This window comes from Columba livia, unplaced genomic scaffold, assembly GCF_036013475.1.
Source record: "Columba livia isolate bColLiv1 breed racing homer unplaced genomic scaffold, bColLiv1.pat.W.v2 Scaffold_153, whole genome shotgun sequence".
NCBI classification, from domain to species: domain Eukaryota; kingdom Metazoa; phylum Chordata; class Aves; order Columbiformes; family Columbidae; genus Columba; species Columba livia.
The window spans coordinates 298638-370466 of record NW_027043049.1 but is presented as its reverse complement, the minus strand read 5'-3'; the positions used below and the strand labels follow the sequence as shown (position 1 = coordinate 370466).

General features: G+C 48.2%; 3 protein-coding genes across 3 annotated transcripts; all 3 read left to right on the top strand.

The window, feature by feature from the left end:
- Nucleotides 1-14897: 14897 nt before the first annotated feature.
- Nucleotides 14898-16086, top strand: LOC135577850 (olfactory receptor 14J1-like). Its single transcript, XM_065047968.1, has one exon. The coding sequence runs from the start codon at nucleotides 15028-15030 to the stop codon at nucleotides 16084-16086; it is 1059 nt and encodes a 352-aa protein (XP_064904040.1). The 5' UTR covers nucleotides 14898-15027.
- Nucleotides 16087-33170: 17084 nt separating this feature from the next.
- On the top strand, nucleotides 33171-34511 carry LOC135577843 (olfactory receptor 14A16-like). Its single transcript, XM_065047960.1, has one exon. It carries the CDS (start codon nucleotides 33534-33536, stop codon nucleotides 34509-34511), a length of 978 nt encoding a protein of 325 aa, XP_064904032.1. The 5' UTR covers nucleotides 33171-33533.
- A 4351-nt stretch (nucleotides 34512-38862) lies between these two features.
- Nucleotides 38863-39657, top strand: LOC135577842 (olfactory receptor 14A16-like). The gene has a single exon (XM_065047959.1). The coding sequence runs from the start codon at nucleotides 38863-38865 to the stop codon at nucleotides 39655-39657; it is 795 nt and encodes a 264-aa protein (XP_064904031.1).
- The last annotated feature ends 32172 nt before the right edge of the window (nucleotides 39658-71829 follow it).

Genomic DNA, 71829 nt, shown 5'->3' with positions numbered 1-71829 from the left:
GACCTGGACAGGCTGGAGAGTTGGGCAGGGAAAAATTTAATGAAATATAGCAAGGACAAGTGTAGAGTCCTGCATCTGGGCAGGAACAACCCCAGGTTCCAGTATAAGTTGGGGAATGACCTATTAGAGAGCAGTGTAGGGGAAAGGGACCTGGGGGTCCTGGGGACAGCAGGGTGACCATGAGCCAGCACTGGGCCCTTGTGGCCAGGAAGCCAATGGTACCTGGGGTGGGTTAGAAGGGGAATGGTCACTAGTTCGAGAGAGGTTCTCTGCTCTGCCCTGGTGAGACCACATCTGGAATATTGTGTCCAGTTGTGGCCCCTCAGTTCCAGCAGGACAGGGAACTGCTGGAGAGAGTCCAGCGCAGGGCAACAAAGATGCTGGAGGGAGTGGAGCATCTCCCGTGTGAGGAAAGGCTGAGGGAGCTGGGGCTCTTTAGCTTGGAGGAGTCTGAGGGGTGACCTCATTAACGGTCATCAATATATAAAGGGTGAGTGTCAGGAGGATGGAGCCAGGCTCTTCTTGGTGACAACCAATGATAGGACAAGGGGCAATGGGTACAAACTGGAACACAAAAGATTCCACTTAAATTTGAGAAGAAACTTCTTCTCAGTGAGGGTGGCAGAGCCTGGACCAGGCTGCCCAGGGAGGTTGTGGAGTCTCCTACTCTGGAGGCATTCGAGACCTGCCTGGATACCTTCCTGTGTAACCTCATCTGGGTGTTCCTGCTCCAGCAGGGGGATTGGACTAGATGATCTTTTGAGTTCCCCTCCAATCCCTGACATTCTGTGGTTCTGTGATTCTGTGATAAAACACTGGGAGGAAGACTTGACACACCAGAGGCTGTGCTGCCATTCAGTGAGACCTGGAGAGGCAGGTTAAGAACCTAATGAAGTTTAACAAGGGCACGTGTAGGGTCCTGCACCTGGGGAGGAATAACCCCATGCACCAGTCCAGGTTAGGGGTTGACCTGCTGGAAAGCAGCACTGCAGAGAAGGACTTGGGAGGTCTGTTTGACAACAGTTTGACCATGAGTCAGCAATGTGCCCTTGTGGCCAAGAAGGCCAATTGTATCCTTGGATGCATTAAGAAGAATGTGACCAGCAGGTCGAGGGAAGTCGTCCTACAATAGCTACAATAGCTACAATAAATATAATAATGATAATAAATAAAATAATTATAGTAATAGTAATTATAATAATAACGATGGCAGTAGTAATAGTAGTAATTGCACAAATGGTAATAATAATAGCAGGAGATATAAACCAAGTCATGCACAATGCAATTGCTCACAACCCATCGAGCGACACCCAGCCAGATCCCAAACAGCGGTCCCCCAGATAACTCTTCTCTAGTTTACACACCAAGCATGACATCATATGGTGTGGAACAGCCCTTTGGCCACTTGGGCCAGCTGTCCTGCCTGTGCCCCTCCCAGCTTCTTGTGCATCTCCAGCCTCCTTGCTGAAAAGTCCTTGGTTTGGGATAAACATGGCTTAGCAACAACCCAAACATCCCTGTGCTAGCAACATTCTTCTCAGATTAAATCCAACACACCACACTCTACCAGCTACTAGGAAGAAAATGAACTCTCTCCCAGCTGAAACCAGGACAGTGACCCCCTTATTCTGTACCATCTGTGTTGTGCCCGGGTCCCACACTCTCCAATACATTCCAGTTAATCAACAGCACTTTCCTATCTCTGGATATACACACAGATCTCACTCCTCAGTCTATAGGCCACACCTCTAAAATGTCCAATGAGTTCATGGGGTCCACGGCTTTGGGCTCCAGGGGTCATAAGAGTCTTTCAGGACAGGAGAGATGGTCTCTGCTGTTGGACTGTTGTGTCCTGTGTCCAGAGCTCGTAGCTGCTGTATCTGTCACAGCCAGGGACAGGGTGTGAGTCTGGGTGGGCAGCGAGTGGCACCTCAGGGAGATCCTCTGACAGTGCCTGGCAGCTCCACTCCTCTCCAGGACGCATCTGCCACTGCTGGTGGGACAGCGCCAGGCAGATCAGGCACAGACGTGTCCCTGTCTTTTGGGATGTGTGCGACCAAGAAGGGAGCTCTTCATCCAGGCCTTGGTACCTCAAAATCCCCCTGGGACCCTGAGCTAAACCCCAGCCCCAACCACTTCCACTGACACCACTCCCTAAGACCTAACCCTAACACTTATCCATCCCTTACCCTAACCCTAATCCTAACCCCTGCACTTAAAACTTACCCTACACCTAGCATTCACCTAAAACTAACCATAACATTAACCCAACCACCACCCTAACCCTACCTCTTGCCCAAAATCTAACCTAAACCAAAACCCCTAACCCTAAAACTAACCCTAGTATAACCCAAAACCTAATCCTAACCCTAAACCTATGCCTTCCCCTTACCTTAAACACACTAAAACTAACCCTAACCCTAGCCTTACCCTAACTCTTACCTGAAATATCACCCTAATGTGACCTAAGGCTAAAACATAACCCCAGCCTAACCCTAAAGCTAACCCTAACCCATCATATTAACACTAGGCCTAAACCAAACACTAAAAAAAACAAGCCCTAACCCTAAATCCTAACCTGCAACTCTTACGACTGACTCTAACCCTAAAATATCCCTAATTCAAACCTTTACCCATTAACGTAGCACTAATCCTATCCCTACCCCTACCTCCTAAAACTAACCCCTTCCACTAATCCTAACGACTTACACTAACACTACCCCCTAATCACTCACCAGAGTTCTAACCGTAAATGCCAAAACCAACCTCAATCTCTAATATAAATCTAAAACCTAACTCTGACCATTCCACTATCACTACTGCCTAACGCTAACCCTAACCCTAATGCTAACCCCATCCCTAACTCTAACCTAAATCTAAAGCTAAAACGTAATCCTAACTCTAACCCAAAACATAAAACTGACCCCTAACGCTAACTCCAACCCTTCATTCTAACCCTCTTCTAAACCTAATCTAACTCTAATACTTACCCATAATCCTAACCCTAATCCTACCCTTCAACCCTAATATTAACACCTAACCCTAACTGCTTACACTAACACTATTCCCTAACTCTGAAACCTAATCCTTAGCCCTAACACTAACTCTATCCTAACACTAATCTAATCCGAGCTGTAAACCTCATCCAAACCCCTAACCAGAAGTCTAACTGTAAACACCATCCCCTAACTCTAATCTACACCCTAAACATAAATTAATCTGAAACTTAACCCTAATTCAAACCCTAAATCCTAAAACAAACCCCTAACCTAAACCACTTCCACTGACACAACTCCCTGGCCCCTAAACCTAACCCTAACTGTAAATCTAAAACTAACCACTAACACTAACTCCAGCCTGAACACTAACCAAACCCAAAATGTAAATCCAAACCCTAACCCTAAATCTAACCCTAGTACCTAAACCTACTCCCAACAACTTCCACTACTCCGTATCCCCAACCCATAACACTAACCCAACACTTACCAAAAGCCTAATCCTTATCCTAAATCCTAACCCTGAATCTAATCTGAACCCAAACCCCTGTCCTGAAACCTAACTCTACCCCCAATCCCAAACCCTAACTGCAACCCTAACCCATCATTCTAAACTTAACCCTATCCCCACCCCTAACCCTACCCCCTTACAGTAATCCTAACCACTTATAATAACACTACTCCCTAACCCCTAACCCTAAATAAACCCCTACCACCAACCCTAACACTAACCTAAAACTAATCTAACTGTAACCCCAAGCCATTACCACAATTCTAACCCTAACCATAACTCCTAAGCCTAACCCTAACAGTAAGCCTAACACTAACCTGAAAACTAACCCCTAACCCTAACTCAAATGCCTAACCCCAAGCACTAACCATAGGTCCTTACCCCTAAACCTTACCTGTACTCTAATCCTGACCCTGACTCGAACTCTATTCCCTAGCCCAAATTTAAACCTAACTCTAAACCTTATCCAACACTAACCCTTATCTAAATGATAACCCTAGTGCTAACCCTAACTCTAAATGCAATCCTAACTCTTAAACCTAACTTAACCCTTAAACTAAGCCCTAAATTGTACCCTAACACTAACCTGAACTGTAATTCTTAAACCTAACTCCAAGTCTAACCCTAAACATCTAACGCTAACTCTACACCTAACCAAAAACGTAACACCAGACCCTAACTCTAACCCTTCCCCCAACTGGTAATGCCAACTCTAACCCTAACCATCATCTAACCCTAGCTGAAACCCTAAGCCTAACTCATAACTGCTAACCCTAACCCTATCCTTAACTATAATACTAACTCATTCCCTAATCACTAACCCTTCCCCTAACCCATAAAACTAACCCCTAACCATAACCACATATATGAACATTCATTGCTAAACCTCAGCCCTGGTCCTAACCTCTAAACCATAACTCTAACCCTAACCTAATCTCTACCCCCATCCCCAAACCCTAACCCTATTCATAACCTAATCCTAACTGTAAGCCTACCCCCTAACACCTATCCCTTAAAAAAATCTAACCATAATGCTTAACGCATACCCTCACTCTAATCCTAAATCAAAGCCTCAGTCTAAGCCTAAACTCAAACCCTAACCCTACCTCTAACTTTAATCATAAACCTAAATCTAAACTTAACCCTAACCCTATCCCTGTCCCTAACCCATAAACCTAACCACTTCAACTGACCCTAACACTACACCCTAACCCCGAAACCTAACACTATTCCAACCCTTACCCTAACCTTAATCCTAACCCCTACCACTAATTCTAACCATAAATCTAAAACTGAGCCCTAACCCTGACTCTAACCCTAACAGAAAACCTAAACCTAACCCCAACCCTAAACTATAAGCCTAAACTAACACTAACCCTATCACTAACCTAACCTAATGGTAAGCCGAAACTAACCTAACCTAACCCTAACCCAGACCCAACACTAACCCTAATTCTAACCTGAAATCTAAGCCTAACCCCTAAATTTACTCTAAACGAAACCTTAAAACTAAACATAACCCTCATCTAATCCTAGCCCCATTTCTATCTCTAGCTCCTGAACCCAGCCGCCAACCCTAAGCACTTATACTAAAATTAACACTAACCCAACCCTAATATCTAACCCAAACCATTAACTCAACCTCTAAGCCTAACCCTAAAGCCTAACCTACACCTAGCTCTAATCTAATGCTAAATCCTAACCCATCATTCTAAGATAAACTTTAACCCTAAACCCCTATCCCAAAAATAACAGTAACACTACCTCTAACCCTAACCCAGTGTCCTAGCCTAACTCTTCAATAGAAATCTAAAACCTAAACCTGACCATCCAAATAACAAAACTCCTAACCCCAACATCTAACTCTAATCCAATCCTTACCCAACCCTAATCCTAATCCCTATCTTTAATTCAGATCTTAACTCTAAGTCTAAAATCTAAGCCTAATTCTAACCCTAAATCTAATCAAAATTATAATAGTAACCCCTAAGCTGACCTCTAACCCTTACCCCTAACCCTAACCCCTAACCCTAATTCTAACTCTAACCCCTAACACTCACCCCTAACCTAAACCTAACTATAACTGTAATACTTACAAATCCATATTCCTACCCTTTCCCCCTAAACATGAAGTCTAACTGCTTATACTAACACTATTCCCTAACTCCTAACCTTAATCCTGACTCCTAACAGTAACCCTAATACTAACCTTTACCACTAACCACATCCCTACCCATAAACCCTAAACCTAATCCTAATCAAACCCTAATAATAACCCTAACACTACCCCTAACACCTATCCCTAAATCTAAACCTCTAATGTTAGTCCAATCACTTACTGTAATCCTAAAGCAAAGCCTAAATCTAAGACCAACCTCTAACCCTAACTCTAAAACTAATTCAATGCCTTAACCCTGATTCTAACCCTAAACCTTAATCTAACCCTACCCCTAAAACTAACCCCAAAACTTAACTCTAGCCCTAAGACAACTCTGGAACCCCTAACACTAACCCTAATCCAACCATTACCCTAAACCAAATCCTAAAACTTAAGCCTAAATGTAAACCTAAATACTAATCCTAAATCTAATCCTAAAATTTAAGACAAACCCCTAACTCTAACCCTAAGACTAACATCACATAAACAGAAATCCAAACCCTAACCTAACAATACCCCCAACCCAAAATCTAACGCTAACATCAAACGCTAACTCTAAACTGTCTCCCTAACTGGTAACGCTACCCAATCACTGACTCTAATCTAACCCTAAAAGGAACTATAACCCTAAACCTAAGTCATAACCACTTATCCTAGCCATAATCTTATCCTTCAATTTAACCCTAATTCTTCTCCCTAATACCTAGAGCCTAACACCAACTCCCTAAATCGGACTGTAAACCTCAGCCCTAAATCTTAACCCTAACCCTAGCCAGTAACCATCATTCTAAACCTCACCCTTACTCGAGCAATAACCCCTAAACCCTGAAACTAACCCTACCTAACCCTAACCAGTTCAACTAACCATAACACTACTCCCTAAAAGAAACCCAACACTTATGATAACCCTAATGGTGAGCCCTAACACTAACTATAACCTTAATGGTAAGCCTAAACCTTAATACTAACTCTAACCCTAACATGAAACCTAGTCCTAACACTAAACCTAAACCCTAACCTTAACCTAACCATAACCCTATCACTAAACTAACTTTAACAATAACCCTTAAAACAACCTAAACCAACACTATCCCTAACATGAAATCTAACCCTAACCTGACCTCTAAACAGAATCCTAACCCTAACTCTAATCCATGCAGCCAGACAAGGGGTTAGTGAGAGAGGATGCCCAGACTTGGGGCCAAAGAGGCCCAAAGTCTCCAAGAGACAAGTCGGGAAGAAAGATATGGGACAGAGGGAGAAAGTGAAGGGAGCAGGAGAAAGGGAAGAAAGAATAAAAGTAGTGTTGGGCTGCAGGAGTGAGATGGAGGAACTGAAAGAAAAGAGGCAGGAAGCAGGAGAGTGAGAGAAAAGGAAAGAAGAGACATGCAGCCAGACGAGGGGTTAGTGAGAGAGGATGGGACAGAGAAAAGGATGACAAGGAAATAAGGCAAGGCAAGAACAGGCAAGGACAGGCAAGGCAAGGCTAGGCTGCAGGATATTCTTTTGCTTCATAGTTTCTAGCACATTCGTCTTCAGACGAGGAGGAAAGCCATAAGACCTTATGGATTAGGCCCAAGCAAAAACCCCAGCTACTTCAGACACTTAGACTAAGCCTAAAATACGAAGATCTCTCCATAAGGATGGTTTTTATACTGTACTTCCACAATCTGCTGGCAGTACAAAAAAAAAAGCTTGAGATCTACTTAGGCTGAGTCATGGTGGTTTGGTGCAGGGATCATGTATCTCATGGGAATATTTCACCATTTCTGCTCTGGTTTTCAGTGTATTCCACAAAAACACCCACCTGATGACATCCTTTGAAGAGCAAAGGCAGCAATTTACAGAATTCCGCTTCTTTGGGGAACTGAGAAATTGCTGAGCTGACACCAAGTCCTGCAGTGTCCCTGTCACCTGCAGAGTCACCGCATCCTCGCCACGGTAGCGGGCATTGTGACAAAGGTTCTATGTCAGCTGGGTGTGGCAGCCGAGCGCCCCCTAGGGGAGGGGGGGTCTGTCAGCCCCGGGCCTGTCACTGCCTGCTGTCCCTGCTGTCACCAGCCAGGCCTCTGAAAACTGGTCAAACCATGCCCAGACTTGGGGCCAAAGTGGCCCAAAGTCTCCAAGAGACAAGTCGGGAAGAAAGATATGGGACAGAGGGAGAAAGCGAAGGGAGCAGGAGAAAGGGAAGGAACACTGTATGGACAACCTGGCTCCTCACCCCCACCCCCAGTCTGCCGGTTCCCTCATTGGCCACCACAGATTGCATCACTTTTCCTACATCAGTTTAATAAACAGCAAAACACTTTCCTCAGCTGTGTGTGTAAGCTGGATCTGGTGAGGTCCAGCATCCACAAGGGACACCCACACAAGAACTGGTTTAGACAGAGAGACAGGAGAGGATAGAAATAAACACAATGAACGTGTTGACTGCCATGTTAATTAGTGCTCTGAAGAATGGGGCAAGTTTGTAACTCCCTGAAGCTCAAAGCAGAAACCAGACAGCTGAGAGGCCACTGAATGACCAAAGAGCAAGTGGAGGAGAAACCTGAGAGCACTGGGAAGGGCAAACGTCCAGACAGTGCTGGAAAGTTGTCCTTGGACAGGGACATTTAATCAGGAGAGGTGGGAACTCCTGAATGACGAGGGAGATGAAATAATAGAGTGTTGGTAATAGAAGTACAGGGGAAGACCAATATTTCTTCTCCTACCCTTATTACACTTCCCCATAATTCACTTTTTGTCTTTTTTCTTTTAAATTTTAATATGTTAAAAAAACAACTAAACAAAAATCTCCAAACAAAGAAAATAACAAACCAAACAAAATAAACAAAACCACCCACAAAACCAAAGCAAAACAAAAACCAAACCAACCAACCAAGAACAACAACCAAAACCCAAACCAACCAATGAACCGAACAAACAAAAATCCCAAAACAAAAAAGCAACAGCAAAAAAGTGCACATTTCCAGGCAGACATCAGTCATCAGCTGTCTCACCATAAACAGCCAGGGCCACTTTAGGGGCCCAGTGTACCTGAGGTGCTGGCCTGGGATTGGCATCTCTCACACAGGACCTGGGGAGACCAGAGCACCTTGCAGTGCAGGTGGAGCCTGGGCAGGGGTTCCCAGGGCATCTACACTGGCACCAGGTGTTTGTGTCCCTGGAGCTGAAGACATTTGTGACCTAAACCCTTGCCCAGTTCTGGAGAACTCTTTCCTTTCCAAAGAAAAGAGACTCCCCTACAAAGATGTTAAAATAAATAAATAAATAAATAAATAAATAAATAAGTTTTAAAAAAGTAAATAAATAAATAAGTTAATAAGCAAATCAGTAAATAAATAAATAAATCAGTAAGTAACTAACTAACTAACTAAATAAGTAAATAAATATGTAAATAAGTAAGTAAATAAGTAAATAAATACTTAAATACATAAATAAATACATAAATACATACATGAATAAATAGAAAGAAAGAAACAAACAAACAAACAAAGAAACAAAGAAAGAAAAAGAAGGTTGACGCATTCCTCTGCTTTGGATCTTTGTCTTCAGTTCCTCTTATTTTAATTTTCATTGACATTAATCTGATGGGCGTGCAGGCATGAAGCCAAGATCATGTTGTGTCTTGCACAGCGCCCCATGCCCTCTGAACCTTCCCTGCCCAGGACTCCTCACACGTTGCCCAGAGCGAGTCACACTGAGGTGTTGGCTGCTTCACTGGCTGAGATGTTGGTTTAGATGGTCACCTACAGCACAGGTGGATCCTGCCCCATCATCGCCTGCTCTGGTCCAGTCTGAAACAGAGCCCAACATCACAGTGGGATCATGAGAGAACTGAGGTTGAAGGGACCTCAGGAGTCTGCAGTCCAACCTGTCACCAACTGGGTCACACCAAGGTGTTCAAGCCTTGATTCAATCAGAGCTTTAGCAGGACTAGAGGAGTGATCATCCCTTTGTACTGGGCACTGGTGAGGCTGCACCTTGAATCCTGGGGTCAGCTTTAGGCCCCTCATGGCAAGGAAGACATTGAGGTGCTGGAGAGAGTTCAGAGGAGGGTGACAAGGCTGGTGAAGGGTCTGGAGCACCAGTCTGACGAGGAGCGATTGAGGGAGCTGGGGCTGTTCAGCCTTGAGAACAGGAGGCTGAGGAGAGACCTTATTACTCTCTACAGCTGCCTGAAAGGAGGTTTTATCATGGAGGGTGTTGGTCTCTTGTCGCAAGTAGCAAGTGATAGGACAAGAGGAAATGGCCTCAAGTTGCACACGGAGAGGTTTAGATTGGATATGAGGAAAAAATTCTTTATGGAAGCCACCAGTGACTGAAATGCCAGAGAGGTTTTAGATCCAAATAATATTTCAGGGACACATACACAAAGGATACAACTGGAAACAGAATTTTATTTTATTTTTTTATTTATATTTATATTTATTTTATTAAAATGACAGATTTTAATAGAACAAGGAGAAGGAGGAGAGCTGGCTCCTGCTGCAAACTTGCCCTGGGAGAAAGAACCCGAGAAAGCCAGGGCACGAGTGGTGCCATGGAGGGCAAGAGCAGTGGGCATGAACCGAGCCAAAAGGGCCCAGAGGAGCTCTGACAGGTGGTCATGCTCAATGCTGCAGAGGAAGGCAAAAAAACCCCGGGGACCAGGGCCAGTCTGCCCCGGGGGAAAATTCCTTCCTGACCCCAACACTGGCAATCGGCTGTTCCCTGAGCATTTGAGCAAGACCTGGCTCCTCGGCCCACAGGCTGGTCATGCCTCCCAGAAGACCACAGAATAATAGAAGGATAGAATGATAGGATGATGATCTCTTCTCTTCTCTTCTCTTCTCTTCTCTTCTCTTCTCTTCTCTTCTCTTCTCTTCTCTTCTCTTCTCTTCTCTTCTCTTCTCTTCTCTTCTCTTCTCTTCTCTTCTCTTCTCTTCTCTTCTCTTCTCTTCTCTTCTCTTCTCTTCTCTTCTCTTCTCTTCTCTTCTCTTCTCTCCTCTCCTCTCCTCTCCTCTCCTCTCCTCTCCTCTCCTCTCCTCTCCTCTCCTCTCCTCTCCTCTCCTCTCCTCTCCTCTCCTCTCCTCTCCTCTCCTCTCCTCTCCTCTCCTCTCCTCTCCTCTCCTCTCCTCTCCTCTCCTCTCCTCTCCTCTCCTCTCCTCTCCTCTCCTCTCCTCTCCTCTCCTCTCCTCTCCTCTCCTCTCCTCTCCTCTCCTCTCCTCTCCTTTCTTCCTCTCCCTCTCCCTCTCCCTCTTCCTCTTCCTCCTGCTCTTCCTCCTTTTGCTCCTTCTCCTCCTCTTCCTCTTCCTCCTCTTCCTCTCTTCTCCTCTCTCTTCTCCTCTTGCTTCACCTGTTCCCTCTCTCTCTCTCCCTCTCCCTCTTCTTCTCTCTCCCTCTTTTCCTTCCCCCTCTTTTCACTAGCACTACATGCTGGGGAAATCCCTGACAAACACTTGGAACCTTGCCCAGTTTAGCCATTCGCTCCATCACTTTGTGCCAACGGCGCATCTACCTTCTGGTGGCCGGGAGAGCACCGGGCCCCCTTCAAACCACTCTGCATTCCACTTCCTACAGCTGCTTACCCTAGCTCCCCACTCCATCAGGACGGTGAGCTCTGCAGTGCTCCTCAAGAAGGCATTCCCTTCATTTGGCTACTGCTATCCAGATGAAAAGGATGATCATCCATCAGATGAACCTGGAAGGTTGCCCTGCTGGGAGATGGCCTTGCAGCAGAGAAACTCCAGCTGCCTCGTCCAGCTCTTCCTCCTTCAGCCCCTGTCAAGGGATTCCACCGGCTCCTCAAGGACTTCCTCTCCGATGTCTTCAGGCTGCCTCCAGGCCAGCTCTGGCAGCAGTCACGGGACGCTGCTCCCTTTTATACTGCCCCGGGGCATTGTGACATCAGCATTGCTGGCTGGTCACACTGTGACACGGAGGTGACATGGGCCCCCAGCGTCCCACCCTGTCTGCTGCCCATGCACCCAGCACTCTGTGGAGGAAGGACTTCGGGGTGCTGCTGGCCCCGAGGCTGTCCTTGTGCCCAGGAGGCCCAGGGGGCCGTCCCTGCTCTTGGTGGTGAGATGAAGGGTGGTCTGGCAAACATCACCCTTTGTGTCCCCAGGTGATGGACACTGCTCATGTGCCTCTGCAGAGAGTGGCAGGAGCTGGATCCCCTTCTCGGGACAGACTCCTTCCAGGAGAGACACAGACACAGGGGGAACTCACCAGGGCTTTACGGCATTTCACTCAGCATCAGTTTTGCCATATTGGGTGCTGTCCTGTGACTGCCCTTTCTGCACAAATTATCATAAAAACACCTTGACTTCCGTAAAGCCTTTGACACAGTCTTCCACAGCATCCTTCTGCTAAAATCAGGAAGTGTGGTCTGGATGATTGGGTAGTGAGGTGGACTGTGAACTGGCTGAAGGGAAGAAGCCAGAGGGTCGTGGTCAATGGGGCAGAGTCCAGTTGAGGCCTGGATCTAGTGCAGTGCCTCAGGGGGCAGTGCTGGGGCCAGTATTATTCAATAAATTCATCAGTGACTTGGATGAGGAAAGAGTGACTGTCAGCAAGTTTGCTGGTGACACCAAGCTGGAGGAGTGGTGACACTGGAAGCTGTGCTGCCATCAGAGACCTGGACAGGCTGGAGAGTTGGGCAGGGAAAATGTAATGCAATAGAACAAGGGCAAGTGTAGAGTCCTTCATCTGGGCAAGAAGAACCCCAGGTTCCAGTGTAAGCTGGGGAAGGACCTGTTGGAGACCAGTGTAGGGGAAAGGGACCTGGGAGTCCTGGGGACAGCAGGATGACCATGAGCCAGCACCGGGCCCTTGTGGCCAGGAAGCAAATGGTACCTGGGGTGGGTTAGAAGGGGGTGGTCAGTAGGCCAGAGAGGTTCTCCTGCCCCTCTACTCTGCCCTGGGGAGACCACACCTGGAATATTCTCATACCAATTTACTTTTTACTAGCAAGAATACAATGCTGGCAAGAAGTATCTCTGCAGAGCAGACACAACTAACAATACTGATTACTATAGGTTGTCTCAAAGTATGTGCCCTTGGAGCCTGAGGGACACCTGGAGGAGCCCAGAGGGGACAGAAAAAGGGACATCAAGGGCTGCTCTGTGCTGCTGAGCTGGGCTGGGCTCCTGGGACACAGGGAGCTCATGGCAGCGGCAGCGCTGCAGAGAGACAGCTCTGCCCAGGAGCAGCTCCTCTGCACACGCAGAAGGGCTGAGGGCTCTGCCTGCAGCACCGAGGGCACGGGAGCCAGGCACAGAGAGGGAAACGCAGTCTGGGCTGGGAGGATGCTGAGAGTTCACTGGAAATGAAATCCTCTCAGATATGAAGCCTGTGGCTGCAGGGCATTGCATCTGCAAATCATGGTAGGATCTCAGAAAGCTGTCACATTGCAGAGCCTGCGAGAGATGTAAGTACAGCTCTCAGAGATTCTCTGATAAGAGGAGAGGATGTGCTGCAGAGCAGGGATTGCCTTCTGCACTGTCAGAGTGACAAGACGTGAATGCTGCGTTCTCCCCAGGGTGGCTGTGGGGTGTAAATGTAAATGTGCAGGCAGGGGTGCCCAGGGCTGTCCTGCAGAGTAGGGTCCCTGCACCCCAGGGCTGTGCCGGGCAGGGACTCTGCCGCCTGCCAGGCTCAGCGCTCAGCCTGCCCGGGAGATCCCAGCAACACTGAGGGGAGAAGCTGTGGGGGGACGAGCGACCCCCGGCAGGGCAGGGTCCTTCTGCTGCTGGGTTCTCCGTGGGTCGGGGCTGCTCACAGCTCCAGCTCATTCCAGAATATTGACAAGAGGAGTTTCAAGGAGAAGAAGACAAAGAGTACTACAAAGATAAGGAACCTCCCTGAGTCTGTGTTGTCAGTCTCCTACTCTGGGGAATGGGTGATGATTAAGGCAGTTCTTAATTTTAAACAAATACTTGAGACACATGAACTGCAGTAGGTCTTCAAGAGAATCCTGGCATGCCTTGCCTCTCCTCTGCCTATGCAGAAACAGCATCACCTTGGCTGGACCTGTCAGCCTTAGTCTGACCTGTCCTGTTTTCCAGCCTGCAAACAGGAAGATGCCCCCAGGCAGTGCCCTGTGAACAGGCAGGATCTGTAGGGCCAGGGGGAGGGCACAGAGGGTGGGATGGTCTGTGAGCACTGACAGGGAAGAGACATGGACAGGGAAACACCTCCCAGGGGAGAATCTCCAGGCAGCAGGGAAATGATCAGAAAGGAGAGGAAACCAAACCCGGAATTATTATGGGAGGGAGAACAGAGAAAAGTCCCTGTGATCCCCTGCAGGTCAGATACGTCCTTTGAGCAGCCCCCTGGCCTCCTGTCCCACCCAGCAAAGCCTCTGCCCTCAGGGCCGGGGGCTCCAAGGCATGAAGCAGCTCCTGTGCAGCCAGAGCTCCAGTTCCTCTGCAGAGCACAGGGGCTGAGAGCAGCTGCCCGGCAGTGTTGGTGTCTGGGAGGTGGCTGCACAGCTGGGGAAGAGTGACGCTGTCTGAGTGCCCGGCTGCCTCTGCCCTGGCCTCTCTCACACCCACCCTCACCGCATTTTCCTTCTTGCTCCCCTGCTCTGGGTCACTGCTGTTGGGATCTTGTTCTTGCTGTCAGGCTCTCTGGGGATGGCAGTTTCAGCTGCAGAGCCACAGCCTGAGCTTGTGAGTCCTTTCCTGCAGGTGTGTCCATGGGCACACGTGTCCCAGCTTTGCTCTGACCTGTGGGCTGTGGGCAATGCAGTCTGTGGGGCTGGGGAATGAGCTGTGTGTGTCCTGGGCTAAATGTGGTTTGCTGAGACCTCAGGAAAGGGTGAGACCTGTCATGGTCTGAGGTGGATCCCTCTGCTCTCAGCAGTGCCTGGTGGCTTTTCAGGGTAACATGGGAGTGTGATCACCCTCCATCTCAGAAAGGTGCCAGCCCAGGGCAGATGAAGCAAGACAGAGGGACAGAGCAGCTGCCCTCACTCTGCACTGACACACAGGCACCTCTGGTCTCGCAGGACTCGCTCTGTTCTCCCTGAGTGCAGCAGAAATGCTGATGGTTTCTGACACCCAGCAACACTCTGCAGTGAATATGGGGGGAGGTGTAAAAAAACCTTCAACTCTTAAACTGCCTTCACCTTCTCTGTTCCCTTTCAATGGGAAAGCAAGTGCTGACAGCCCTTCTGTGTTAGCAGAACCAGGACAGTCCCCACCGTTCCTGTGGCCCCACTTCTGCAGAGCTGGGCTGACTTATCGATGGCCCATGGGCAGAGGCCCTGCTCTTGGTTGCACATTTTCCAGCCCCAAGCCAGGCTGCAGCCACAGTGCTGAAAAAGGTGCTCCTAGAAAAACACAAGAGTGTCTGTGTGTGACAGGGGAGGGTCTATGGGAGTTGGTTTGATTTTTGTCAGAGAACTCTGCCCTGGACTCTCACTGTCTTTTTTTTTTTTCCTCATGACAGCGCCCCGTGCTCAGGAAAAGCAAATGTCCAACAGCAGCTCCATCACCCAGTTCCTCCTCCTGCCATTCACAGACACACGGGAGCTGCAGCTCTTGCACTTCTGGCTCTTCCTGGGCATCTACCTGGCTGCCCTCCTGGGCAACGGCCTCATCATCACCACCATAGCCTGGGACCAGCACCTCCACACCCCCATGTACTTCTTCCTGCTCAACCTCGCCCTCCTCGACCTGGGCTCCATCTCCACCATTGTCCCCAAATCCATGGCTAATTCTCTCTGGGATTCCAGGGTCATTTCCTATGCAGGATGTGCTGCACAGGTCTTCTTTTTTTGTTTCTTGCTTGGTTCAGAGTATTCTCTTCTCACCATCATGTCGTACGACCGCTACGTTGCCATCTGCAAACCCCTGCACTACGGGACCCTCCTGGGCAGCAGAGCTTGTGTCCACATGGCAGCAGCTGCCTGGGCCACTGGGTTTCTCCATGCTCTGCTGCACACGGCCAATACATTTTCACTGCCCCTGTGCAAGGGCAATGCCCTGGGCCAGTTCTTCTGTGAAATCCCCCAGATCCTCAAGCTCTCCTGCTCACACTCCTACCTCAGGGAACTTGGGCTTAACGTGTTTAGTCTGTTAATCAGTTTTGGCTGTTTTGTGTTCATTGTGGTGTCCTATGTGCAGATCTTGAGGGCCGTGCTGAGGATCCCCTCTGAGCAGGGTCGGCACAAAGCCTTTTCCACCTGCCTCCCTCACCTGGCCGTGGTCTCCCTGTTTGTCAGCACTGGTTCATTTGCCTATCTGAAGCCCCACTCCATTTCTTCCCCATCCCTGGACCTGGTGGTGTCTGTTTTGTACTCGGTGGTGCCTCCAGCAGTGAACCCCCTCATCTACAGCATGAGGAACCAGGAGCTCAAGGAGTCCATTAGGAAAGGGATTTCATGGGTGTTTGTTGATGCTGATAAACTTTCAATGACTCTACAGAAATGACTTCTACTGTATCCCAGTGCAGACCTGTACTCTATTTATTGTTTTATCCTCTTTATTTCCTTTCATTGCCTCTCTGTAATAAAATGATCTCTCTCCCTTGCATTTCCTCTAGATTTGACTGTTGTTTTAAAGCTGATATCAACAACAAGCCCAGGAGTTTCACCTCAAAAACAGCCAGAGAAAAATCCTCTTTGTCACACTAAACCAGGTATCTTCAGGGAAACAAAGATGGACACAGACAATCTGACGCAGACCAGCTCCAACAGGCAACAGCACCTTCAGGACCACCACACCAACAGCAGCACTTACACAACCATGAGCAACAGTACTGACCGTGTCCAGTTCTCCCTGGTCTGGTGTGAAGGTTGCACGAGTGGTCTGTACATCCCAGGTAGAACTTACCCACAGTCTCACACACGCTCCTGTGGTCCCTCCAGTGTGGACCTGGGGTTTGGGTCAGCCCAGACTCAGAGATATTACCCATTTAACCATCCTAACCCTGGGTTTCTCCAGATCCTGGGGCCCTCCTCCTTCTTGCTAGCCTCTTAGAATTGACCAAGAAGATGGGTGCATACCATCACCCCCAAACACATGCACTCTAGTGAGCCCACTCACACAGCAAAGAGCCAGGAGCAGTTTAATTAGTTCTGTAGTTTAACGCTGACAGGCAGCTCAGCACCACACGGTCAGTCACTTACTGCCCCACAGCAGGATGGTGCAGAGGATGGGAAACACAGAAGAAAACTCATGGGTTGAGATAAAGACAGTTTAATAGGTAAAGCAAAATCTATGCATGTAGTCAGCGAAAACTAAGGAATTCATTCACTGCATCATTGCCAGGAGGGTGTTCAACTGTCTTCAGAAAAGACGGGCTCCATCATACGTGACTGTTACTTGGGAAGACAAACGCCATCTCTCCGAATGTCCTCCCCTCCCTTCCTCTCCCAGATTTTATTGTTGACTATGGTATCACATGTTGTGAAACATTCCTTTGGTCTGTTTGGTTCAGCTGTTCCAGCCATGTCCCCTCCCAATTTCTTGTGCATCCCCGGCCCCCATGCTGGTGGGTTTGGTGTGAGAAGCAGAAAAATCCTTGATACTGTGCAAGCACTGCTCAGCAATGACTGAAACATGGGGTGGGATCAACACTGTTTCCATCACAAATGTAAAATGGACTCATACAAGTTGCTGTGAAGATAAGTAACTCTATCCCAGCTGAAACCAGTCTAGTAAGCAGTACAGACCATGGTGATCAGGCAGGGGGCTTGGCCAAAGCAGTGCTGAGCAGCCACCTCCCCATGGGCAGCTGGTCCCTTGAATCCTTCTCCCCCTTCCACAGGCTGCTTCTTCCACGATCCAGCTTTCTCTGCCCCAGTCTCCTCCCCAGTTCATAACCATCATCAGTTAGTTTTTCCCCAGTGGGCTCAGGCTATTTCCACTTCTACTCAAATTTGATAGTTTGGATGCCATTGCCTTGTTCCTCTGGGACTTCAGCGGCATCACTGGTGGCTCCTCCAGGCACTGATGGCCTGGCAAGACTTGACTGCCCAGACTGTGGGAAGTGCTCCCGTCTGTGCCATTTGGCCAACCTGGTCACATCCACAGCCACCTGTGAGGCCCAGCTGGGACACACAGAGCTGCCCACACTGCTGGTCCCTCCTCACATCTCTCAGCTTCTCACGCAGGTCCCACAGTTTCCCATGGCATGTACAGGTGGTTTCACCCAGGGCAGGGCCTCACCAGGGGCACAGTCATTTGTCTGCAGCCTTCCCATCTGGTGTCCTTGATGACCTCATCATACCTGCCTAACTCTGGCCAATCACATTGCTGTCATGAGGTAACCTCACAAGTGATAATCCGGCCATGTTGGCTTTGCCTACATGTACCCCCAGGTAACTGCAATAGAAGTGGCATCACAACCCACCTCCAGCTGTGTCATCTTCCCCTTCTCCTGCGTCTCCCGTCTCCCAGGCTCTCAGCACTGCTGGGTGTGTTTTCCAGCATCCAGGTGACATCACTAGGCCAGACTCACCACGTGCCCAGTTGGATTGTTTCCAAAGATGTGACTTCAAAATCTACCTCCCTCCCATGACACCTCACCTTGCATCATCCTCTTCTGGCACCAGGGGTCACCTCACAGCCAACCTCCAAACACTTCCCCTGCACCTGCCTCTCCTTTTTCCCACACAGCACTGTCGTTTCTGCTGGGCAGGCAGCACCGTGCTCCCCATGGGGACTGCAGAGCCCTGGTGGGACAGCTCAGTGGTGGGAGGGCAGCCAGGGGTGGTCAGGGCTCCTTGGGAAGGCAGGCGGGTGGATGAGGAGCTGGAGATGAGCTCTGTGCAGAGGGGAGCCTGGTGTGCACAGAGCCTTGGTTTGGAGGAAGCTTCACAGGTCACAGGTCCTCAATTACATGGCAATTTGGACCATGGCTTGGTCTGCTGGGAGGGCAGCAGCGCTGGGCACAAGCAACCCAGGAGGTTCCTGCAGGTGTGGAATACAGCATTTTGAGACAAACATGGACGAGCTGACTAGGGCTGGTCTCCTACAAACAGACAAGGTGGATCAGGCCGGAGATCTGAAGGATGAGAGCAGCCATGGCTGCAGTGACCATGAGATGGTGGAGAAGCAGGACAACTGCAGAACAAGCGTGCAGTCCTGCAGGAGAGCTGATTTCATTACTGGAGGATCTGCTTTGGCTGTCCTGGAGAACAAACAGGCTGTGAGTCCCTGTTCAGGGGCAGTGTCCTCAGAGCCCAGGAAGAAACCAACCTGATGGCCAGGGAGTCCAGCAGGGCCTGGCAAGAGGTCAGCATGGATGAACAGGGACCCCCTGACTTAGGAGATCAAACAGCAGAAGGACGTGCAGGGAGGCTGGAGGGGAACAGGCTGCCCAGGAGACAGACAGACAGACAGACACCTGGCCTGGGGGTGCAGGGATGGAGCCAGCAAAGCCAACGCTGAGCAGTGGCTGAAATGGCCGTGCAAGGGGAGGGCACCCAGGAGGGCTTCTCCAAAGATATGGTCAGCACAAGGAAGGCGGCTGAGGGCACCCTGGTCCCAGTGGCCAGTGGGGCAGGGGACAGGTGACAAAGACAGTATCAAACCAGCAATTGCTCTAAAGAAAGATTCTTCCTTGGAGAGTGCTGGTAGGAAATGTAACTGGACACACAGACATTTTACTATGTATTTACCAACACATAAATATAACTTTTTCCTTATGATCACATAGAAAGACAGACAACACAGGTCTGTTGAGATCACTGTCGACATGGCCATCTAAAAAGAGAACAGTTCAATTAAACTTTTTATCCCTCTTTCCTCCATCAGTCAAGAGTGGCCAACAGCTTCCAGCGTGACTCACTGTGTGCCAAGGGTAAAAAGTGGCACTGACAGCCCATGGCTGTGCATACTTTGGTGCCTTCGACTCTGTACAAGACACAAGGATTATCTTTCTTAATGCTGGAGGCTTTGGTAGGAGAGAAATCTAGAGAACCTTTTTTAAAAATGGAGGGAAAAAGAAACCAATTGAAAGATGTAGAGTGAAGGAAATGTGTTCTTGCAACTTTAAACATCAAACACTGTTGGTGTTGTAACTCCCCTTTCTTTGTTTTGAATATTTTAAATATCAGTGTTTTCCCATTAGATCAAAATGAGACTTTTCAGGATGTGCATTAAGAGCAAGAGGAGAACTTCTGATCCTCCACTACATTTGCCTTCTCAGCACTCTCTGTGTTATCTGTGCATCTCATCTCCCTCATCCTCCAGGTATTTCCTCCTGCCCTGACTAAACTGACCATGTCTGAAGTCCCATTTCCAGCAGCTGATCTGCACACAACACTTGCGATTGCTCTCTGGGTTTCCCTTCCTCTTACTGTTTGATCACTCAGACACTTGTCAACAACCCGGTTGCTGCTTTCAGCTTCAAGGAGTTAAAAGCTTCCTTGTCTTTCAGTAGTCTGTCTAATTCTGTCTCTAGCCAACTCTTTTATTGTGTTTATTTTATAATTTCCTTTCTGTCTAAAACATTTCTTGCATGGTTCTGCCTTGGAGAAGGTGAACCTCAGTGGTGGCAGCTTGTCCTTGGTGTACAGCTGAGGAGTGTGTTTTCTTTTAATCATGACTCTCATCAGTTGTGTTTTGTTTGTTCAAGGGTAAAGCAAAGTCCCTGTTTCCTGTGTGCACTTGGGTCTGCAAGGAGAGCAGGTGGGAGCTGGTGCAAAGGAGCTGGCACATCCAGCTGCAGACTGCAGTGAAGTCTGGTGTGAGGAAAAGGGATGCAAGGCCCAGGGGCCAATGAGAGAAACGATGGGGTTGGGGAGGTGAGGAGCAAGGTTGTCCACATGGTGTGAGACCTCAAGGGACATCTCCAGCCAGTCCAGACCTCCTTAGGAGAGACCCTGGATCAACATCAGACAATGCTGCAATCGCATCCTCTCCAAACTGAAAAGGATTAAAATACACCCTTTACAATAGAAAGACTTTTTTATCAGAAGCTTTTTGAAATCTTTCTCCATAATTACACAAAGAAAACTCTCTAATTAACTATACAAGATTGGAAGGAAATTACAAGAAGAGACATGGTTTGTTAGAGCTTTCTTGAGTGTAATGAGCCCCATGGTGCATTGGGTGCTGAGTCCTTGAACATTACTCAGGTGCTGAGAGGAGACTGCACAAACCTTTCCAGAAGTCAAAGCCAGAAGAAAAAAGCACTAAGTTCCTTGAAGTATTAATGAGTTCCACTGAGGGCAAGTACCAGCAAAGCCTCCCCAGGGACTCGTTAGAGAAGAGAATTGGAGGCCATGATGGCAGATAAACAAAGGGAAACGTGCAGGCAGCTGAGGTGCTGAGAAAACCCTGGTTTAGTGGGATGAAGCAGAGAGGCCAAGGCCTGACCCCCAGCCCCTGGGAAGGCAGATCCTGTCCCTCACACATTGCTCAGGGCTCTTCCTGGGGCAGGGGATGTGGGCTGTGTGGTGCTGAGTGAAGGACAATGGTGTGGCCGTTCCCAGCCTTACTGGCGTGTGCAAGGAGGCCATGAGGTGCCCCAGTGCCTGAGGACAACACGTCTCCTCACAGGCCTTGGTGGCAGAGGTGATGGCCATAGACAAGGGGACAAAGACTTGGGTTCTCTTGGTGACATCCAGCCTTGCCAGTGCCCTTTGCCATCTCCACCACAGGTTGTCCTACACTGTCCCTCAGCTGCTTCTGTTTCCCTGCAGGCTGTAGACACCCATCTCACTTCCTCCCCTTGCTCTCACCCTGGTATTTCCATACATTGACTGAGGTGTCTCCACTCTCATGCTCTGTTCCTGGAAACACAAGTACATGGACTGATCTCCTGCTCCTTCTGGATGATTTCTCGTACCACAGCACTGCCCTTTGAGTGACATTTCTTCCTCCTCATGTCCAGTCTCCACGTTTTAACCTGCGATGTGTGGCAGTGTTTCTCTGCTGTAGAAAGAAGGACCCTGAAAACTACTGACCTGTCAGCCTCTTACCTGTGCCTGGGAAGATGATGGAACAGATCCTCCTAGAAGCTGTGCTAAGGAACAGAGAATGCTGACTCAACCACTTCCCTGGGCAGCCTGTTCCACTGCTTCACAACCCTTTCCATGACGAAATGTTTCCTAATATCAATTCTGAACTTTCTCTGGTACAAGCTGAGTCCATTTCCTCTCATCCTCTCACTTGCTACTCAGGAGAAGACCAACACCCTCCATGCTACAACCTCTTTTCAGATGGCTGTACAGAGCAGAAAGGTCTCCTCTCAGTCTCCTTTTCTCCAGTATAAACAGCCTCAGAACCCCCAACTGCTCCTCAGCAGACTTGTGCTCCAGACCCTCAACAGCCTTGTCCCCCTCCTCTGCACTCACTCCAACACCCCAAGGTCTTTCCTACAGTGATGGGACCAAAACTGAACCAAGGATTTGAGTTGTGGCCTCACCAGTGCCGAGTACAAGGGGATGATCGCTGCTCCGGTTCTGCCCACTACACTATTCTTGATGCACATCAAGCCATTGGCCTTTTTGACAACCTGGGCACACACTGGCTCATGTTCAGCTGCTGTCAATCAACAACCCCAGGTCCTTTTCGACCAGGCTGCTTCCCAGCTACTCTTCCCCAAGCCTGTAGTGTTGCAGAGGATTGTTATGACCAAAGTGCAGGACCTGACACTTGGCCTTGTTAAATCTCAGACAAATGGCCTCAGCCTAATGAAGCAGCAGCTCCAGATCCCTCTGTAGAGCCTTCATACCCTCCAGCAGATCAACACCCCCACCCAATTTGGTGTCATCTGAAAACATAGTCAGGGTGCACCTGATCCCCTCATACAGATCATTGATAAAGAGATGAGAGAGAACTGGGCCCAATACTGAGCCCTGGGGACACCACTCATGACCGGCCACCAACTGGATTTGGCTCCGTTCACCACAACTCTTTGGGCCCGTCCCTCCAGCCAGTTCTTTACCCATCGCAGATACACCATCCAGGCCACGAGCTGCAGCTTCTCCAGGAGATGCTGTGGGACACGGTGTCAAAGGCTTTACTGCAGTCTAAGGACACAAGACCCACAGCCCGTGTGGCGGATTCACTCCCCACGACAGACTTTCCCTCATCTGCTCAGCCGGTCACCTTGTCACAGAAGGAGATCAAGCTGGTCAAGCAGGACCTGCCTTTCATCCAGCCATGCTGATTGGGCCCGATTGCTCGTCTCGTGTGTGTGACCTCACAGTCCTTTCCCAGCCGTGTTCCTGCTGTTGGCCAATCCCCTGCAGAGGCAGAAGTGACCTCACAGTCCCCTCCACAGCCATTGGTTCCTACTGGACTATGAGCTCCTGAGACACAAGCGACCACATGGCATCGTACCCACCATCACCCTCCTTGTGGTGCAGTGTGTGAGCAGATCAAACTAAGCTGCTTTCATCAAATTCATCTAATAGATTCCTATCAAGGGTTTGAGTGGAGAAACGTTCCTCAGAGGAACTGCTGTATTTACTCTGGGGCATTGTACATCTCTGCTTCTGCACCTAATTTTCTTCTTCTTTCTCTGTCTTTTCTGATATGAAAGCTCTAGAAGGAAAAGATTCATGGAATCCTACAAAAACACTGGTTGGAAGAGACCCCTGAACACCATCTCTGTCCCACTGACCTTTATGGCAGCCCAAGGAATAGCTGATGGCATTTGTGCTCACTAGGGTTCATCTCACCACATGCACACAGTGGACATGCACATGATGTGTATGTTTACATCTCATCTGTACAATGAAAACATGGACTTTTCACCTAGTATTTCATAGAATCATAGAATGTCCTGAGTTGGAAGGACCCACAGGATCATCGAGTCCAACTCCTGTCCCTGCACAGGACACCCCACAGGTCACCCCGTGTGTCTGAGGACGTTGTCCAGTCTCTTCTTGAACACTGTCACGTTGGGGCTGTGACACCTCCCTGGGGAGCCTGTTCAGTGTCCAGCACCTCTTGGGGAAGAACCTGTTCCTAATATCCAACCTAAACCTCCCCTGACACATTTTTCTTCAATTCCCTTGGATATTGTCATTGGTCACCACAGAGAAGAGATCAGTACCTTCCCCTCCTTCTCCCCTTGTGAGGAAGCTGTAGCCACCATGAGGTCTCCTTTGAGTCTTTTCTTCAGCTCTGATGCTCAGAAACCCCTTGGTTTGCTTTCTGAAGCAGAAAGGAGACCCATGACCTCCAGGCAATGGGAAGGGGGATCCTGTCCCTCACACACGGCTCAGGGCTCTTCCTGGGACCGTGGGATGTGGGTGTGCAAGGCCCAGGGAAGGACAACACTGGGACAACAACTTCCAGCTTCCCCATGGGGCTGCAAGGAGGCACCGAGGCCCCAGTGCCATGAGGACAACATGGCTTCTCCTGGGCCTCAGTGGCAGAGACAACTGCCCTGGCCAAGGGGACACAGACCTGGGTTCTGTGGGTCCCTTCCAGCCTTACAGCACCCTTTGCCATCTCCACCACAGGCTGTTCTACACGGTGCTACCCCTGCCCCTCTTTCCCTGCAGGCTGCAGACACCCATCTCGCTTCCCCACCTGCTCTCACCCCAGCATTTCTGCACCTTCACTGCTGTGTCTGCACCCTCACTGGCTGCTCTTTGGAACACAAACCATGGGCTGATCCAGCTCCCTCTGGGTGACCTCTTGCACCACAGCACTGCTCTTCCAGTGACATTTCTTACTCCTGATATCCAGTCCTTACCTTCCAAGTTGCACTTTCTGACCTTTTTTTTCCCTCTTCTGCTTTTTGCTATTACCAAGGAAAGCTCGGCCATCTCACTAACAGGCCTCCATGCATGGAATCCAACTCATAAGATGTTTCGAGATCTTTTACCTGAGAGAAGCAGCCTCACACTGATCTTCTAAATCCCCTGACTGCTGTTGGTCTTTCATCTTCTCTGACAAACACTACCATGTTCCTGCTGCTGTCCCATCATGTTCTTATGCAGAATGGACATGACAACCCGTCTCTAAGGCCTCTTTTTGGGTAGGGCCTTTGGGTACTTGGGCAGAGGTTCTTTCCCAGCCATGTCCCTGCTGCTGGGCTGTTACCTCCAGAGACAGAACTCACTGTCTCCTTTACAGATACATGCTTCTTACTGGATTATGAGATATTGGGACACAACTGATGTCATAACACACCATACCCATCTATAAAACTCCTATGGCCCAATACCTGATCAGATGAATGTATGCTTGTTTTATCAAAGTTATCAAATATATTTCCTACTAATGATTTGAGTGGGGAAACATCCCAGTGCTGCATCCAGGCAAATTTCTCTGGTATGTAACATCCAACGTGAAGTGACCTGTAGATACTGTCTGCCCCACAGGCCTTCATGAAACCTCAAGGAATGGCTGGTTTCACTTGGGCTCATCTCACCTCAGGTTCCTCTCACCTCACATACATGATGTGCATGCTCACAGCTCATCTGTTCAATGAAAACCTCCTGTTGCCACTCCTAAGGGATGGGAGGTACCTCAGCCCTAAGGTGTGTCCCCCTGCTCTGCACTCCTCTGAGATGTCCCACGTCATGTGGAATGGACACAGGGATCTCAGTTCAAGGAAGCACATCCAGGGCTGCATTCACGTGTTTTCCTGTGGGATGTTCCTCCCAACATGAAGTGATCTCGAGACGCTGCCTGTCCAACGGGCCCTTATGGAACCCCCTGGAATAACCGGATGGTGTTTGTGCTCACTCAGGTTCATGTTACCTCACATACATGATGTGCATTCTCGCATCTCATCTATACAATACAAACCTGCACTGCTGAACTACTCATTTCGTGTCCATCCATGCAGGGAAGAACAACATCTGTGGGTGAGGGGCCAGGGCTGGAAATGGTGGAGGGGTTTGGAAGGGTTTGGAGCTCATAGACAACATCTTCCTGACACGGGTGACTGAGGAGTCAGTGGGGTGAGGTGCCCTGTGGGACTTCACACTTACAAACCAGAAAGAGTTGGTCAGGATGGAACAGTCAGGGATGGAAAGTGGAGCTGAGGCTCCTGGGAGGCGAGAACAAGGCCAAGAGCAGGATTTCAGGAGAGCAAGCTTTGGCCTGCTGAGGGACCTGCTTGGGTCCTATGGGATATGACCTTGGTGTCTGCAGTGCTTTTCTCTCCCATCTCCTCCCTCCTCTCTCCCACCTGTGTTGTGCAGCATTTTTTACCCTTTCTCAAATACAATATCCCAGAGGTGCTGCCAGCATTACCGAGTGGCTCAGATTTGGCAAGGAGTGGGTCCATCTTGGAGCAGCTGAAATCCCCTCTGTCTGACATTGGTCAAACTCCTGTTGTCTTCTCAGAGAGGTGACAACTGTAGCACAGCCACACTCACCTCCTGTTCCAAGACTTTGCCATGTAAGCCCAGTACAGGGTAACAGAGTGTTGGCTGTTACAAACTACTTGATCATGGAGAAGAAATGGAAAAGATCTTCTGTCAGTAACCTGAGGAAGTTTCCAGTCAATGAGTACGTTCCTATGAGGAACTGTAATTGCCCTGACATTCACTGGTCAGGCAGAGCTGCATGTACCAACAGTCCAGAGGATCTTGGGCCAACTGCTTAACATGGCTGCCTTGTTGGCCAACAAGGGTGATTCTCACCTGGATCTGGAACTGGAAAACAATGAAACCCTGGTGAGGGATGTGAACATCAGTGTCCACCTTGGCTGTCATGAGCAGGACACAGTGGGGTCCCAGGTGCCAGAGGGGAGGGAGGAAGGCCAGCAGCAGAGCACAGGCTGGTGGGCTCCAGAGGAGAAGACTTGGACATATCTGGGGGGGCTGATTCAGGTGGTGCCATGGGAATCAGCTCAGAAGCCTGAAGGAGCTCAGGAAATCTGATAATCCTTAAAGGACAGCCTGCTCCAAGCACAAGAATGATCTCTCCAAGTACCCCTGAACAGAAGCATTTATCTCATGAGGCTGCTCCTCTGAACTGATGGAGCTCCAGGGCACAAAGGCAGCACACAGGAAGTGGAAGCAGGGGGAGCTGCAAAGGAGGAATTTAGAAACCTTGTCCATGGATGTGGGGATGATGACAAAGCTGCTCTGGACTTGATACCTGCACGGGAAGGGCAGCAAGATGAGCTGACAGAGCTTCACTTGCAGTGAGAGAATAGACAGGGTGAACGTCGTCCTGCTGCTGAACTTCGTAAGAGTAGAATCAGACAGGACTGAGGTTCTTCATGGCTTCTTTGCCTCCATCTTCACCAGCAAGGTCTCCTGGGACTTTGTTCCTGAAGGCAGGAGTCTGGAGAACACCCAGCAGTGGATGGGGCTCAAGTCAGGGGTGACCTGAGCAAACTCAGACACCGTTACAGAACAGGAGATGGGTCACTTGACCAGCTCCCCGAACACAAGTATGGCTGTGCACAGCACCTGAGATTGCCAGGAACACCCACCTCTTGGTCCAGAGGAGTGTGACTCCTCTTGAGGTGTCCTGGCCAGTCTCCTCAATCACATGGTGATTTAGGCACCCACTTTTCTGACATATTCAGTCTTTATCAGGAGATGCAAAACATTAATATGAACTGGAGGCTGCTGATGCCGCCTGTTCTGGAAAGGGAGGAAAGGGAGAGCAGCGAATGAAACAGAAGAAATTGGGCTTTATTGCTATTTATTATGGAAATGCTCTCTGTTTGGCTATTCCTGAAATCTCTCTAATCATCCACACCTGACTTGAAGCCTCTAGGAAAATGCTGCACAGAGCCTTGGCTTGTAAAAGCATTTTAGATGTTAATGAGCCCTCTGGTGTCCTGATCCTGAACTGCAGATGCTGAAAGAATGAACAAACCTCTAGTGAAGTGAAAGGCAGAAGCAAACCCCAAGTTTCTGAGGGTGTTTGGACCCCATGAAGGGCCATCACTGACACAGCTGTGAAGTAAACAACCAGTGCAGGTCCCTGTCCCTGTAAGCTGGTGAAGGAAAGACTTGGAGACAGAGGTCACAGGTGGTGAGGGCCATGTGGAGGTGGCTCTGATGCCATGTCAGCCCTTGATGCTTGTTCATCACCAGAATGGCTGAGCCCTGACCCCTGGGACCTGGTAGATTTTTCTCCAATGTTTTTCAAGGCTTTTCCTGTGGTCAGGGTGAATGTTTTGTGTTTTTCGGGTGGTGTTTATGTCAAGTGCTGTTGCTTTAACTGCAAGGCTCTGGTTTTCTGTGGAGTTGGAAATGCCTGTGAGCAAATCACAACTCACCCAGCTTCTTTCATACACCTGGCAATGGTCACCAGTCACCACAATGTCCCAGTCCCAAACTTGCTTGAATCCCCTATTTGGATCCATACCCATCACTGCAGTAGGTTCATGGATCCACCAGGTTCATGGATGATTCCTGAGGACCATCCAAGTGTGGGCAGTGTAAGAGAGGAGCAGAGCAGGGTCAGCTCATGGGCCATGACTGAGCACAGCCACCCCAGCAGCAGCCGTTCCCCATCTCCCAGGCACAGCCATGCCCACAGGATGCAAATGGCACTGCCATACAGGATTAGCCCAAGAGAGGCCTTTCTTCCTTCCGTATTCCCAGGAAGATCTTCCTCCTGTTCCTCCTCCACCTGCAGACATCAACTGCTTTCCATTTCTGAGCTCAGACATGGCTGGAAGGGTTCACTGAAGCCACCAGCCATCTCATTGCTTCTCCCTGACATGCCCTGACCCTCTCCCACACCTACAATGGCCAATCACGGCTGCTCAGGCCTCCCGCTCTTCAGAAGAGGCCTCGAGCTTCTTGGTTCTTCCTGGTGCTTATTATGAACTTCCTCGCTCTCTCCAGAGTTCATGGTGAGCTTTCTTGTCCATAACAGCCCCTTTATGACCATGTCTTACTAAATGGTTGTGTTTGTATGATCATTTGTGCAGAAAGGGCAGTCACAGGACAGCACCCAATATGTCAAACTGATGCTGAGTGAAATGCCGTAAAGCCCTGATGAGTTCCCCCTGTGTCTGTGTCTCTCCTGGAAGGAGTCTGTCCCGAGAAGGGGATCCAGCTCCTGCCGCTCTCTGCAGAGGCACATGAGCAGTGTCCATCACCTGGGGACACAAAGGGTGACGTTTGCCACACCACCCTTCATCTGAACCACTTAGATGTGTGCTTGTGGATGAGGTATGGAGCCTTATAGTGCAAATACCTATTCAATTGTCATTGCCAGAGGGGCGACCACAGATGCAGTGTACTATTTTACAAATATGTAAATATAAGCATATGCGACTGACATTCCTAGACAAATTACACAAACACTTGAAGGATTATTGATGCCTTTAACATGATTATCCTCAGAAGCCCCACCAGCTTTACATCTCAGGAAATGGGATCCAGAGTCCAAGGGCAGGATGGTTTGGGCTCTGTGCTGGGATCTGGAAACTGAAACGTGCTCCCATCTCCCAGCCCCCTGCCCTCCTCAGTGAGGGTGTGAGACATTCTGCCAGCGAGGGCTGAACTCACAGCCATGACCAGTATCTTATGTCCAACTGCAGCCAATGGTGTCCTGCCAGCTCAGGATTGGAGCTTCCATTGCTGGAGGTGTTTAAAAGATGTGCAGATGTGGCACTTTGGGATATGGTTTAGCGGTTGGTTATGCTGCCTGGCTGCTGGCAGTGTTTGATTTATGGTTGGACTCCATGTTCTTAATGGTCTTTTCCAGCCTAAATGATTCCATGATTCTCTGATTCTCTGATTTGGGTTGAAACCATTTCAATCCCATCACCTCCAGGTTCCCTCAGAGGCTGCTGTTGTGTGGCACAACTGTCCTGGCTCTCCAGGCAGGTTGGGCACTGGGTTGCTGTCTGCATTGGCAGTTTTCCCCTTCCTGGGGTAAAAGGCTGTTGAGCAGAGAGAGTTGTAGAGATTTGGGTCGCAGGGGTTTGCACCAATCCTGTCAAACTCTGAGCGGGATGAGCTTTGGAGCGCAGGAAAAATGGAGATGCTCTGAAGGATGTTTGTGAACAGAGATACTGTCACTGATAACAGTAACAGGGAACTCCTTCTTCTCACTGGTGATTATGATGATGAACTAAACATCTTTAATTTCATTCCTAACAGTCATTCTTACTTTTCAAAACATCTCCTATATCTCAGTAGCTGTGTCTTGCAAGAAGTTCTTAGAACAAGGATTTTTCTCTCACTTTTTTTTTAAAATGATTTAAAGACTACAACTCTTGGACAGAATTACCCCAAAATCATCCTTCTTTCATAACTTTTCTTCTTTTTTTTATCCTGGTGTGCAGTGGAGGTGGTATAGGGGAATAGTTTCTTTTTGAGACAAAGGCGGCCAAGGAACAGATCCCAGGTCAGTGCAAAGGCAAAAAGGAAGCCAGAACCTTTATGTGTGTGCACTGACACACACTGTCACCTGCATTTCCAGTCTCTGCAGTCCCAACCGTGCAGCAGAGTCTGGAGTTCTGAGCTCCCTTCATCTGCCCTGTGTGACACGTGTAAAATGGAACTACCCCAGTCAAATGGTTGGTTTTGATTCTCTTCACAGCCTGAAGCACCACATGGGTCAGGAGACAAGCCAGGATACCCAACCGGGACTCACATGCTCTGCTCTTACAGTTCAGGTGTTCCCGGGAATCTCAGCAGACATGTCACGCTGATATCTGGGTGCAAGGAGCTGGTCAAGTGTCTCATCTCCATTTCTGTAACGATGGCTTTGCTGCCTGGCTGCTGTGCAGACTCTGTACATGGAGGCTGACAGCTCTTGAACAACCTGCTATGAACAGATTAACAAGGGGGGATGTTCTTTCTGCAAGGGGATTAGACCCTGGATTGGGGCAAATGAAAAGGAATGCAAAAGTTGTGGTCAGGACTGTTTAGGGGTACTTGCAAAGGAGCCCTGCACCTCATGTGAATTATTCCTGTGCTCAGGGAGCACCTGAGAGCTGTCCCTAAATTGAAAACATGAAGGGGAAGGAAGGACAGTGCCATTCAGGCTCAAAGGGACCTCAGGAGGTGTCTTGACCAACCTCCTGCTCACAGCAGGGTCAGACCAGATTGCTCAGGGCTTTATCCAAACACGTCTTGGTCACTTTCTGGGACAGAGTGGGTGCGCACTCCTGGGAAACAGCTTCCAGTGCTGGACTGTCCTCATGACTGGAAAGTTTCTCCCTTTCTACAGCACCTTTCCAAGCCCAACCATCCAGACTGGTTTTTACCCATCTACTTACACACTGACACAGACCAGAATATCCTACTTTGAACACAAGAATATTGTGGGGCATGACACCGAATGCCTTGCTGACTTCCAGGTAACAGACCACCACTGCTCTGCCCACATCCACCACCCTGTCCTTTCCTCACAGAAAAAAAAGAGGATGGACAGGCACAACCTGCCCTGGGCAAACCCCGTCACCTTCTCTTCCAGACACCCAGAAATGGGGTCCCAGTGGACATGCTCTGGGGCACAGCCCTTAGTTCCCCTGCTCACCCATTGGCCATTTTGAAAAGTGCACACACTGTGTGAGAGCTGCCAGTGGTCAGGGAGTCCCCCCAGTCTCCATGAGCTTTCCAAGATGGTGGAGAGTGGCCTCGCTGTGACATTGTCCTGCTGTCCCAGCTCCTGGGATGCTGCCCCTGCTGTCCCATAGACTGGAGAGGATTGTGTTAGTTCCAGTGACCCCTGACTTGATCCCCATCCACTGCTGTATGTTCTGACTCCAGCCACAGAGGCCTGGGACACATGACTGGTGAAGAGGGAGGACAAGAGAACACAGGGATTCTCACCTCTTTCCCTTATTAAATTAATCAGTGGCCACACAGGGTCTTTGTTTGTCCTTTAACTCTTCCTGCAGTAGTAACAGCTCATTATGGGGCCCTTGAATTGCCTTACAGGTCTAGACTGAGTTCTGATCTGGACTGTTGCTGTGCTTGGAGGCTGCTGTCCTTGAGACCAGATGAACTCACTCCTGCCACCCTGCCTGGCAGTTCATTCCATCCGTGTCACAGCTCTGTCTGCAGCACTGACAGCTCCAGCTCCCCCAGTCAGGTCCCTGGCTGAGGACATTGCCTCACATCTGGGCTGAGCCACCCCAGCTGTGGCACCAGCCCAGCTCTGACCTGCCACAAGAAACCTGGTACCAAGTGTCCAAGAGCCCATGTGTGCAAAGGCTTTGAATAAGAGCACAGACATGACATGGCCAAAGATTGATGAATGTCTCTCTAGGCCTAGGAGTATAAAACAAGAATAAAATGCCTGAACTCATTCAACTGAAGATATTCCTCCCCCAGCTTGGAGGAATTAGATCCTTTGCTGTAACATTCCTGGTGTCCTGTCTAATGATGGGACAAGAAAAGTTGATTCTCATACTAATTCATTGTTTTATACAAAGAACACAATGATGTGTCTCTTCAGAGGAGAGAGAATCAACATCACTGATTACTCCATGTTGTTTCAAAGGATGTGTCCCTGGAGCCCCAGGGACACCTGGAGGAGCCCAGAGGGGACAGAGAAAGGGACATCAAGGGCTGCTCCTGTGCTGCTGAGCTGGGCTGGGCTCCTGGGACACAGGGAGCTCATGGCAGCGGCAGCGCTGCAGAGAGACAGCTCTGCCCAGGAGCAGCTCCTCTGCACACGCAGCAGGGCTGAGGGCTCTGCCTGGGGAACTTGGGAGACAAGCAAGGCAGACAGAGATTAAAGGTGGTCATGACTGGGAGGATGACTGGGAGCTCACTGGAGGAGAAACCTTTTCAGCCCTTTCCATGGTAAGTCTCTGGGTGCAGGGCAGTGCAGCTGTAGCTCCTGGAGGCATCTCCTAAAACTGGCACAGGCACAGCTTGTGGGGTCTGTAAGGACGAGGCTCTTGTCAGGCCATGTTGAACAGCTGTGAAGCCGGGTGAGCACCCAGGGGTGCCCAGGGCTGTCCTGCAGAGCAGGGTCCCTGCACCCCAGGGCTGTGCCGGGCAGGGACTCAGCCGCCTGCCAGGGTCAGTGCTCAGCCTGCCCGGGGAGATCCCAGCAACAAGGAGGGGAGAAGCTGTGGGGGGAAGGAGTGATCCCGGGCAGGACAGGGTCATTCTGCCTTTGAGAGGGTGCTGTGTGGATCAGAGTTGCTGACAACTCACCCCCAGGGACATTCCAAGAGGCACAACAAGGCAGGGATTATCTGACAGGGAAGCAATTATTGCCTTTTGTCCTCTACTCTTGGCTGTCTGGCTAGGAAAGGTAAGGTGGAAATATGTCTTGCAGTTACGGAGAAAGTGCTGAAACTCCAAATATTGATTTTTCTCTGAGAGCGCAATTCAACACTCTCTGGCTCACAGAGCAGCAACATCTCCTTTCCAGCCCCTTTAGGGCTGGTGTGATGTTCTCAGCAGAATCCGCACACACACAGAGATGTTCCTGGGCAGTGCTGAGCTGCCAGGAGGTTTGTGCAGGGAAGAGCTGAGCACACAGGGGGTGGGACAGACTGACACTGAGAGCAGTGACAGGGAGTAGACATGGGGACAGAGAAACAGCTCAAGCAGGAGATGTCTCTGTGGGAGCAAATTCCCTAAGCCCATCATGCCCTGTGGGGCTCTGGGATGTGCGACGTGTGGGGCTGGGGAATCAGCCCATTCTGTCCCAGTCAGAACGGCTTTAGGACATCCCAGTGCTTCCCTGGCCTGATATTGTGAATTATGATTACGATATAAGTAGATTATGCTTATGTATAAACACAAGAACTCCCCCCCTTTCCCAGGTCCCGGTGCTGTAGGGCAGGGTTGACTCCTTGGGAGCCCACAGGAAGAGGCCCTGATCCTCACAGCACAATCAGAAAGCACAAACCAGTGCTCCAGCCAGGGAGATGACCACAGGGGCTGCCAAAAAGGAGAGAACAATTTGCATTTCTGTATGTGGTGGCACAGGTGGGAGTAGAAGAGGGATGTTGGTTGAGGGGGGGAAGAGATTTTCTGGGAGAACTCTGTCCTGATTTGTCAATGTGCTCTCCTGTTTCCACAGTGCCCCATGCCCACAGGCAGAGGATGTCCAACAGCAGCTCCATCACCCAGTTCCTCCTCCTGGCGTTCACAGACACACGGGAGCTGCAGCTCTTGCACTTCTGGCTCTTCCTGGGCATCTACCTGGCTGCCCTCCTGGGCAACGGCCTCATCATCACCACCATAGCCTGGGACCAGCACCTCCACACCCCCATGTACTTCTTCCTGCTCAACCTCGCCCTCCTCGACCTGGGCTGCATCTCCACCATTGTCCCCAAGTCCATGGCAAATTCCTTCTGGGACACCAGGAACATCTCCTACACAGGATGTGTTGCACAGCTCTTTGTCTTTACCTTCTTGGTAGTAGCAGAGTATTGTCTCCTCACCATCATGTCCTACGACCGCTACGTTGCCATCTGCAAACCCCTGCACTACGGGACCCTCCTGGGCAGCAGAGCTTGTGTCCACATGGCAGCAGCTGCCTGGGCCACTGGGTTTCTCTATTCTCTGCTGCACACGGCCAATACATTTTCACTGCCCCTGTGCAAGGGCAATGCCCTGGGCCAGTTCTTCTGTGAAATCCCCCAGATCCTCAAGCTCTCCTGCTCACACTCCTACCTCAGGGAAGCTGGGTTTCTTGTAGTCAGTGCCTGTTTAGCATTTGCGTGTTTTGTGTTCATTGTGGTGTCCTATGTGCAGATCTTCAGGGCCGTGCTGAGGATCCCCTCTGAGCAGGGACGGCACAAAGCCTTTTCCACCTGCCTCCCTCACCTGGCCGTGGTCTCCCTGTTTGTCAGCACTATCATATTTTCCCACCTGAAGCCCCCCTCCATCTCCTCCCCATCCCTGGACCTGGTGGTGTCAGTTCTTTACTCAGTGGTGCCTCCAGCAGTGAACCCCCTCATCTACAGCATGAGGAACAAGGAGATCAAGGACTCAGTGTGGCAGCTAATGAATGGCTGTCTTATTAAGCAATAAACTGCCCATAATCTTCTGCATAGCATATATAATGTAAATCATGAGTGGTTGTGCCCATGTCCACTGGACACCCTAGAGAACCTGCTGCAGGTCAATCGTCACGGACCAGCCCTCACAACCACCATTTCCAGCACTGGCTTCTCACTTCAGCTTGAAGAGGCTCTTTGTCCCTCCCTAGCAGCACAACTAATGAGTAGGTCAGATGTCCATGTTTGCATTGTGTAGACAAGATGTAAACAAACGCATAAAGTGCTTCTGAGGTGATGAATCCGAGTGAGCAGAAACACCATCAGCTATTCCTTGGGGTTCCATGAAGGTCAGTGGGACAGACAGTGTCTTGATGTGTTTTCATGTTGAGAGTAACATCCCTTGAGGAACCACCTGAAAGTAGCACTGGGATGTGCTTCCTGGAACAGAAGTTCCCATGTCCATTCTTCATGCCATGAGGCATCTCATGTAAGTGCAGAGGAGGGTGACAAATGGCAGGGCTGAGATGCCTCCCAGCCTCCTGGAGTGGCAGCAGGAGGTCAGAGAGACACAGTGACTCCTGCATCTGTGTGTACAAGGGAAACACTCTGTCTCTCAACATCCATGGGTGCATAAGGAGTCCATGGTGAGGTTACTTCTCTCTGGTCTGGCTAAAGACCACAAGAAGTCTGATGGGTTGGGGTCCCTGCCTGCAGAGCAGTTTCTGAGATAGTTGAGCTTTCCATGGTAGTGGGAAGAGGCTGGAGAGAGGAAAAAAAATGACTGAAAAGGACAACTTGGGAGGTGCATTCTGGATATCAGGAGGAAGAAACGTCAGTGGAAGGGCAGTGCTGCGGTGCAGGAGGTCACCCAGAGGCAGTCGGGATCAGCCCATGGCTTTGTGTTTCAACAAACAGCCAGTGAGGGTGCAGTGAATGAGGCACGGACTCTCGGGAAGGTGCAATGAGAGACATTTATTACAAACTCAGGCTTGCTATGATTCTTGCTCAAGCATTTGCTGATTTGCCAAGTGAGTCATTACATAAACGATATATTTTGTGTTCCCACCAATGTTACCACCACAAACACAAGTTTTGTCTGTCATAAGCTATCCCGCCGTCCTTCATGTATAAATCCTGTATCAGTCCCTCTGTCCTTGATGTGTCACATAGCATACGGTACTTGCTTCTTGTATTTTTCCACTAGTGCTTGTTCTCACACTGTCGACTCTTGCAGTTTCTCACAGGTCCAATCTTAGCACACTGCCACATCTTCCCTGTGTGTTTAATAAGTGCATAGCCATAGCAGTAAGTAATTGCATAGCTATTACCTGATTAAACCTTTTTACAATAATTTGTTGTAACTAGATGTCTCTTTAAGACGGTTTAAAAACCCAGTTGGAGATTCCTTACAATCCTGTTTAATCTCAAAAAGTTTTGGCTTTTTTATAGCTTTAGGCATAGTGTGTCTAATCCTGTATAAAATCCGCTGTCAATAACAACTCAGCCTGTCACTAGATTTAAGAACGTTATGATCCCACCCTGGATCAACCAAGGGACAATTTTGGTCTAAGTTCCCTGTATATTCCCTGCCAATATCTGCCCTATACAACAGTGTTTCAATCTCTTTCCCTGATTATCCTGTTCAAGGATCAAAACAAATGGATCTGAAGGGGATAAATATAATGTCTATTTATCCTTATTTATTGTGTAATGTGCATTATGCAATAGGCAATATATGATTTAAAATACACTTCTTATGATATATTACATGTAATGCATTACTATACTACACATCACAAAGTATACCCACCTAGATCTGTGCAGCATATTCATATTATTGACAGTGGCCTCCATTAATTACAAAATCCAGTCAGATTCTCCACGTTTGCTGTTCCCCAGGGAGTCAAACAATCTCTTTCCAACGTCACAAAATGCAAACCAGGGTGGGGAGGGGATTCCTTCCGAATCCCTCCTGTCGATTATCCACTACCTATTTCACAATCACAATAACAGACAATTGGTTAACCATAAGTATTGGACTGGGAAATCACCGAAGACACAAGTAACAACAGCAACAAATCACTAAAGATGCAAACAACAATGCAATTACTAAGGCATGAACAACAAAATCACTAAATCTACCTTTATCAAATTACTCTTTTCTTGTTTTTCTCCTTTATTTAACGTTTTCCCCTTTTTCTCTAACTTCCTCATTTTTCTTTTTTATTTTTCCTTTCTTTTTCCTTTTTTTTTTAAAGTTACCCAAGTTACCAAAGCTTCCAAAATGCAAAGGCCCAATGCACTGGTGTCCCTCCGAAAGACAGACAAGTTCCACATGTGTTACTTGGGGCACCAAAGTATCAATAACCAAAATGCAAAGACTCAATGCGCTGGCCATGAAACCACAATAGCCACTCACTCCCCCCCTTCCCTCGAAAGGGAAAGAAGAAACTTGGATTGAGACAAACACAGTTTAAGAAAATAACAAAATACTAATACACTGCTAATAAGTATATATATAATACAGCGATAAAAGCTACGCAATGCAGTTCCTCACAAACTCTGTCTGCACACAGCCAGTGCCAGGAAGCAGCACCCTGGTCCCAACAGCTGATCCCAAAGAGAGAAAAAACGCAGAAAAGCGCAGAGGCCTCTCCAAAATGACAAAAGGCCAAAGTAAACGTCCCGAACTGAACTCCCCTGGCTCCCATAAAAAAACTAAGGAAGAACTCACAAGAAAAATAAAAGAGCCCAAGAGCAAGAACACCCGAGAGAGAGAGGCCAGAAGAGCCCAACTCTCCTAAAGATGAAGCGTGAGGCTAATGGGATGGAACACTCTCATTGGTCAGCCTGGATGTCAGTCAAGCTCTGCCCCGTCCCTCCCCCCTTCCTCGCTGCCTCACACCTGCGGGCAGAGCACTCAGAGTGTCCTTGGCTCTCAGACCAGGGCAATTGCAAACATCAGCTCCGTCCTGGGGTGTTATCTCTTGTTCTCACACTAAATCCAAATAATGACCGTGCCAGCTATGAAAAAGTAAGGTTTCTAACTGCATGAGGAAAATTAACTCATTTTCAGTCAAACCAGCACAGACCTGAAGCTCTCCCATGCCAGACCAACAAAGCTAGAGAAGTAGCAAAGAAATTATTGCATAAAATCATACCGTTTGGCTGTTCCCCTTTTTATAGCAGAAATAATATGGACTATTTTTACTCTTCTGGGGTCAAGATGGGATAAATCTAGTGAAAAGATAGAAAGAAAGAATGAATCAATCAATCTATAAAAAGACAATTAGCTTAAATGTGACAGGAAATTAATGTAAAATGTATAAATGTATTGCTAATTAATTTACTGAGAATTCACATTACTTAAAGAATGAAAAAGTAAGCCCTTTTGAAATATTGTATGGGAGACTCTATTCAGTAAACTTGACTGAAAAAATGAATCAAATGCATATTTTGGGGAACCAAATGCTCACTGAATACGTGTTGTCTTTGGGAAAAAGAAACCACCTGTGGCACTGGCTGTGCTTGTGCCTTCCTTCTGACCTGGAGATCCAGTCTGTCCTTGGACCTGAAAGGACAAACCCTGAAAGAGCAGTGGAGAGGCCTCTGTGTGGGACTTTTGGTAACTAACACTGTGAAACATAAAGGAATCGATTCCGGGAAACATCACATTAGATTAAAGAAAAGTACAGAGACTGGGTAGAAATCAGAAGAGATCACTCCTTTTACACTAAAACTTAGAAAAACGTAATGAACTGCACTTGGACTGAAATAGAATCTTATACATAATTTGATCGTATTCAAAGAGGTCTGTTAATATTCATTGTAGCATTAATCTTAGCCTATTTTCTTTGTAGAAATTTGTTTAAACATGTATGACAGTTACATAAAACTTTGCCTGTTATATAGTATAGCAAGTTCGCTTTTAAATGAGGAGACTCCATGGACCCAAAATGTACATTTTATAATGATCTGGAAAACCATGCAGATAGCTGAAAAGACAAGTTGTTGAGTTTGCGTGTGTTACCTAGAGAATTCAAATAAAGGGGTTCTTACGATAGCAATACCTCTCTTTATTAATGTATCCTGGGAAAACACTTCCTTTGAAGGTTAATCAACCTCAAAGATTCATAACTGAATTAGAAGAGATTTGGAAGCCTACAACAGTCTTGCATGAGGCACGCTGTCTTTTCCTCTGTGAACAGGTGCACATGTACACAGGCAGCAAATGTCCAACAACAGCTCCATCACCCAGTTCCTCCACATGGGAGCTGCAGCTCTTGCACTTCTGGCTCTTCCTGGGCATCTACCTGGCTGCCCTCCTGGGCAACGGCCTCATCATCACCACCATAGCCTGGGACCAGCACCTCCACACCCCCATGTGCTTCTTCCTGCTCAACGTCTCTGTCATTGACCTGGGCTGCATCTCCACCATTGTCCCTAAAGCCATGGGCAACTCCCTCTGGGAGACCAGGGCCATCTCATATGAAGGATGTGCTACACAGATCTTTCTGTTTATCTCTCTTCTTGCAGCAGAGTTTGAATTTCTCACCGTCATGTCCTATGACCGCTACGTTGCCATCTGCAAACCCCTGCACTACGGGACCCTCCTGGGCAGCAGAGCTTGTGTCCACATGGCAGCAGCTGCCTGGGGCAGCTGTTTTTTCTATGCTCTTCTGAACACAGCCAATACATTTTCAATACCACTTTGCCAAAGTAATTCCCTGGGCCAGTTCTTTTGTGAAATCCCCCAGATCCTCGAGCTCTCCTGCACACATTCCTATCTCAGGGAATTGGGGATTATTGTGGTTGGTGTATTAGTAGCGTTTTGCTGTTTTGTGTTCATCGTGGTGTCCTATGTGCAGATCTTCAGGGCCGTGCTGAGGATCCCCTCTGAGCAGGGACGGCACAAAGCCTTTTCCACCTGCCTCCCTCACCTGGCCGTGGTCTCTCTCTTTATCAGCATTGGTGCATTAGCCTACCTGAAACCTTCTTCCATCTCATCCCCATCCCTGGACCTGGCAGTATCATTTCTGTATTCAGTGGTTCCTCCAACAGTGAACCCCCTCATCTACAGCGTGAGGAACCAGGAGCTCAAGGATGCCCTGTGGAAACTAATGGCTGAATGCATTTCAAAAGCAATAAACTTCCTGTCTTCTGCACATCACTCGTGATACAGAACTCATTACAGGCTCAGACTCTCTTTTGTATATCTTATAGTTTTTGATGGGTTTTGGAGTTGGGGGAGGCTTACTTGTTTTTGCTTTTTTTAACTGTGATAATATTGCCCACAAAGTAATGCCTTTTTTCATTCCACTTCTAATTCACTGTCTACATTTATAGTTTGAGTCACAGACTGTGTAAATGAGAAGACATGCTCTCTGTGTATTTAAACAAAATAAAGGACCTTGCACTGAATTGTTTGTCTGAGATCCTTCGAGACCTTTGTGAAGCTGAATACAAAGTGTCTGTGTGCAGGGGTGGAGGGAAACGGTCTCAGCACAGCAGCTCTGCCAGGGAGCACCAGCCTTGTCCTTTCCAGAGCTGTTCTCCTTCCGCTTCCCCCCTCTCCTATGAGCCCTCTTATTGGTGTAAGATCTGAGTACTCCTGACCCTTGGTTACAGTCCTGCTGTGTGCCAGTCCTGTGACCACAGGCAGGGACAGGCAGTGGGCACTTCTGTGACAGTGGTGACCTCCAGAACAGCATCTCCATCAGCAAGGGGATCTCCTTAGCACAGTGCTCGAAGGCTTAGGTCTTTTTCCATAGTCTCTCTCAAGAATATGTGTAAGGAACAGACCCTCAAAAGGCTTTGTTTTCTGTGTTTTCTGTGGGATCAGTGGGATAAGATCAGGGTCCCAGTTTGGCTTTCGAGGGATTTGGAGTTGGTGGTTCAGGTTATGGTTGTTGGTGGCCAGCACCCAGGCAGATGGTGGATAAGGCAGGGCAGCTCTGAGCACCCTCCATGGCCACCTCAGAGCTCGTGTGGGAGACCGTCACAGTGACAGTGACCAACATCAGCTGGGTCTGTCTCTCAACCTGACCACTGTGTCCCTGCAGAGTCACCACAGCCTGGGCATCACAGCTCACTCACTGCACAGAGCAAAAGGCCCAGCTCAGGGGCTGTGGGGAGTGTGGGAACAGGGTGTAGGAACATCTGGCCAGGCCAGTGCAGATGTGCTCTCCTTGGGGAAAGGCTCTGTGGGGAGATGGGATGTCCCAGGAGAAGAGCAGGGCACCGTGTGTGTGCAGGCACGGAAAGAGAAACCCTTTTCTGCCGTGGATGCCAGTTTGGGGCAGGCTGCCCTGTCCCTGGGGCAGCAGGAGTTGCCTGAAGAGCCCCGGGGCCAGGACTCGATGCTGTCCTGGGGAGCGGGGCTGGCACAGGGTGCTGAAGGCTGCCGGGCATTGGGACATCCTGAGCGTGGCAGCCAGAGAGACACTGTCACTGACCTGTGTCTTCCATCTCACTCTACAGGGCCTGCCCAGACTGGGCTTTCCTGCTGGGCTGGAGTGAGAGCAGGATGTGGGGAGAGCTGGGGAGGAGCTGGGCTGGAAAGTGCCCCAGAGAGGAAACCACCCGTGAAAAGATGAAGTGTGTGAGTGTGTATGGTGGGGGCACACAGCAAAGTTCTCACACAGCCAGGCCTCCTGGGAGAGACATGAAAGACCGTCAGAGCAGGGTCTGGTCTGTCCCCGCACTCCTGGACAACATGGGGCACCTACCCCGGGACAATGGTCACAGACCAGCCCCTTGCAACCACCTTGTAGGTCCTCTCACCACAACTGAGAGAGGTTGTTCTTCCCTCCATGGAAGGACACCAAGTTACTAGATCAGAAGCCCAAATTTTCAATGAGGCAAGATGTGAGCATGCACATTGTGTGATGGGGGAGATGAACCCGAATGGGCATAAACACCATCAGTTATTGCTGTGGAGGCCAGGGAGGCTTGTGGAACAGTGTATCGAGGTCACTTCATGTTGAGAGTAACTTCCCCAAGAAACCACCTGAACGGAAGAGTCATGCACTGGATGGTCTGTCTCCAGAAGGCATCTGCGCCTTGGCTACGGGGATTTCTATTCTCATAATTTCATTCTTGCCCTAGATAGAATTCTGTGACCTCAATGGAGTTGATAACTTCTGTGATTTTGCCACGTTGCTGGAGACTTCCTGCAGTAATACCGTGGCACTCATGTTTTCATAATCTGCATTTTAGAGCCAGTTTTCCTCTTCCCATTCACATGGGCATCCTGTGCATGCATTGCTGCTCTTCACCCCAGTGCAGACAGGCAGAAGACCTTCTCCACCTGGCCCTCTCACCTCACCAGTGCCACTGTTTTCTACAGCACTCTCACGCTTGACTGCATGATGCCAGAACAGCACTCCTGAGACAGTTTGACAAAGCCTTTTTCCTACACCATCCTCACATCCCTGCTCAACCTGCAGCCCAAGAACCAGAAAGGTTGAGCAGAAGTGGAGCACTGAGAAAGAATGTCAGGAAAGCTTTGAGGTTCACACAGAGACCATCAGAGTTGTTGACCTCCTGTTGTGTTCTGAACAGGCCCAGAGGACCTGGACGGCATTTGCTGTGTCCCAGAAACTCACCTGGAAGGACAGGATATAGAGAAAGCCTTTGGTGTGGGAAGGGGCAGAGAGTTGCTGGTGGAGCTGGCTGGTGTCTCTGTCTCTCAAACATCTCAGAAAAGTTGTGGCTATCAGGGAGGTTCCATGGTCCTCTGAGAAATGAAATATCAAAATTGTCTCAAGTAGGTTACAAAGGAAGATGATTGGTAGAGTTACAGGCTGGGCAGCTTCACCTCAGTCCCTGGGGAAGTGATGGGGCAAATGCTCTTCCAGACATCTCCAGGCACTTGAGGGAAACAAAAAAGAGTGCAGAACCATGGGAGGGGAAAGTAGGGAATGTTGTGTACCTGGACTTTAACAAGGCCTTTGACATGGTCCACCATAGTCGTATTACTGATATCTGGATGGAAAATAAAGATGACAATGTGTGTGGGAGTTTGGCTGGATGGTCAGGCCCAGATGCCATCAGTGGAATGGACTCCTCCTGGAGGGCAGTCACTGTTGGCGTCCCTCAGTGACCAGCACTTGAGACAACACCTGTGAACATTTTCATTATCTCCATCTATGATGGGTTAGAGCTCACTTTATGGTCCCTTGTGGATAAAGGCAAACTGCGGGGAGCCCTTGAGCTACCCCATCGAGTTCACCTGCCTCAAGCAGCACAGTCAGACAGGATGACATTCAGGTCTCTTCCAATCTGAGTTATTCTACGATGCAAGAAATCTTTCCCTTGGAGAGCTCTCTGAACATAGAATAGGGAAGGGATGGAGAAAAGCCAGTGAAACAGAAGTACATAGAGAAAATGTTGCACTCTAAATACAGAACAAAATTTGTTTTCATAAGCCTAAAATTTTTCACATAAATCAAGAGAACATGACCAGCTTGCTGGTACATGGCCTTAGTGCTGTTAATAAAAAATAATAATCAAAATCTGAAAGTTCATTAAAAACTAAGCATGCTGGAAATGAAGACTTTTTCAGGGATTGTGTGGAGTTCTTTTCTGCAAAGGTTTCAGCTTTTTCCTACCCCTAAATGCTCCCCCTCACCTTGAAAGGAATCCATTACTCTAACCCTTAACCTCAAACCTTACCTCTAAAACAAAGCCCAAACCCCTAACCTCTCACACTTACCCTACCTTTGTCCTTACTTACCCCTCACATGAAAATGCTGGCCTTCAGCCTAGCCCTGACCCCAGCCCTGACAAAACCCTAACACTCAAAGCCTGCCTATACCCTAAACACTAACTGGACGCCCTTAGCAGAGCTCCAAACCCTCCTGCTAAACCTTTGTCTAATCCTGAACCCTGGAAGGTGAGCTCTAATCCTGAATCCCTAACCTGAAAACCTAACACCCAAAGCCATCCTTCCCATGCTCTCAATCCCTCACCTTCAGTCCCTTTCCTAACCTGGACTTATTCTGCTTGGCACCTTGGGGGCAGGACATGAGGTCCCAGAGCAGTCTCAGGGTGTGGGAAAAGGAATGTGGGGTGACCTGTATCTGATCAGCTTGTAAACCAGAAGGAGGAGACAGGTGAGAATGCTGTGCTGAGCTCAGCTGTGCCTTAGAAACTCCTGCTCCAGCAGGCAGCATGGGACTGTGAAGGTGGCTGTGAGGTCAGTTCTGTCTCTGGAGTTGAACGGCATGTGGCTTGGAAGATCCTGGTGAGGTTACTTTTGCCTGGTCAGCTGGTGCAGCTCGTCTTGCAGAACTCATCTCTAGAAGGGTTATCCCATTTCACTCCACTGATCACTTTGTTTTCTTACAAGGAAAGGAATCAAATAATCATTTCTACTGGCCCTAAAAGAGGCTCTTCACATGTGAATTTGTTGCTGCAGGTTTACATAAAGATAAGGACATGCAGTTGGCCTCATCACTGGCAGCAGGTGGGAGCTTCCTGCAGACTTTTCTGTTGCAACCCAGTCTATCCTGCAACCCGCAGAACTGTGTGCTCAGCACAACACAGACTGAAGGCCAAGCTGTACATGGGGCATAGCCCCGGGTCTACTCTAGTTTACTGTTATGTGGACCTCTAACTCTCCATGTACAATGGTGTTCTGGTCAGGATCACTGAACCTCCTGATGAAGGTTAGGAAGAGGATGAGTTGTCCCTTAGACAGCTGGAGGAAGCCTCACAATTTTAGGCCCTGGAAGTCATTGGGGAGTTTGAATACCATGGACCTCTACTAGAAGTCTTTGGTTTAAGGGAAAGTAGAAGGTATTCCCTGATCCAACATGGTGGGAATGGTGTCCTGGATATGTTTTTCACAAGAAGACAAAGCAGGACTGCTGGAAGATGTGGAGGGGCTAGAAAACCCTGTGGGAAGTGAGCGAGACAAATCGTAGCAGCGCTGAGTAGAGAAGAAGGATGACCTCCCTCAACCATCTGGCAGTGCTGAGTCAAGGGGGATGACAACTCCCTTGTCTGGTTGGCCACGCTCCTATTAATGCAGCCCATTGTGTACCTTTACTTCAAAAGTGAAAAGCCAGGAGAGGACGAGGCTTTGGGAAGACATCTAAACAGCCTTCCCATACCTTCTTGGATACCAGCAAGATATCCTCCCTGGCCTGAGTTTGGCTTCCTTTGTATTCTCATTCAATCTTTCTTAGCATTTGACCTTGGGGATCCTTCTTTGGTCAGCTATTTAATTAAACTAGTACCTCCTTCAATCATCTGGAGTGCCTTGCAATGCTTGATACTCTGATCTTGTCAGGGGCACCACAAACCTGATAGGCTGTCTATGTGGACTCATTAACAGCTGGCAAAGCAGAGCTTCACTCCAGGAGAACCTTGAGAAACTTTGGGATTGGGCAATAAAAACCTCATGAAATTTTACAAGGAGAAGTTGCCGGTTCTGTACTGAGGGCAGAATAACCCCACACATGAGGGCAGGCTGGGACCTGAACAGCTCAGGAGTGATTCTGAGCAGAAGGGGCTGGGCATGACGAGGGATGCCATACGAGCCAGTGGTGCATGCTCACCATGAGTAAGGCCAAGGGCATGTGGGGCTGTGTTAGGAGGAGTGTGGCCAAACAAACAACGGAATTATAATCCACTTTGAATCAGCGCTGTGGTGGCCACATCTGGGCTAGTGTGTCTGGGTGTGGGACTCCCTGTTCTGGAGGAATGGAGAGGAACCAGAGAAACTTCAGAGATCTGCCAAGATGGGGTTTGGGGCCTTTGAGAGAGGCTGAGAAACCTGGGCTTCTTGAGCCTGGTGAAGTGGAAGCTCAGGGCACTGTAGCAGTAGCCTGCAACTGCTTGAAGGGTGGTTTCAGAGATAATGGAGCTTTTCTTTGTAGTAGAAAGAGAAGGAAACCTCCACAAATTGCAACTTGGAAGGTTCAGATTGGAGGTTCAGAAAAAGACATCTCAGTCCAAGGGCAGTGATGTGGTACAAGAGGTCACGCAGACGGAGTCTGGATCAACCCATGGCTTTGGGCTTCAAGGAAAGAGCAGTGAGGGTAGAGAGTCAACAGTGAGAGTAGGAAATGCTGGGATGAGAGCTAGGTAGGAAAGCAAGATGGATGTCAACAGCCTGAAGGGACAAAGGTGGCTAAAGGGGACAGTATAAGTAACCTGAAGCAGAGATTGCCAAGGGCTCTGGTGAGGCTGAAAGGCCACACAGGACCGAGGTCTTTGTCCCCCTGGCTATGGCAGTTGCATCTGTCTCTGAGACCTACCAGGTTAAACCTTACTTTGAGGCTCTGGACTTTGTTTCCTCCTTGCCCCTTCCTGGGGAAGCTGGAAAGGGTGCAAGTGCAGTTTTCCTGCACTTGGCCTCACACCCCACTGCCCCAGGAAGAGCCCTGAGCCACGCATTAGGGACAGGACCTGCCTTCCCAGGGACTGCGGTCAGAGTTCGGTCTTTCTGCTTCATAAAGCAATACCAGGGTTTTCTCAGCACCCGAGCTGCCTGCACATTACCTTTGCTTACCCGCAATCACACCCTTCAGTTATCTTCTCTAACGAGTCCATGGAGAGGCTTTGTCAATAATGACCCCCAGTGGGGTCAATCAGTGTTTCAAGGTACTTTGAGTTGTGTTTCTGACTTCCACCTCTTGAGCGATTTGTTCAGTCTCCTCTCAGTATCTGAGGCTGATGGACTAAGGGCCAAATACACCATGGGGCTCATTCAGATACAGAAAGTACTAATGAACTATTTGCCTTCCCATATTTTTCTTCAGGTCTTCAAGACATTTCAAAACACTACAACTAATCAGAGCTGTTTCATAATGAAGCGAAGGAGGAAGATTTCAAAACGCACCTAACAAAAATGTTTCTTGATTTTGAAGGATATATTACATTATTTTTCAGTTCAGAGCAGAGGTGATAGCAGCATTCTCTGATTGATATTGATCCAGAATGTCTCCTCAGTAGGTTTGGACATGTAGGAAAAGCAGTCCCTTGACGTCCAACATGGTGTGGACAACCCTCTTCCTCATTTGCCCAACCTTACCCTTTCTCCCACTGGTCCTTGGGACTTGCCTCACTTTTCTTAACATTAGATTTCTCAACACATCTCTGCAACTGGATGTTACAGCTCCTTTGCACCATCTCCCACCTGCTCTCCTTAGAGAACTGGCTGCACAAAGACACAAAAGGATTTTTCCTAATTGCAAACAAAGAAAAGTGAATAACAATTATGTTTCATAAATAATAAAACACACTCCTCCACCATAAGTTAAGTACAAGCTGCCTCTAATGAGGTTGTCTTTCAACAAGGGATAATCTTATGTTTTAGGTAGGCAGATAAAAATATAGAGACAAACATAATTAAAGAGTTGGCTAAGGAGACAATTAGACTACTGAAAAACAAGTAAACTTATAACTACCTGAAATTCAAAGAAGCAGCTTGCAAGCTGAGCGGAATTTGAATTAGTAAGAGAAGGAGAAAACTGGAGAACAATGGCAAGGGCCTTTGTCTAGAGTGTCTGCATCTAAAAGATTACTTTAGGAATGGTCATTATATCAAGACTTGTATGACATATCTGCCATGTAACAGGCAGAATAGTGGCAAGGAAGTTGCAGTACATCAACACGTCTTCGGAATATCACTTCCAAAAGGTCACAGGATTGGTAGAGGTCTCTTGTGAGAAAGAACAAACCAGCGTTGCACCCATCTTTGAAAGAGGCCAAAAGTGCCATCCAGGGAACCATAGACTGTACAAGGGTCAGGAGTGACCCTTCTAATGAGTCCTCTTGGGTGACATTTCTGAGCACCTAAAAGAGAAAAATGTGTCCGAAAGCCATCAGCATGGACTTAGCAAGGGTAATTCATGCCTCACAAACTTGATTGCCTTCATGATGAAGTAACTGCATTTCTGCATGAGGGGAGAACAGTGGATGTCATTTATCTCAGCTTCAGCAAGGCTCTTGGCATGGCGTCCCTCAACATTCTCGTACCCAAGGTAGGCCATGACAGTTGGATGGGTTGACAAACAGATGGGTAAAAACACAGTTGGGTGATCAGGCTGACAGAGCAGTGGTGAAGGGGTCTCATGCCCAACCTGGATACTACTGTGGGACATTCTGGGACTTTGTGGGACAGCACAGGGGACTCTGCTGAGACCTGGACAGTTTAGCACATATATCTATGACCTTGAGGAGGCAACTCTTTCTCCACAAAGGCACCGTAGAATCGTAGCAGGTTTCCTAGATAAGTTGTGCTGTCTCTGTCCTTGGATGTTTTCCAGCCCCCACATGGTAAAGCCTTGAGCAACGTGGTCTCACTCCATAGCTAACTTTGCTGTGAGAAGGAGGTCAGACCTGAGACCTTCTGAAGTCCCATTCGGGAGAGTGGAAACCTGAATGATGTGTGGTGTCTTACCCTACAGGTCTTCCCTCAATGATAGTAGGGAATGTTCTCAGGTTCCCCATGACCACGGAAGTCAGCCAGATGTTAGTATAGTCAGACCAGGTGCAGCTTGCTTGTCCTTTTGTCATGCTTGGCAATAAAAGCCATGAGAAGAGGTGGGCAGTGGCATTTGCTATTTAGGCATTTGCCTTCTGAAGCAACAGCTACATGTACTGATGCCCAGCTTCCCAGGAAAGGGCTGGACATCACCTGCTGATGGCAAGAATCTTTTCAGTTTCCTTTGCTTCCACAGGTGGCCTTTGTCTTGAGCAATGAGTTTTTCTCCCTCCTGTCCTCTCAAGCAGGGGAGTGATTGAGTGGCTTGGTGGAAAATAAAACGTGGCAGCCAGATTAAGCCACCACATTTGTTTTTTGTGCCCAACGTGGGGCATGAGACAAGGGCAGTTTTGTATTAAGGGTGCTACAGTTATAGCAGCTATTTGATGGAAAGTGTCTGTGCAGGTCACTGAGTTCTCTGTCTGTGCCACTTTCCTCTTGATTTTGCTGAGCTTGGAAACATGTTGATACAAACAAAGTCTATGCTCTTTGCCTTGACGTTGATGTCCTTACTGTGTTGGGGTAGGTATTCTATCTTGTGGAGAGAATAAGGGGATTGGACTGGATGATCTTTTGAGATTCCTTCCAATCCCTGACATTCTGTGATTCTGTGAAGTGTAAATCATGCATGACTGATCATGATGCCTTCTGTGATGGAGTGACAAGTTCAGCAGACAAGGGCAGAGCAATGAATGTCATCTCTCAGGGCATCTGTAAGACATTTTATATGGTCCCCCACGTATAAATTGGTGGGATATTGGTGTCATGGATAGATGGAAAAGTAATTGGCTGGATGGCTGTGTTCAAAGAATTATAGTCAATAGCCCAGTGTTCAAGTGAAAACCAGTGGCCAGTTTCTAACCTATCAGCCTTTGATGCATATGTCACATCACAAACATCAGCACAATCCAGGGGCCAGTCCTGTCATTTCACCTACTCATCCATCTATGACATCACTAGCAGCAGCACAAACCAGAGGATTTCTTCTGACCTGTCACATACTTGGGATGATGTGATATCACAAGCACCTGCTCCTCCACCGAAACCTTCTCAGGCACTTATGATCTCAAAAGCTCCTGTCCTATCGCATACTCATCCACCTATGACAGCACAAGCAACATCACTCCAGTCTTCAAAAATGGAAAGAAGGATGACCCATGAAACCCCAGGCCAGTCAGCCTCATCTCCATCCCTGGAAAGGTGATGGAACATCTCATTCTAGATGTCATCTCCAAGCATTGAAAGGAAAAGAAGGTTATCAGGAGTTGTCAGCATGGATTCACCAAAGGGAAGTAATGTTTGATGAACCCAATACCCTTCTGCAATGGTATGTCTGGTTGGGTAGACGAGGGAGGAGCATTGGACCTTGTCTACCTTAACCTCAGCAAGACTTTTGACACTGTGTCCCACAACATCTTCACAGTCCAGCCTCCTTCAACCTGTTCATCAGTGACCTGGATGAAGAGACTGAGTGTACCCTCAACAAATTTGCTGATGATTAGCTGGCTGAGGTCATTGCTGGACCGCTCTCCATCATCTTTCCCAAGTCTTGGGAAACAGGAGATGTGCCTGAAGACTGGAGGAAAGCAAATGTCCCTCCAGTCTTCAAAAAGGGCAAGAAGGAGGACCCAGGTAACTCTAGACCGATCAGCCTCACCTCCATCCCTGGGAAACTGATGGAACGACTCATCCTTGGTGCCATTTTAAGGCATATTAGGGATAAGAGGGTCATTAGGGGCAGTCAGCATGGCTTCACCACGGGGAAGTCGTGCTTGACCAACCTCATTGACTTTTATAAGGACATAACAAGATGGATTGATGATGGCAGAGCGGTGGATGTGGTCTACCTTGACTTAAGTAAGGCATTTGACACAGTCTCCCACAGCATCTTCACAGCTAAACTGAGGGAGTGTGGCTGGATGACCGGGTAGTGAGGCGGACTGTGAACTGGCTGAAGGGAAGAAGCCAGAGAGTCTTAGAAAATGGGGTGGACTTGAGTTGGAGGTCTGGATCTAGTGCAGTGCCTCAATGGTCAGTACTGGGGCCGGTATTATTCAATATATTCATCAATGATTTGGACGAGGGAATAGAGTGACTGTCAGCAAGTTTGCTGATGACACCAAGCTGGGAGGAGTGGTGACACTGGAAGCTGTGCTGCCATCAGAGACCTGGACAGGCTGGAGAGTTGGGCAGGGAAAAATTTAATGAAATATAGCAAGGACAAGTGTAGAGTCCTGCATCTGGGCAGGAACAACCCCAGGTTCCAGTATAAGTTGGGGAATGACCTATTAGAGAGCAGTGTAGGGGAAAGGGACCTGGGGGTCCTGGGGACAGCAGGGTGACCATGAGCCAGCACTGGGCCCTTGTGGCCAGGAAGCCAATGGTACCTGGGGTGGGTTAGAAGGGGAATGGTCACTAGTTCGAGAGAGGTTCTCTGCTCTGCCCTGGTGAGACCACATCTGGAATATTGTGTCCAGTTGTGGCCCCTCAGTTCCAGCAGGACAGGGAACTGCTGGAGAGAGTCCAGCGCAGGGCAACAAAGATGCTGGAGGGAGTGGAGCATCTCCCGTGTGAGGAAAGGCTGAGGGAGCTGGGGCTCTTTAGCTTGGAGGAGTCTGAGGGGTGACCTCATTAACGGTCATCAATATATAAAGGGTGAGTGTCAGGAGGATGGAGCCAGGCTCTTCTTGGTGACAACCAATGATAGGACAAGGGGCAATGGGTACAAACTGGAACACAAAAGATTCCACTTAAATTTGAGAAGAAACTTCTTCTCAGTGAGGGTGGCAGAGCCTGGACCAGGCTGCCCAGGGAGGTTGTGGAGTCTCCTACTCTGGAGGCATTCGAGACCTGCCTGGATACCTTCCTGTGTAACCTCATCTGGGTGTTCCTGCTCCAGCAGGGGGATTGGACTAGATGATCTTTTGAGTTCCCCTCCAATCCCTGACATTCTGTGGTTCTGTGATTCTGTGATAAAACACTGGGAGGAAGACTTGACACACCAGAGGCTGTGCTGCCATTCAGTGAGACCTGGAGAGGCAGGTTAAGAACCTAATGAAGTTTAACAAGGGCACGTGTAGGGTCCTGCACCTGGGGAGGAATAACCCCATGCACCAGTCCAGGTTAGGGGTTGACCTGCTGGAAAGCAGCACTGCAGAGAAGGACTTGGGAGGTCTGTTTGACAACAGTTTGACCATGAGTCAGCAATGTGCCCTTGTGGCCAAGAAGGCCAATTGTATCCTTGGATGCATTAAGAAGAATGTGACCAGCAGGTCGAGGGAAGTCGTCCTACAATAGCTACAATAGCTACAATAGCTACAATAAATATAATAATGATAATAAATAAAATAATTATAGTAATAGTAATTATAATAATAACGATGGCAGTAATAATAGTAGTAATTGCACAAATGGTAATAATAATAGCAGGAGATATAAACCAAGTCATGCACAATGCAATTGCTCACAACCCATCGAGCGACACCCAGCCAGATCCCTAACAGCAGTCCCCCAGATAACTCTTCTCTAGTTTACACACCAAGCATGACATCATATGGTGTGGAACAGCCCTTTGGGCACTTGGGCCAGCTGTCCTGCCTGTGCCCCTCCCAGCTTCTTGTGCATCTCCAGCCTCCTTGCTGAAAAGTCCTTGGTTTGGGATAAACATGGCTTAGCAACAACCCAAACATCCCTGTGCTAGCAACATTCTTCTCAGATTAAATCCAACACACCGCACTCTACCAGCTACTAGGAAGAAAATGAACTCTCTCCCAGCTGAAACCAGGACAGTGACCCCCTTATTCTGTACCATCTGTGTTGTGCCCGGGTCCCACACTCTCCAATACATTCCAGTTAATCAACAGCACTTTCCTATCTCTGGATATACACACAGATCTCACTCCTCAGTCTATAGGCCACACCTCTAAAATGTCCAATGAGTTCATGTGGTCCATGGCTTTGGGCTCCAGGGTCATAAGAGTCTTTCAGGACAGGAGAGATGGTCTCTGCTGTTGGACTGTTGTGTCCTGTGTCCAGAGCTCGTAGCTGCTGTATCTGTCACAGCCAGGGACAGGGTGTGAGTCTGGGTGGGCAGCGAGTGGCACCTCAGGGAGATCCTCTGACAGTGCCTGGCAGCTCCACTCCTCTCCAGGACGCATCTGCCACTGCTGGTGGGACAGCGCCAGGCAGATCAGGCACAGACGTGTCCCTGTCTTTTGGGATGTGTGCGACCAAGAAGGGAGCTCTTCATCCAGGCCTTGGTACATCACAAATCCCCCTGGGACCCTGAGCTAAACCCCAGCCCCAACCACTTCCACTGACACCACTCCCTAAGACCTAACCCTAACACTTATCCATCCCTTACCCTAACCCTAATCCTAACCCCTGCACTTAAAACTTACCCTACACCTAGCATTCACCTAAAACTAACCATAACATTAACCCAACCACCACCCTAACCCTACCTCTTGCCCAAAATCTAACCTAAACCAAAACCCCTAACCCTAAAACTAACCCTAGTATAACCCAAAACCTAATCCTAACCCTAAACCTATGCCTTCCCCTTACCTTAAACACACTAAAACTAACCCTAACCCTAGCCTTACCCTAACTCTTACCTGAAATATCACCCTAATGTGACCTAACCCTAAAACATAACCCCAGCCTAACCCTAAAGCTAACCCTAACCCATCATATTAACACTAGGCCTAAACCAAACACTAAAAAAAACAAGCCCTAACCCTAAATCCTAACCTGCAACTCTTACGACTGACTCTAACCCTAAAATATCCCTAATTCAAACCTTTACCCATTAACGTAGCACTAATGCTATCCCTACCCCTACCTCCTAAAACTAACCCCTTCCACTAATCCTAACGACTTACACTAACACTACCCCCTAATCACTCACCAGAATTCTAACCGTAAATGCCAAAACCAACCTCAATCTCTAATATAAATCTAAAACCTAACTCTGACCATTCCACTATCACTACTGCCTAACGCTAACCCTAACCCTAATGCTAACCCCATCCCTAACTCTAACCTAAATCTAAAGCTAAAATGTAATCCTAACTCTAACCCAAAACATAAAACTAACCCCTAACGCTAACTCCAACCCTTCATTCTAACCCTCTTCTAAACCTAATCTAACTCTAATACTTACCCGTAATCCTAACCCTAATCCTACCCTTCAACCCTAATATTAACACCTAACCCTAACTGCTTACACTAACACTATTCCCTAACTCTGAAACCTAATCCTTAGCCCTAACACTAACTCTATCCTAACACTAATCTAATCCGAGCTGTAAACCTCATCCAAACCCCTAACCAGAAGTCTAACTGTAAACACCATCCCCTAACTCTAATCTACACCCTAAACCGAAATCTAATCTGAAACTTAACCCTAATTCAAACCCTAAATCCTAAAACAAACCCCTAACCTAAATCACTTCCACTGACACAACTCCCTGGCCCCTAAACCTAACCCTAACTGTAAATCTAAAACTAACCACTAACACTAACTCCAACCTGAACACTAACCAAACCCAAAATGTAAATCCAAACCCTAACCCTAAATCTAACCCTAGTACCTAAACCTACTCCCAACAACTTCCACTACTCCGTATCCCCAACCCATAACACTAACCCAACACTTAGCAAAAGCCTAATCCTTATCCTAAATCCTAACCCTGAATCTAATCTGAACCCAAACCCCTGTCCTGAAACCTAACTCTACCCCCAATCCCAAACCCTAACTGCAACCCTAACCCATCATTCTAAACTTAACCCTATCCCCACCCCTAACCCTACCCCCTTACAGTAATCCTAACCACTTAGAATAACACTACTCCCTAACCCCTAACCCTAAATAAACCCCTACCACCAACCCTAACACTAACCTAAAACTAATCTAACTGTAACCCCAAGCCATTACCGCAATTCTAACCCTAACCATAACTCCTAAGCCTAACCCTAACAGTAAGCCTAACACTAACCTGAAAACTAACCCCTAACCCTAACTCAAATGCTTAACCCCAAGCACTAACCATAGGTCCTTACCCCTAAACCTTACCTGTACTCTAATCCTGACCCTGACTTGAACTCTATTCCCTAGCCCAAATTTAAACCTAACTCTAAACCTTATCCAACACTAACCCTTATCTAAATGATAACCCTAGTGCCAACCCTAACTCTAAATGCAATCCTAACTCTTAAACCTAACTTAACCCTTAAACTAAGCCCTAACTTGTACCCTAACACTAACCTGAACTGTAATTCTTAAACCTAACTCCAAGTCTAACCCTAAACATCTAACGCTAACTCTACACCTAACCAAAACCTTAACACCAGACCCTAACTCTAACCCTTCCCCCAACTGGTAATGCCAACTCTAACCCTAACCATCATCTAACCCTAGCTGAAACCCTAAGCCTAACTCATAACTGCTAACCCTAACCCTATCCTTAACTATAATACTAACTCATTCCCTAATCACTAACCCTTCCCCTAACCCATAAAACTAACCCCTAACCATAACCACATATATGAACATTCATTGCTAAACCTCAGCCCTGGTCCTAACCTCTAAACCATAACTCTAACCCTAACCTAATCTCTACCCCCATCCCCAAACCCTAACCCTATTCACAACCTAATCCTAACTGTAAGCCTACCCCCTAACACCTATCCCTTAAAAAAATCTAACCATAATGCTTAACACATACCCTCACTCTAATCCTAAATCAAAGCCTCAGTCTAAGCCTAAACTCAAACCCTAACCCTACCTCTAACTTTAATCATAAACCTAAATCTAAACTTAACCCTAACCCTATCCCTGTCCCTAACCCATAAACCTAACCACTTCAACTGACCCTAACACTACACCCTAACCCTGAAACCTAACACTATTCCAACCCTTACCCTAACCTTAATCCTAACCCCTACCACTAATTCTAACCATAAATCTAAAACTGAGCCCTAACCCTGACTCTAACCCTAACAGAAAACCTAAACCTAACCCCAACCCTAAACTATAAGCCTAAACTAACACTAACCCTATCACTAACCTAACCTAATGGTAAGCCGAAACTAACCTAACCTAACCCTAACCCAGACCCAACACTAACCCTAATTCTAACCTGAAATCTAAGCCTAACCCCTAAATTTACTCTAAACGAAACCTTAAAACTAAACATAACCCTAATCTAATCCTAGCCCCATTTCTATCTCTAGCTCCTGAACCCAGCAGCCAACCCTAAGCACTTATACTAAAATTAACACTAACCCAACCCTAATATCTAACCCAAACCATTAACTCAACCTCTAAGCCTAACCCTAAAGCCTAACCTACACCTAGCTCTAATCTAATGCTAAATCCTAACCCATCATTCTAAGATAAACTTTAACCCTAAACCCCTATCCCAAAAATAACAGTAACACTACCTCTAACCCTAACCCAGTGTCCTAGCCTAACTCTTCAATAGAAATCTAAAACCTAAACCTGACCATCCAAATAACAAAACTCCTAACCCCAACATCTAACTCTAATCCAATCCTTACCCCAACCCTAATCCTAATCCCTATCTTTAATTCAGATCTTAACTCTAAGTCTAAAATCTAAGCCTAATTCTAACCCTAAATCTAATCAAAATTATAATAGTAACCCCTAAGCTGACCTCTAACCCTTACCCCTAACCCTAACCCCTAACCCTAATTCTAACTCTAACCCCTAACACTCACCCCTAACCTAAACCTAACTATAACTGTAATACTTACAAATCCATATTCCTACCCTTTCCCCCTAAACATGAAGTCTAACTGCTTATACTAACACTATTCCCTAACTCCTAACCTTAATCCTGACTCCTAACAGTAACCCTAATACTAACCTTTACCACTAACCACATCCCTACCCATAAACCCTAAACCTAATCCTAATCAAACCCTAATAATAACCCTAACACTACCCCTAACACCTATCCCTAAATCTAAACCTCTAATGTTAGTCCAATCACTTACTGTAATCCTAAAGCAAAGCCTAAATCTAAGACCAACCTCTAACCCTAACTCTAAAACTAATTCAATGCCTTAACCCTGATTCTAACCCTAAACCTTAATCTAACCCTACCCCTAAAACTAACCCCAAAACTTAACTCTAGCCCTAAGACAACTCTGGAACCCCTAACACTAACCCTAATCCAACCATTACCCTAAACCAAATCCTAAAACTTAAGCCTAAATGTAAACCTAAATACTAATCCTAAATCTAATCCTAAAATTTAAGACAAACCCCTAACTCTAACCCTAAGACTAACATCACATAAACAGAAATCCAAACCCTAACCTAACAATACCCCCAACCCAAAATCTAACGCTAACATCAAACGCTAACTCTAAACTGTCTCCCTAACTGGTAACGCTACCCAATCACTGACTCTAATCTAACCCTAAAAGGAAATATAACCCTAAACCTAAGTCATAACCACTTATCCTAGCCATAATCTTATCCTTCAATTTAACCCTAATTCTTCTCCCTAATACCTAGAGCCTAACACCAACTCCCTAAATCGGACTGTAAACCTCAGCCCTAAATCTTAACCCTAACCCTAGCCAGTAACCATCATTCTAAACCTCACCCTTACTCGAGCAATAACCCCTAAACCCTGAAACTAACCCTACCTAACCCTAACCAGTTCGACTAACCATAACACTACTCCCTAAAAGAAACCCAACACATATGATAACCCTAATGGTGAGCCCTAACACTAACTATAACCTTAATGGTAAGCCTAAACCTTAATACTAACTCTAACCCTAACTTGAAACCTAGTCCTAACACTAAACCTAAACCCTAACCTTAACCTAACCATAACCCTATCACTAAACTAACTTTAACAATAACCCTTAAAACAAACTAAACCAACACTATCCCTAACATGAAATCTAACCCTAACCTGACCTCTAAACAGAATCCTAACCCTAACTCTAATCCATGCAGCCAGACGAGGGGTTAGTGAGAGAGGATGCCCAGACTTGGGGCCAAAGTGGAACAAAGTCTCCAAGAGACAAGTCGGGAAGAAAGATATGGGACAGAGGGAGAAAGGGAAGGGAGCAGGAGAAAGGGAAGGAAGAATAAAAGTAGTGTTGGGCTGCAGGAGTGAGATGGAGGAACTGAAAGAAAAGAGGCAGGAAGCAGGAGAGTGAGAGAAAAGGAAAGAAGAGACATGCAGCCAGACGAGGGGTTAGTGAGAGAGGATGGGACAGAGAAAAGGATGACAAGGAAATAAGGCAAGGCAAGAACAGGCAAGGACAGGCAAGGCAAGGCTAGGCTGCAGGATATTCTTTTGCTTCATAGTTTCTAGCACATTCGTCTTCAGACGAGGAGGAAAGCCATAAGACCTTATGGATTAGGCCCAAGCAAAAACCACAGCTACTTCAGACACTTAGACTAAGCCTAAAATACGAAGATCTCTCCATAAGGATGGTTTTTATACTGTACTTCCACAATCTGCTGGCAGTACAAAAAAAAAAGCTTGAGATCTACTTAGGCTGAGTCATGGTGGTTTGGTGCAGGGATCATGCATCTCATGGGAATATTTCACCATTTCTGCTCTGGTTTTCAGTGTATTCCACAAAAACACCCACCTGATGACATCCTTTCAGGAGCAAAGGCAGCAATTTGCAGAATTCCGCTTCTTTGGGGAACTGAGAAATTGCTGAGCTGACACCAAGTCCTGCAGTGTCCCTGTCACCTGCAGAGTCACCGCATCCTCGCCACGGTAGCGGGCATTGTGACAAAGGTTCAATGTCAGCTGGGTGTGGCAGCCGAGCGCCCCCTAGGGGAGGGGGAGCCTGTCAGCCCCGGGCCTGTCACTGCCTGCTGTCCCTCCTGTCACCAGCCAGGCCTCTGAAAACTGGTCAAACCATGGCCAGACCTGGGGCCAAAGTGGCCCAAAGTCTCCAAGAGACAAGTCGGGAAGAAAGATATGGGACAGAGGGAGAAAGCGAAGGGAGCAGGAGAAAGGGAAGGAAGAATAAAAGGTAGTGTTGGGCTGCAGGAGTGAGATGGAGGAATTGAAAGAAAAGAGGCAGGAAGCAGGAAAGTGAGAGAAAAGAAAAGAAGAGAGGAAATAATAGACATGCAGCCAGACGAGGGGTTAGTGAGAGAGGATGGGACAGAGAAAAGGATGAGAAGGAAATAAGGCAAGGCAAGGCCAGGCAAGGACAGGCAAGGCAAGGCTAGGCTGCAGGACATTTGTTTACTTTATAGTTTCTAGACATTTGTCTTCAGATGAGGAGGAAAGCCATAAGAACTTATGGATTAGGCCCAAGAAAAAAACCCCAGCTACTTGAGACACTTAGACTAAGCCTAAAATACGAAGATCTCTCCATACGGATGGGTTTTATACTGTATTCCGCAATCTGCTGGCATTACAAAAAAATAAGCTGCAGATCTCCATAGGCTCAGACATGGTAGTTTGGTGCAGAGATCATGCATCTCATGGGAATATTTCCCCATTTCAGCTCTGGTTTTCAGTGTATTACACCAAAACACCCACCTGATGACATCCTTTCAAGAGCAAAGGCAGCAATTTACAGAATTCCGCTTCTTTGGGGAACTGAGAAATTGCTGAGCTGACACCAAGTCCTGCAGTGTCCCTGTCACCTGCACAGTCACCGCATCCTCGCCACGGTAGCGGGCATTGTGACAAAGGTTCTATGTCAGCTGGGTGTGGCAGCCGAGCGCCCCCTAGGGGAGGGGGAGCCTGTCAGCCCCGGGCCTGTCACTGCCTGCTGTCCCTGCTGTCACCATCCAGGCCTCTGAAAACTGGTCAGACCATCCCCAGACTTGGGGCCAAAGTGGCCCAAAGTCTCCAAGAGACAAGTCGGGAAGAAAGATATGAGACAGAGGGAGAAAGCGAAGGGAGCAGGAGAAAGGGAAGGAACACTGTATGGACAACCTGGCTCCTCACCCCCACCCCCAGTCTGCCGGTTCCCTCATTGGCCACCACAGATTGCATCACTTTTCCTACATCAGTTCAATAAACAGCAAAACACTTTCCTCAGCTGTGTGTGTAAGCTGGATCTGATGAGGTCCAGCATCCACAAGGGACACCCACACAAGAACTGGTTTAGACAGAGAGACAGGAGAGGATAGAAATAAACACAATGAACGTGTTGACTGCCATGTTAATTAGAGCTCTGAAGAATGGGGCAAGTTTGTAACTCCCTGAAGCTCAAAGCAGAAACCAGACAGCTGAGAGGCCACTGAATGACCAAAGAGCAAGTGGAGGAGAAACCTGAGAGCACTGGGAAGGGCAAACGTCCACACAGTGCTGGAAAGTTGTCCTTGGACAGGGACATTTAATCAGGAGAGGTGGGAACTCCTGAATGACGAGGGAGATGAAATAATAGAGTGTTGGTAATAGAAGTACGGGGGAAGACCAGTATTTCCTCTCCTGTCCTTAGTACACTTCCAGACAGACATCAGTCATCAGCTGTCTCACCATAAACAGCCAGGGCCATTTTAGGGCCCCAGTGTACCTGAGGTGCTGGCCTGGGATTGGCATCTATCACACAGGACCTGGGGAGACCAGAGCACCTTGCAGTGCAGGTGGAGCCTGGGCAGGGGTTCCCGGGGCATCTACACTGGCACCAGGTGTTTGTGTCCCTGGAGCTGAAGACATTTGTGTCTTAAACCCATGACCAGTTCTGGAGAACTCTTTCCTTTCCAAAGAAAAGAAACTCCCCTACAAAGACGTTAAAATGAATAAATAAATAAATAAATAAATAAATAAATAAATAAATAAATAAGCAAATAAATAAATAAATCAGTAAGTAAATAACTAACTAAATAAATAAGTAAATAAATAAGTATGTAAGTAAGTAAATAAGTAAATAAATACTTAAATACTTAAATACATAAATACTTAAATACGTAAATAAATACATAAATAAATACAGTAATAAATAGAAATAAGGAAAGAAAGAAAGAAAAAGAAAGAAACAAACAAACAAAGAAAGAAACAAAGAAAGAAACAAAGAAACAAAGAAAGAAACAAAGAAAGAAAAAGAAGGTTGACACGCTCCTTTGCTTTGGATCTTTGTCTTCAATTCTTCTTATTTTAATATCCATTGACATCAACTGACATCTGATGGGCCTGCAGGCATGAAGCCAAGATCATGTTGTGTCTTGCACAGCGCCCCATGCCCTCTGAACCTTCCCTGCCCAGGACTCCTCACACGTTGCCCAGAGCGAGTCACACTGAGGTGTTGGCTGGTTCACGGGCTGAGATGTTGGTTTAGATGGTCACCTACAGCACAGGTGGATCCTGCCCCATCATCGCCTGCTCTGCCCCAGTCTGAAACAGAGCCCAACATCACAATGGGTTCACGAGAGAACTGAGGTTGAAGGGACCTCAGGAGTCTGCAGTCCAACCTGTCACCAACTGGTCACACCAAGGTGTTCAAGCCTTGATTCAATCAGAGCTTTAGCAGGACTAGAGAAGTGATCATCCCTTTGTACTGGGCACTGGTGAGGCTGCACCTTGAATCCTGGGGTCAGTTTTAGGCCCCTCATGGCAAGGAAGACTTTGAGGTGCTGGAGAGAGTTCAGAGGAGGGTGACAAGGCTGGTGAAGGGTCTGGAGCACCAGTCTGACGAGGAGCGGTTGAGGGAGCTGGGGCTGTTCAGTCTTGAGAACAGGAGGCTGAGGAGAGACCTTATTACTCTCTATAGCTGCTTGAAAGGAGGTTTCATCATGGAGGGTGTTGGTCTCTTGTCGCAAGTAGCAAGTGATAGGACAAGAGGAAATGGCCTCAAGGTGCACACGGAGAGGTTTCGATTGGATATGAGGAAAAAATTCTTCATGGAAGCCACCAGTGACTGAAATGCCAGAGAGGTTTTAGATCCTCCTCCTCCTCCTCCTCCGTTTGGCTCTCCAGGACAAAGCTCCTGCTCTTCTCTCCAGTCATGGCAGAAACCAGCCCTGCAACCAAGAGAAGAGCCCTGGTAGCTGTCCCCTCTCTGCACCAGAGCTGATGTCCATGAGGCCCCACAGCGAGGAGGACCAGGCTCACAAAGCCTTTTCTGAGGGGATAACAGGATGGTTTCAAGCACTGCAGCGTGGAGAAAATCCCAAGTGTGACCAGAGCCATAGGCTGCGCTGGACAGTGCCAACAGACCACCATGGAAATAAGACTCGCTTTGAATCCATTCCCAAAGCACAGCCAGGCAAATGATGACTCTTCCCAAATGAGCAAAAAGAGTCCATTGCTGCTACTGCAGTCGTGTTTCCTTTTCTACCCAAACCAAGATCCACAGTTGGCCATCTGTACAGGGGATGCAAAATGCACTTCAGCCGCAGGGTAAACCTTCCACACCTCCTGTGTGACTTGCACCTTTCTCGGAGTTATTTGCCTACCTTGAGTGGTGGGAAGAGGTTCAGAACTTATGGAAAGCCTTTAAGAGATACTCTTTTGAGTACTCAAAGAGTAAGGAAGCTACTGCCATTTTGGACATTTGCGTCAAAACTCATACACACATGGGCTAGTGTGTGGTGTGTGACATGGATTTCTTTTTCTCCTTGTTCTCCTTTTTAGTAATGCCTGAGATCTTTGCTTTGGAAAAAACATACCTAAACAAAAGAATCTGAGAACAAAAGTCCTGATCAGAGAGAAGGTCCATCTGGGCCAAGACTCAGTCTCCAAAGCTGCCAGCCATCCGTGTCTACAGGGTCTTGGGGTGCTCAAAGGCCTCAGTGGCTGGGACCGGCCTCCCTGGGGACCATCTCCTGCAGGGGCCCAGGGGCCGTGTCTCAGCTCAGCCTGGGACCTCTGGTGCCTGCCTGAGCCATGTTGTAGGTGTGTGTGCCTGTCTCTGCCCCATCTCCTGGACGGGCCTGGGCCCTGCCCTGCAGAGAGCGGCTCTCCGGGATGGAGTCCTCAGGCCTGGCTCAGAGCTCATCGTGCTCCAGGCACAGCTACTGAGCACAACCATGCTGTGCTGTGCTGTGCTGCTCTATTCTGTACGCTCACAAGGAGTCCAATAAAGATGTGACTGTTTGACTGAAATGCCAGAGAGGTTTTAGATCCAAAAACAGTTTCAGGGACACATACACAAAGGATACAACTGGAAACAGAATTTTTTTTTTTTTTAATATTTATTTTATTAAAATTACAAATTTTAATAGAAGAAGGAGAAGGAGGAGAGCTGGCTCCTGCTGCAAGCTTGCCCTGGGAGAAAGAACCCGAGAAAGCCAGGGCACGAGTGGTGCCTTGGAGGGCAAGAGTAGTGGGCATGAACCGAGCCAAAAGGGCCCAGAGGAGCTCTGACAGGTGGTCATGCTCAATGCTGCAGAGGAAGGCAAAAAAACCCCGGGGACCAGGGCCAGTCTGCCCCGGGGGAAAATTCCTTCCTGACCCCAACACTGGCGATCGGCTGTTCCCTGAGCATTTGAGCAAGACCTGGCTCCTCGGCCCACAGGCTGGTCATGCCTCCCAGAAGACCACAGAATAATAGAAGGATAGAATGATAGGATGATGATGTATTCTCTCTTCTCTTCTTTTCTCTTCTTTTCTCTTCTTTTCTCTTCTTTTCTCTTCTTTTCTCTTCTCTTCTCTTCTCTTCTCTTCTCTTCTCTTCTCTTCTCTTCTCTTCTCTTCTCTTCTCTTCTCTTCTCTTCTCTTCTCTTCTCTTCTCTTCTCTTCTTTCTCTTCTCTTCTCTTCTCTTCTTCCTCTTCCTCCTCCTCTTCCTCCTCCTCTTCCTCCTCCTCCTCCTCCTCCTCCTCCTCCTCCTCTTCCTCTTCCTCTTCCTCCTCTTCCTCTCTTCTCTCTTCTTTCTTCTCTCTCTTCTGCTCTTGCTTCACCTCTTCCCTCTCTCTCTCTTTCTCTCCCTCTTCTTCTTCTCTCTCCCTTTTCCTACCCCCTCATTTCACTACCAGTGCATGCTGGGGAAATCCCTGACAAACACTTGGAACCTTGCCCAGCTTACCCATTCGCTCCATCACCTTGTGCCAACGACGCATCTACCTTCTGGTGGCCGGGAGAGCACCGGGCCCCCTTCAAACCACTCTGCATTCCACTTCCTACAGCTGCTGACCCTAGCTCCCCACTCCATCAGGACGGTGAGCTCTGCAGTGCTCCTCAAGAAGGCATTCCCTTCATTTTGCTACTGCTATCCAGCTGAAAAGGATGTTCATCCATCAGATGAACCTGGAAGGTTGCCCTGCTGGGAGATGGCCTTGCAGAGGAGAAACTCCGGCTGCCTCGTCCAGCTCTTCCTCCTTCAGCCCCTGTAAAGGGATTCCACCAGCTCCTCAAGGACTTCCTCTCCGATGTCTTCAGGCTGCCTCCAGGCCAGCTCTGGCAGCAGACACGGGACGCTGCTCCCTTTTATACTGCCCCGGGGCATTGTGACATCAGCATTGCCCCGTGGTCGCATTGTGACATGGAGGTGACATGGGCTCCCAGTGTCCCACCCCACCCACTGCCCATGCACCCAGCACTCCTTGGAGGAAGGACTTCGGGGTGCTGCTGGCCCCGAGGCTGTCCTTGTGCCCAGGAGGCCCAGGGCGCTGTCCCTGCTCTTGGTGGTCACGCACTGGGCATGGCTGAAACCACCTGGGAATGGCAGTGGCATGAAATTACTGAGGAGGTTATTCACATACAAAGGAACTTCTTCTCTTTGCCTTTAAAGTTACTAAAAGAAACTATGAAAAACAATCCTCTAGTACATGATGGTAATGAATTGCTCTGCGAAAGTGCTGCCATGGGTGCAGGAACCTGCCAGCCTACGTCTATTCCATTAAAGAATCTCAACCTTTTGGTGCCGGCTCCATGTGTTTGGCATGTGGCCTCTCTCACCTCCTAGATGTCCAGGTAGGAAAACAGGTGGGGGAGCAGGTCTCAGCTAAACCCCAGGGCACCTGCTATGGAAAGCATAGGTGTGAAAGCATAGGCATAGCCTCTGGGCTCAGGCACCAGGTTCTGTGGGCTGGCAAATGGCTGCCTGACAGGTCAGACATGGTAATTATCCCTAATTCAAGCACTCGGGGTAATGCAAGGTGGTACCATGTTGGAAGCGCTTCATTAACTGCAGAAGAGTAAAGACATGCCCATGGGCAGATCCTCTGCTGCAAAGGGTCTTCACATCCTTTGGTCTCACCGTGAACCCGTGCCCTCACGTTCTGGATTTAAGTGACTCTAATTAGACTTAGCTTAATTCTCTCTAGAAACAAAGTAAGAACCTACCCAGTCTACTCAGTCAGTTCCACTGTCCTAAAAGTCCCCAGGTAGATGAATCTCCAAATCCAGAACATGGGCGGCTGCTCATCCTGTTGGTTATTTTTCTATCACATGCCATTTATTGAGTGTTATTGACAACAAGGACATTTTTGCCCCCAGCAGTGGGAACAGAAGCAGGAGAACAGTGTGAACCTTACAAATCCTCTTCCCACATTGCTGCCAAACTGATTCCCAATTTACATTCTCACTTAGTTATGTCCAGAGTTGACTAACTCTTAAAGAAAATTGAGATGGTGTGGTCAGTTCTTGCAATGCTATCATGCATCGCGACATAACTTGTGATTTCCCTCCGGTTCGTATCGTTACAAAACCAAGCATCTCTGTTTTCCTTACAAATGTGTTGCTTCCATGCTCACTGAGAGAACTTGCAAGTGTAACACTTTAATTTTTTTAAGTGAGTGGGAAAATGAAAACCAACTGCGTTTCTTATATGTCTTATTTTTAACTTCAGGGTGGTGATTTTTTAAGCTCCTCCTTTAGTGCATTCACTAATGACAGATATGGACTCACCTTGATGTGCTGATCAGGTGCTGGAAAAATTTTCAGCAATAGAACAAAACTTGGGGTTACACCCTCTGCTGTGTCTGCCTGCAAAGTGTCCTTTTTTTCCAATGAAAACTGCCCTGTGCTTGCACTAGATCTGACTTTTAATAGACCTATTTTCCCCTCCCCAGGCCAAAGGAGGACATTAACCCACTTCCCCCTGAGCAGGCTGGTTTAGAGCGTCAACAGCCCCTCAGCTGGTCTGTTTAGGAGACGCCCCAGCCGCGATTCACCACCCTCTATGAGGAGGAGATTTGCACTTGCTGAGATAAGTGCCTCTCGCAAGCAAGCAAATCACTTTCTCTAGGAACTTTCTATAGATCAAAACACTTGAGGTGAGTCCTGAGAACACAAGACACAAAGCAAGACAAAGCACCTGGGCTAATCCTGACGAGCAAGAGTTGCTCTCCACTGAGTAGTCTCTTCTGTCTTCGAGCAAAGAAAAACCCTACATAATATCAGCCTCATCCTAGACACTGGCAAACACTTTGCCAATCGAAAGCATGCTTCTGTAGATCCTTTCAGCATTTCTTCTTCCACCAACTATGCAACTTCCATCAGGTAACTTGCTTATGCAGACTGTGCACAGGGTTGCCTGGGGCTTTCCATACTGAGCAAACAAAAGGACATTCCTATTTCCATTTCCAGCAGCTGTACAGACAATGATCAAAATGTTCACAAGTTAAATTGCCCATTTTGAGATGTGAAAGACCTGCCTGCTTTAGATTTTTGTGGGGTTTTTGAGGGCGTATCGTATTTTCATAACACCCCTCCCCGCCTCAACTGACCCAGTTGTGGGTGGAAATGGATCTGTGAATCTGATCCTAGATGTAACACACTGGATCTCCAGAAAACAAGGCACTGGCAACCAGAAATCACAGGGAGGACTGAGTCCCTCCCTGCTGTCACACAAGGTCACCACGGCAGACACGAGGTTGGATGCTCCTGTGGGGAGCCGGGCTGCCTTGGTTGCAAAGCCCTGTCTGTCTGTCTGTCTGTCTCTCTGTCTGACTCGGTATTTTGAGAAAGACATATTTGACCTTTTTAATGATGCTGATATCTGTGGATTACTAAACACTTATTTTAAATGGACTAGATCTTCCTTTGGGGGTAGAATGTGGTTTTCTAGATGGGATGCACTGTCATTTTCTCGAATTCTGAAAGAAGTACTTAGCCATGTACTTCATGGACTTGAAAGAATGTATTTAGACTTCTCCATTTTAAACTGTATCAGACCATCCTAGATAAACATATACTTTAATAACTTTATTTATCAAAATGTTTCGCAGGGCCAAACCTGATTTCTAGGAAGCAGGATTATGTGTTTCATTCAGCGAATTAAGTTGGTACGCATGATATGATCAGTGCTTTTGCAGAAGAGATGGGTATTGTGGTAATGGTAAATGACACTTGTGACAGCAGAAACTGTGATTTCACATGGGTAGCCAGCAGCAACCAGCAACTCAGCTGAGTCAGTTTAAAGGATCACAGATGTGTCGTTTGTGAAATGTTCTCTAATTTAACTGTATCTGCTAAAAATCTGTTCTTACTTTGAAATCTTTAGCAATGGTATTAGAAAAAAAAAACATGTAGATTGTCTCTGTGCCTCACTGTGTTAAATTGAAGTCAGGAGGAGTGGGAAGAAAGTACACCACAAATATACTAATGTGCATTCTTTTCTCAGAATTTTTGTTGAATATTTCCCTCCTAAGTGTTTTGACGTTTCAGCAAGTTTATAAGGTTTGGAATTTCAGCTGCCTAGTGGATGAAGGGAAGGCAGTAGATGTAGTTTGTCTGGATTTTAGTAAAGCCTTTGATACTGTCCCTCCCAGCACACTTCTGGACATGTTGTCCAGCTGTGAGATGAGCAGATACGCAGTGTGCTGGGTGGAGAGCTGGGTGAATGGCAGGGCTCAAACTGTTGCAGTGGATGGTGCTACATCTGGCTAGAGACAAGTGACCACGGATGTTCCTCAGGACTCAGTCCTAGGGCCAGGTCTGTCCAATATTTTTATCAATAATCTGGATGCAGGAATTTAATGCACCAGTAGCAAATTTTCTGATAATGCCATCCTCGGAGGTGCTGATGACTATCCTGAGGGATAAGGAGCCTTGCAGAACGATCTAGATAGATTGGAGCATTAGGCAATGATCAACGGCTCTCCCTGCCCTTGGTAGCCACGTGCTGGGCACAGCTGCTGGCTGTCCCTGGTGCCTTCTCTGCTCTCCAGGACAAAGGTCCTGCTCTTCTCTCCAGTCATGGCAGAAACCAGCCCTGCAACCAAGAGAAGAGCCCTGGTAGCTGTCCCCTCTCTGCACCAGAGCTGATGTCCATGAGGCCCCACAGCGAGGAGGACCAGGCTCACAAAGCCTTTTCTGAGGGGATAACAGGATGGTTTCAACCACTGCAGCGTGGAGAAAATCCCAAGTGTGACCAGAGCCATAAGCTGGGCTGGACAGTGCCAACAGACCGCCATGGAAATAAGACTCGCTTTGAATCCATTCCCAAAGCACAGCCAGGCAAATGATGACTCTTCCCAAATGAGCAAAAAGAGTCCATTGCTGCTACTGCAGTCATGTTTCCTTTTCTACCCAAACCAAGATCCACCGTTGGCCATCTGTACAGGGGATGCAAAATGCACTTCAGCCGCAGGGTAAACCTTCCACACCTCCTGTGTGACTTGCACCCTTCTCAGAGTTATTTGCCTACCTTGATTGGTGGGAAGAGGTTCAGAACTTATGGAAAGCCTTTAAGAGATACTCCTTTGAGTACTGAAAGAGTAAGGAAGCTACTGCCGTTTTGGACATTTGCGTCAAAACTCATACACACATGGGATAGTGTGTGCTGTGTGACATGGATTCCTTTTTCTCCTTGTTCTCCTGTTTAGTAATGCCTGAGATCTTTGCTTTGGAAAAAACATACCTAAATAAAAGAATCTGAGAACAAAAGTCCTGATCAGAGAGAAGGTCCATCTGGGCCAAGACTCAGTCTCCAAAGCTGCCAGCCATCCGTGTCTACAGGGTCTTGGGGGTGCTCAAAGGCCTCAGTGGCTGGGACCGGCCTCCCTGGGGACCATCTCCTGCAGGGGCCCAGGGGCCGTGTCTCAGCTCAGCCTGGGACCTCTGGTGCCTGCCTGAGCCATGTTGTAGGTGTGTGTGCCTGTCTCTGCCCCATCTCCTGGACGGGCCTGGGCCCTGCCCTGCAGAGAGCGGCTCTCCTGGATGGAGTCCTCAGGCCTGGCTCAGAGCTCATCGTGCTCCAGGCACAGCTACTGAGCACAACCATGCTGTGCTGTGCTGTGCTGTGCTGCTCTATTCTGTACGCTCACAAGGAGTCCAATAAAGATGTGACTGTTCCACTGAAATGCCAGAGAGGTTTTAGATCCAAAAACAGTTTCAGGGACACATACACAAAGGATACAACTGGAAACAGAATTTTTTTTTTTTAATATTTATTTTATTAAAATTACAAATTTTAATAGAAGAAGGAGAAGGAGGAGAGCTGGCTCCTGCTGCAAGCTTGTCCTTGGAGAAAGAACCCGAGAAAGCCAGGGCACGAGTGGTGCCTTGGAGGGCAAGAGCAGTGGGCATGAACCGAGCCAAAAGGGCCCAGAGGAGCTCTGACAGGTGGTCATGCTCAATGCTGCAGAGGAAGGCAAAAAAACCCCGGGGACCAGGGCCAGTCTGCCCCGGGGGAAAATTCCTTCCTGACCCCAACACTGGCGATCGGCTGTTCCCTGAGCATTTGAGCAAGACCTGGCTCCTCGGCCCACAGGCTGGTCATGCCTCCCAGAAGACCACAGAATAATAGAAGGATAGAATGATAGGATGATGATGTCTCCTCTCCTCTCCTCTCCTCTCCTCTCCTCTCCTCTCCTCTCCTCTCCTCTCCTCTCCTCTCCTCTCCTCTCCTCTCCTCTCCTCTCCTCTCCTCTCCTCTCCTCTCCTCTCCTCTCCTCTCCTCTCCTCTCCTCTCCTCTCCTCTCCTCTCCTCTCCTCTCCTCTCCTCTCCTCTCCTCTCCTCTCCTCTCCTCTCCTCTTCTCTTCTCTTCTCTTCTCTTCTCCTCTTCTCTTCTCCTCTTCTCTTCTCCTCTTCCTCTTCCTCTTCCTCTTCCTCTTCCTCTTCCTCTTCCTCTTCCTCTTCCTCTTCCTCCTCCTCCTCCTCCTCTTCCTCTTCCTCTTCCTCTTCCTCTTCCTCTTCCTCTTCCTCTTCCTCTTCCTCCTCTTCCTCTCTTCTCTCTTCTTTCTTCTCTCTCTTCTCCTCTTGCTTCACCTCTTCCCTCTCTCTCTCCCTCTCCCTCTTCTTCTCTCTCCCTCTTTTCCTTCCCCCTCCTTTCACTATCAGTGCATGCTGGGGAAATCCCTGACAAACACTTGGAACCTTGCCCAGCTTACCCATTCGCTCCATCACCTTATGCCAACCACGCATCTACCTTCTGGTGGCCAGGAGAGCACCGCACGCCCTTCAAACCACTCTGCAGTCCACTTCCTACAGCTGCTGACCCTAGCTCCCCACTCCATCAGGACGGTGAGCTCTGCAGTGCTCCTCAAGAAGGCATTCCCTTCATTTTGCTACTGCTATCCAGCTGAAAAGGATGATCATCCATCAGATGAACCTGGAAGGTTGCCCTGCTGGGAGATGGCCTTGCAGCAGAGAAACTCCAGCTGCCTCATCCAGCTCTTCCTCCTTCAGCCCCTGTCAAGGGATTCCACCGGCTCCTCAAGGACTTCCTCTCCGATGTCTTCAGGCTGCCTCCAAGCCAGCTCTGGCAGCAGACACGGGACGCTGCTCCATTTTATACTGTCCCGTGGCATTGTGACCTCAGCATTGCTGGCTGGTCACACTGTGACACAGAGGAGACATGGGCCCCCAGTGTCCCACCCCACCCACTGCCCATGCACCCAGCACTCCTTGGAGGAAGGACTTCGGGGTGCTGCTGGCCCCGAGGCTGCCTCCAGGCCAGCTCTGGCAGCAGACACGGGACGCTGCTCCCTTTTATACTGTCCCGGGGCATTGTGACATCAGCATTGCCCCGTGGTCGCATTGTGACATGGAGGTGACATGGGCCCCCAGTGTCCCACCCCACCCACTGCCCATGCACCCAGCACTCTGTGGAGGAAGGACTTCGGGGTGCTGCTGGCCCCGAGGCTGTCCTTGTGCCCAGGAGGCCCAGGGCACTGTCCCTACTCTTGGTGGTCACGCACTGGGCATGGCTGAAACCACCTGGGAATGGCGGTGGCATGAAATTACTGAGGAGGTTATTCACATACAAAGGAACTTCTTCTCTTTGCCTTTAAAGTTACTAAAAGAAACTATGAAAAACAATCCTCTAGTACATGATGGTAATGAATTGCTCTGCGAAAGTGCTGCCATGGGTGCAGGAACCTGCCAGCCTATGTCTATTCCATTAAAGAATCTCAACATTTTGATGCCGGCTCCATGTGTTTGGCATGTGGCCTCTCTCACCTCCTAGATGTCCAGGTAGGAAAACAGGCGGGGGAGCAGGTCTCAGCTAAACCCCAGGGCACCTGCTATGGAAAGCATAGGTTTGAAAGCATAGGCATAGCCTCTGGGCTCAGGCACCAGGTTCTGTGGGCTGGCAAATGGCTGCCTGACAGCTCAGACATGGTAATTATCCCTAATTCAAGCACTCGGGGTAATGCAAGGTGGTGCCGTGTTGGAAGCGCTTCATTAACTGCAGAAGAGTAAAGACATGCCCATGGGCAGATCCTCTGCTGCAAAGGGGCATTGTTCCTGTTGTAGCAAAAACAAGCCCAGCGATAATCTTTAGCCCATATCGGCATCAGTAGCTGGTTTTAAGAAGCGGCTAAGAAGACTAATCGGGCTGCAGATGATGGCAAGGGGCAGCATTCATCCCCAGGGGCGTCATCACGGGGGGAAGTGACCGTTACCCGGTCTTTTTATCCAAGTGATCTGAGAGAGTTGCGAAAAGACTATACTCGTAAAGATGGTGAGAATGTGTTAACCTGGATGCTCCGATGCTGGGATAACGGGGCTGACACAAGAGAACTGGAGGGCGGAGAAGCCAAGAAGTTGGGATCTCTGTCAAGGGATTCCACCCTTGATGGGGCAATTGCCAGTGAGCCCAACCCCACGGCCCTCTGGACCCGACTCTTGACAGCCATGAAAACAAGATTTCGTAACAAGGATGACTGTCAATGCACATCAAGGAAATGGAATGCTATGGAGCGAGGTATCCAGTTCCTGAGAGAGTTAGCTGTGCGAGAGATTATCTATTTTGGGCCAGATAGCCAGGAGGGGGTGAATCCAGATAGAGTTGAGTGTACACGGTCTATGTGGCGCAGATTCTCACAGAGTGCACCAGCTCCATATGCTAAGATATTGGCAGGAACGTTCGTGTCAACTGGCGGTAGACAAAGTGTTAATGACATGACTGAGCGGCTCCGGGAATTTGAGGAAAACCTTTCTGATCCCCTGGGGGCTTATGTCTCTAGGGTGGAGAAACTGAGTGAAACGACTGTTGACTGTTTTGAAAAGCTGTTGATAGAAATGAAAGCACTCAGGAACACACACATGGCTCTCGATTTGTACGAACCAATGCTTCAGCTATTAGGAGAAAGCATTTCCCATATCCAGAGAGAGACAGAAAGCGTTTCCAGTCCCCAGAGAGAGAGAGAAGGCGTTCCCAATCTCCAGAGAGAGAACACAGGCAGGCCACCAGCAGAGGTTTGCTGTGGTCCTTCCTACGTGAGCAGGGAGAAGATATGAGTAAGTGGCACAGTAAACCTACTGGGGAACTTCAAGAACGAGTGCATGAGTTAACAGGGCAGGCTTCTAGGAAAAGGGCTGCCCCGGTTTACAAAAGAGATTCTGGTGCTCGTGAAGGAACCTCTAATTCACAGCGAGTGACCGTGGAAGACCGAGATTAGAGGTGCCCTGCCTCCAGCCAGGCGGAGGAAAGGGATAACAGAGTTTACTGGACGGTACAGATAGGATGGCCTGGTACAACACACCCCC

Excerpts from the sequence above, each read along its gene's own strand:
- LOC135577850 (XM_065047968.1), top strand. The coding sequence starts at position 15,028 with ATGGGAGTTGGTTTGATTTTTGTCAGAGAACTCTGCCCTGGACTCTCA.
- LOC135577843 (XM_065047960.1), top strand. The coding sequence starts at position 33,534 with ATGTGCTCTCCTGTTTCCACAGTGCCCCATGCCCACAGGCAGAGGATG.
- LOC135577842 (XM_065047959.1), top strand. The coding sequence starts at position 38,863 with ATGTGCTTCTTCCTGCTCAACGTCTCTGTCATTGACCTGGGCTGCATC.